Consider the following 68,382-nt stretch of genomic DNA (forward strand, 5'->3'; position numbering starts at 1 on the left):
TGGACATCATCACTCTAGACAATCCCAGGATGCCGAGAATTCTTCCTCTTCTGCCTTCTTGGGAAGCCTACCCTAGGGTCCTTGGACAGCAGCTCCAGCTCTGGATTCCTCAGGACTGAAGCCATTTGGAAGTGAAGACAAAGAACCGGGGCCTGACACTGAGGTCATGCAGAGTGACCTCTCCCCCTGCCCCCTTGCCTCCCCCAAAGACCCGCTCCCCCATTTCTCTTCTTCCTTCTCTCTGCCTTCTCATCTCTCTATAATCATCCCCCTCTTCCTTTTATCTGCTCTCACTCACTGTGTTTTCCAACCACTGGGAATCGGCTAGACAAAAAGAGATATCACTGGAGACCATCTTCTAGAAACACAGGGTGTCCAGAACCGGGCTGCTCACATTTCTTTGGAAGGAGCACCCCAACTTCCTCATTCAGCCCTAGTGCTACCAGTGCCCTGCAGTTGACTGAAACTGGGTCACACACACACCACACTCTTCTCGTCTGGACTTAACACTAGTGAGAAAATAACACATAATCTCACTTGCTTCTAAGATATTTCAACCAAGTTTTTGAATATTAATTTGCTCTCTGTTTTACCAAGCCTCCAGAGAGGGGAGAAGCAACTGGGATGAGTCTTGCTATATTTTTATTATTACTTACTCACCATACACAGTTTCTCCTCCATCGTCCAGTCAGTGCCTGAAACCCCATGGCACTAAGAATAAAAGCACAACTTTAAACTTTAGGCTGGTCTTAAACTGTGCCTTGCAGCAAGTAGATCAATGAGAAGAGAGACAGGATCTGGGAGGGTGAGCGGCAACACACAGGACGCTCCCAAATCAAACTAGCAAGAGAAATATTTTCTTAAAAGCAACCCTCGGAAAGAATTATCACAGATAAGAGTGCAGTCTAGTGGCAAACTTCATGAAATGCAGCCCCTTCTCCAAAGCAGAGTTTAGAGCCCTTTGAAAGGGAGGAAAGAAAATGTACCGGGGTAGCAGCCCCACCCCAGGGACTCCCAAAAGGGGCAGAGCCCAAGGGTGATTTCTTTCTGACCTGTCAAGTTGTCCATAACCCAACCATTACGTCAACTTCAGAAAAAATTAAAATTGCCACCTTCCCTCTGTCAAGGCTTGAGTTTTCTTTCTTTTTCTTAAGGAAGGCTCTGTAAAACCCGACAGACTGTCTGGGGTTTTAAGTGGCAAGATAGAGTTCCTGGCCAGGATGGCTTCTGAGCAGGCTTCTGAGCAGGCCCTGGGATGCACCCACTAACCTTAGGACAAGCTCCCCCTGGTCTGGTGCCCATTTTCTTCAAGAAGGGTCCTGCCCAACAGAAATATTCTTTAAAATCTGCAAATTTCACACGAGTTACCTTAGGGCAGCAGGCAAGGTGTACAGATGTAGCACCATTTTTCTTCACACCTTCCTATTCTTTACAGTGCTGTTGAACGAAAGTCACTTCCTGCAAGTATACAACACACACACACACACACACACACACACACACACACACACACACACAGCTTCCCTGGCCAACAGTGTAACTGAAGGAAAGTGGCCACTTTTTAAACATATGACCAAAGGCAGTCACTCCATCAGCAACAAAATCACCCTTGATTGAATCTCTTCCCTAGACTTTTTTTTTTTTAGAGGATTGAGGGAGATAGTTTTTCTTCTTTTTCTTTTTGTTTTTAATGCAGCTTAGTATCCATCACTGGCCATTGTACACCACCAATCCCCCAAAACACATACACACCTTACACGGCAACTTAGACACTGGCAGACAGTCCTTTACCAAAGTTTGAGAAGAATTTCTTGGGCACGATATATATCCAGCTGGCTAATAAGAAAATGCGTCTCCCTCCAGCCCGTGCCTTGGCTAGTCAAGGGATGGGGTGGGGGGGCGAGTCACTCTCTTTGTGTCCGCCCTGCTCGGCTTGGAAAAATCTTCCACGCGCCCTTCCACCTCCTCCCACCCCTCCAGCCCCGGCCGGTCCCCAAGCCCCCTTCTTACATCCCGGGTGGAGGCGCGCGCTGTTGAGGGCGCACAGGGGAGCCCCCGCGTGTCTAGAAGGCTTCTCCCCGCCCCCACCCCGTGTGAGTTTGCAGAGCTCCTTGGCACCCGCGCCTGGGTTGGGTGTTGGGGAGCTCAAATTGCAGCTACAAACTGGCTGGCAGCCAGGAGCAGTCTATTTAAAAGCGCCTGCTCCACCAGAGTCCGCTGTCTCTTTGGAAACTTCTGCCGGAGGGGGGAAGGCGCTGCGAAGCCGTTTGGGCTTTTTCCCTTTTTTTTCTTTTTTCTTTTTTTTTTTTTTTTCCTTTGCTCCTTTTAATCAACCCCTCCTCCGTTTGCACCCCTCTCCGGACTTCACGCAGAAACTGCGAATTTCGAAGAGGTGGTGGCAGAGTAGGAGAAAAGAGGGGTTAGGGTTTGGAGTGTATGTGTGTTTGGATTTTTTTTTTTTTTTCTCCTTGATTTCAACATTTTCTCTCACCGTCTTGGCTGCCTGCAACGCCTCTTACCTGTTCCGGCAGCTGCGCGGGGCTGGCAGAGGAGGGTTAGAAAGGCGCCGGGTGTATTTTACATTCTAAGCAAATTTTTTTGAAGATAGATCCATTTTTCTTCCCCCAGTCCTTCTCCCCCGCCCTCCCTCCGGCTTCTCCACAGCCTCCGAGGTCTTTATTTCGGTGGTTGTTTTAGGGGGAGCAGTTTTGTGGCTTTGCCCCCCCACCTTGCGAGTCTGGCCCGATCTCTCTGGGGGAGGTTCTCTGGCCTCCGCTCACTCTGCGCGCACCTGGTGCGGTTCTTTATCCCCCCAACCTGTTGCAAGTCTTTATTTAATCCTTGAGATCGGGACTTGCGCGCAGGCACCTCAATCCTCCTCTCCCCACATTTTGCAAGTGTCTAAGGAAGGGCACCTGCTATACCTTCCAGAGATTTAAAAAAAAAAAAAAAATCTCCGGGCGCCCTCTGTACCTTTCTCCTCCCCGCACCCTCGCTCTCCTGCCCCGCCCCGAGGTAAAGCAGGCTCCGGGAAGATGCTGCTCACCGCGGCGCTCCTGCTGGCCGCCTGTGCGGGGCCAGCCCAGGGCCTGGGCTCCTTCGTGCACTGTGAGCCCTGTGACGAGAAATCCCTCTCCATGTGTCCCCCAAGCCCCCTGGGCTGCGAGCTGGTCAAGGAGCCGGGCTGCGGCTGCTGCATGACGTGCGCCCTGGCCGAGGGGCAGTCGTGCGGCGTCTACACCGAGCGCTGCGCCCAGGGGCTGCGCTGCCTCCCGCGGCAGGACGAGGAGAAGCCGCTGCACGCCCTGCTGCACGGCCGCGGCGTCTGCCTCAACGAGAAGAGCTACCGCGAGCAAGCCAAGATCGGTGAGCGCGCTCCGGGGCCGGTGCCCCGGCGCAAGGGCGGGCGCGGGACGGGCTGGCCGCGCGCGCCGCGCAGCAAGTGGCTTAGAGCCGTGTTGCCTGGAGGCGGCGGGTGGGTCCCTGCACCTCACGCTGAAGCCCGGCGGATCCTGCTACCCGGGACTGCCGTCCGACCCAACCCCTCCCGGGTTTTGCTTCTTCTCCTTCTCCTATCCCCCTCCACCCGATCCCTCCCCACCTCCCGTTCCATCGCTATACCGACTCTGAGTTCCCCATCCTTCGGTTTCAAGGTCCCAATCCCCCGGTCCCCAAAATCCAGTCTGAAAGAGTGCAGACTACGTTACCAGCTCCCTCCCCCACTCCACCCCCATTTTTTTTCTGAACTTGAACCCCCGCAAAAATCTCTTTTGTTAAAATATTGCTTTAATTGCGGCCAAGAAAGAGAGGCGTTATCCATCTTCTGAACTAATTCCACCTTTGTCCCTTCCAGCCCCCAGCTCCTCCCCCCTCGGCCCGGCGAGACGTATCTAACCCTCCACCCTTACACAGACACCCACGCGCGCGCACACACCCCACATCTTCGGTAGCAAAAGTCTTTGGGTGGGGGCCTTGAAGCCCCTCCCACGTGCACAGCCATTGCTTTTACTGGATATGATTGTGGACGGCGGTAAAGGATATAATACTGTAAAGTGCACCCCCCCAAAGGAAAGGGTACTTTAGGAGCGTGGGGGAAGGGCGTGGGTGGGGGAAACCGAATGCAAGGGTTTGATGTTCTGTGCTGGGTGTTCCTCCCTGAATCTAATTCCTTTTTTCATCTCCTCAATTCAGCGTTTACCTAGGATGAAAGATGGACAGAGGGTTGGGAGGCCGAGAGGGATGTGATTCAGACACATCTGCAACCACCCAGCCTAAACTGATCCCCTCCCCTCCCCCCTGCTCTTTACCCTTTCCCCCAACCCCGCCCCCCACCAGATCACAAGTGGGCGTGGCGTACATGCAGGAGGGGCCCTGGAAACGCGGAAAGCTAAACTGGAGGGGCGGAGACAGAAGGGCCGAGCCCAGGGCCGCCCCTCCGCCGGCCCCGCCCCCACGTGCTGGGCGCCAGGAATCTAGGGTTTGAATGATTGACAGAGCTACTTGTTCAATCCGAACAGTTCCACCTCCTTGAGCTGTTTCTTTTGGGGGAGTTACCGGGTCTTAAATATAACTTTAAAGTATACATTTTTAACGTTTAACAAGCGAACCACAAAAGTCTGAGTTCAAAGACGTCGACTTGGTTTATTAACTCTCTCCTAAAGGCGTTAAGACTTGGCTAAATAAGGTCTATTTGGTGTAGTCGCCGAGGCACTGCAGCTCTCCCCACCTATCCCTCTCCATTACCCACGAGCACCCCAACATGAGTTTTCCTAAAGACAAGCAATGAGCACTAACTACCACGCATGAGTGCGACCTGGCCGAGACGCGGGAGGGCTCGCCAGGGTTCAGCCTCTGTCCCCGCCAAAGGCGAGCTTTGACTGTCGCAGGCGCCAGTCTCTCCTGCCTTACAAGAAGTAGTCATCATCCAATGGGTGGCCACTGAAGGGAAAAAAGGGGGGAGGGGAGAGGGGACGTGCACACCCTGGAAGTCCCAAAGGCCGAATTGCGGGGTTACTTTGATTAAGATCCTGCCGGCCGAAAAGGTATGAATTGATTGCTTAGCTAGGAAGCTAGCGATTGGGTATCAATCCGGTAACATCACAAGTGTGTAAGTTATCGCTCAGCCGCATCTTGGCCACATTTTCTTTTTTTTTTTTTTTTTTGGCTCAGCCCTGTGATTGGTTGGTGTGCTGTACTTGGTATGAAATTGCGCACGCGCACGCGCAATTGCTGGGACAGCAAAGCTGGAGCATCCAACTTCCCCATTCAACCCAGTCCGCGCGCGCTCACACACACGCACATATACACGCGCGCGACTTTTGTCCCAAGCAAGATCCACTTAAGAATTCTCTGCAGCCCCTTCATCAACCCTCACCCTCGGTGCCTCGCGGAAAGCAGCCTCTTGGCGCTCGCTGGTGCCCCAGCCGCGCATTTCTCTCTGACCCCACCCCGCCCAGGGCAGGTGCCTGGCTGGCTGCTGTCCCGGCTACGAGGCGCTCCACCGCGGCCAGGGCTGACGCCTGCCTCCCGGACAGACGCGGCGGGAGTGGGCACTGCAGGAGAAAAGGGTTCAGCTGGACAGCCATCCCTAAAGAGTTGGCGATGGCGCGGAGACCGTTCTTAAGGAGAGGGGAATGGACCGAGCGAGAGAAGAGAATGTCCTTTCGATCCTATGGCTGCAAGATATACATATTTATAAAGTAGTATAGCATAATATACCGTCTTACCTAATGTACAACCAACGTATATATTATATATCTACATATTATTTATATAACCCCCCCAAAAAAAAAAACTGCATTTCTGGAGCCCGAAGCGGGGCGCGTTGGAGAGCGAGGCGGCAGGCTGCAGGAGCTGGAGAGGGAGGGGCGAGGACTGGTGTTGTGCTAGCCGGTTGCTGAGCAACTGGAGAGGGAGCAGCCAGGAAAACCTGCGCTGGGAGCGCGCCCGGCCCTTCGTTTTCTTTTGGCCAGTTCAGCCGCAGAGATAGATATAGAAACGGAGGGCGGAGGGAGGCAAGAGGTGGGAGGTCTTTACTGGGCCAAGCTCAATAAACGTCGGTGAGCGGGAGCCAGTCATAAAGGCTCCGGTTTGCTTTGGACGTTGTTTGGGGAAGGGGACTTGTGGTTTTACGGGCTGGAGCTGGGCACACTCAGGGGGATCTGGGAAGTCTCTCCTAGGCTGGCAGAGACAGGAAGCCTGAGATGTAGGGAGCTCTTGATTCTGGGTTTCGGTCCTGTCACTAAAAAACAAGAGGCAAAGAGAGACAGAAAATATGCCCTTTGGGGAGGAAAGAAGAAAAAAAAACATATTACCTACAAGAAAATGAATTCAACCTTTGCTTCTTGAAGGGATTTGGCCTTCAACTCCACGCCTGGTCCAAGTGCCATGTGGAAGTCAAGTTCCAGAGTTAGGTTTATTGGCCACATTTATGTCTGGATTAAACAAGATCATGGAAAACTTAAGGAGCTAGATTCCTTTCCCACCCACCCTCCCTCCCTCTGAAACAAGCCTTTGAGAGGCGGGATGTGCTCGGAGCCAACCCAAACGGGAGGTGGGGGAAGACCAGGATACTGCTTTAACTTGACTTTTCTTGCCTTTTCTCCCCAGTCTTTTCCCTCTTTCTGCTGTGTCAGCTCAGACTGGAAGACCAAGCACAGCTGGCGCAGGGAGCGCTCTTTTTCTTTCCAAGTCTCCGGTTTCCCTTTCAGACCGCCCCGCCCCGCCCCCTCCCCACCCGTCCCGCCCCGCCCCCACTCTAAGGCATCCCCTAAGGGCCCGAGTCTGAGCGCTGAGAGTTAGTCCCCCGGGCTCACACTGGCTTTGAGCGGGCAGGTGGGCCTGCAGCTGCAGGGGGAGGGCCAGGCTGACCCCAGAGTCAGAGGTCACTGTGTGGGTTATGGCACAGGGCCTGGGAGCCCGAGTCCTGGCAAAAGCCCTGGTCCCTTCATGCCGGGAGGAAGAGTGAGTGGGAAGGGAGGGGGGTGCACCAAAGTTTTTTCTTTGTACCTGAGCAATGTCTATGAAACTTTAAGCTATTTAATTTGTAGAAAACAAAACTTTGGAGGTGGGATCGCCACACCCAGAGACACTGCATCCAGACATGGAACTTCATAAACAACCAGGTACCAACAAGGGAGAGAAGAAAAGGGATGGAGAAGAGGCCAGTGGGTGGGGTTTGGCTTAGCTCTAGTTTTGCATTTACCACGGTGGATCCCAAAGATACAGTCCCTGGGAACCCTCCTTAATTCTGATCTGGATATGATATTCAAAGCAATGACATCAATTACATTATTTACAAATAAGGAGCACATAAACAAGAAAGCCAGGGTTGGCATCCTCTCCTTCCCTCCAAGGTTGGGAGAACCCCCTCTTCTGTTGCCAGTTCTATTTCTTCCCATGATTTCTCTTAGGATGTTCTTTCTTTCTTTCTTTCTTTCTTTCTTTCTTTCTTTCTTTTTTTTTTTTTTCTTTTTAACATAAATCCAGAGAGGTGATTAGAAATTGGTTTAAGAGAAGTGGCCTTCCCTGCTTGACCACACGACTTAGCTCTCTTAGCACCTCTCCAGGAACTGTCTGGGTATTGGCCAAAGAATGCTAAAGCTGGAGGGAACCCACAGTGATGGTCACAGGCAAAGCCCTCAGTTTACACATGAGGGTGCTGAGGTCCAGAGTGGGAAGACAAACCCAAGATAAGAGACAGGGTTAGTGGCAGACACAGGGCTCAAACGCAGCTCTTCCCTGGGGCTCTACACTCCACAGTTTCTGGCATCTTCCCCGGCCAGTAGGCTTCTGCCCAGGCCTGCTCTAACTGCAACACAGCCTCTGGCCAACATTGCCAAATGCTGCTCTCCTTGTTGGGGGTTGTAAAAGAGAAATGAAAGCCTCTTGCTTGAGGATGCTCTGTTTTAGGGCAGGACAAAGAGTAACAGTTGCCCAGAAGTGGAGACTGCACCCCCTCTTATTTCTGTCCCTTTTCCAACATGATCTTGCAGACAGGGCTGGCTTAGGCCAGTGGTTTGGTTAGGATAGGGTCAAGGAGGGTGCAAAGGAAGGGGTTCAGCCCAGCCTTGGGGTCTACCTGCAAGACCTCATTTCCTAAAGAAGCTCTCCTGATATGGACAGGCGGGTCCCTGGTGCCTCATCATCCCTAAAATCAACACAACTCAGTGTAGCATGCCTCCAACATCACAGGCCTTCCAAGGGGCTGGCAAGCTGGGCAAGATGCGGGGGTGGGGGGTCGCTGGAGGATTTCCTTATCAGAAGGAAGCGCAGGAGTGCCACCTGGCTCAGGCAGCGCAGATCTTTCAGCAGGAGAGAGAGGAGGGCTTGGCTTTGGGGTTACAGATAGCGCTCAGGTAGATCCTGAGTCAGTGCCAAGAGTCTCCTAACCCATCCTGGAGGGAAAGGCCACCCCTTCCTTTGGGGATGCTTGACAAGTAGGCAGATAAGATAAGCCCCTATTCCCAAAAGGTTGGACCGGCCTGTGGAAGCTTAGGATCAGATTTGATCTCTCAGTCTAAACCTTGCCAGATCCTAAAGTAAGGCCTTGCAAATTTGTACTCACCTGATCCGGGCCTCAGGTGACCTCTGCCTGTTTGTGGGGTTGTTCTACATGCATTTCACCTATTTGAGCAATCTACATGGTACCATCAGGGCTACAACATCCCTCTGTCACACCAGCAAAGATGAGTCTCCTCCCAGATTCTTCAGAACTGCATGTCCAACTGAAATATATACAGGCCGCATATGTAATATTTAGTTCTCTAGTGCCACCATTTAAAAGGTAAAAAGAAACAGGTGAAATTAATTTTAATAACCAACTTTGACTCAGTATATTCAAAATATCGGCAACAACAAGATAGGTTGCATTCTTTCTCTCATATTAAGTCTCTGAAATTTAGTGTTCATTGTATACTTACAACACATCTGAATTCAGACACAGAAGTTTTGTTGGAAATAATCTGTGTTTAGGCTTAATCTGTGTTTTGCTGGAAATACCTAATCTGTGTTGAAAAGTTAGATTCACATACACAAGTTGTTCTAAACATACTAAAATTTTTCCAATAACCAAATAGAGCCCCAATTTCTAAATTTAGACTAATTAAACTAATTGAAATTAAATAAATCTTAAAACTCAGTTCCTTAATCCCACTACATTTTCGATGTTCAGCACAGATGCCTCCAGCAAGCTTCTTTCTCACAGAGAAGGGCTGTCTCCACTCTCTCTTGCCCCCAGAGTCAACAAAGTAAGTTCTCACTGAAAGATAAGCCTTCATCAGAGTCAGGACTCGCTTGTTGAACTCCTAGCCAAACCCCTTTGAGTAAATCCTAGGGGGAAAAAAAAAAGTGAGTGTCCCTTGCTCTCTGCTCCCTCCTTGTGGCCATATGGGACGTTTGCAATGTTCTGAGTGGGTCATGAATGAAGATATGGCCCAGTCAGAAATGGTTGCTTGGGGATGTGGGGAAGAGAAAGATATTTCTACTGAGCATGCTCTTCCTTCCCCGACTCATAGATAAGACTGTCTTGAGATTCCAATCTTGGGAGTTGTACCTAAGTCTTTCTTCCCTATGTACATGCTTATCACCAACTGCCTCCCATGGACCAATAAATCTGCACGAAAGCCCTGGCCTGAATCCTAGTTTAGCTTCAGAAAAATAAAATAAAATAATAAACCAGAAATAGTGGCACTAATAGCCTGTAATTCTAGTACTTAGGAGGTTGACACAAGAGGATCAAAGGTTAGAGGCCAGCATCATCAACTTAAAAAGATCCTCAGCCACTTACAAGACCCTACATCAAAGAAAAAAAAAATTGTTTAAAGGCTAAGGGGCCAGGTATGGTCCATGCACATGCCTGTAACTCCAGTACTTGTGAGGCTGAGACAAGAGGATGTAGATTCAAGGCCAGCCTCAGCAACTTAGCGAGGACCTCGGCAACTTAGTGAGACTCTGTTTCTAAATAAAAATAAAAGGCTCGGGCTCTAACTCAGAGGTAAAATGCCCCTAGGTTCAATCCCCAATACTACTACTAATAATAATAATGATGAGCTGTTCTTTAGCGTTGGTCCCCGGGCAGTGAGACATGGGGGAGGGGGGGGACTTCAGCCTCCCGTGCTATGGGTATCACTATTGACACCCGCCACATGTACACTGTGGAGGGTGTTAGGTCACCTCCCTTCTCTTTGTCTTCAGGAGACCTGGGTGAGTTCTCCAAGTGGAGACTGGTTCCCAGAGCAGTACAAAAGTCCTTGCCTGGAGTTGGCAAGCAGACCACCCAGGGCAGGGAGAGCCATCACTTTCTGGCAGGCCTCTCTGCAGTCCAAGGAGCCTTAAATCTACAGGCTCTGAATCTACAGGTCTACAGGCAACCATCTATCAACCAGTAGCCACAGCAACCAAATTTTCAGTTGATTTGGATTTAGAGGTGCAAGATACAATGGAGACCTACACAAGCTTAGATTTGTGCTAAAGTTAAATAGCACGTATGGACTCTTTTAATCCTCATAATAACCCTAATGAGAAGGAGCTATTATCATCCTTCCCACAACTCCGGTGAGAAAACTGAAATAGAAAGGGAAAAGAAACTCAGGTCAAAGTACTGAGCCAGTCACAGCCCCTCCAACCCCCAGGAAGGGTGGCTGAAGATTAAGGGCAGCCCAGACGCACAGCTGGAATTGGAGCCTGGGGCTCCATGGGCCCCCAGTGCCCTGTGGTTTCTGGGGTCAGGATGGAGGGGTTACAGTCCCGCCTTGGGCAGCTTGGCCATTGGTCTAAGCATCTAGCGCTCTTTGTTCTCCTGGCCTGCTGGGGCAGTGGAGGGGCCAGGCTGGGTGAGCCTACTGCCCTCATCCTCCACCCCACAGTGCTCTGGAGTGGTCTGGATTCCCCTCCACTGGGGCTCCCTCTGTGCAGCTGTCCCTAGTGGCACAGGTGGCCTGGATTTGTTTTCCTCTTAGCAGGTTAGTACCTGTTTCCTTCTCCAATCATAGTTGCAGTTAAAAAGAGCCCAGAACACTCACATCTGTTTCTGACCTCAGGGGAAAAGAAAACTGTGTCTCCTGAGAGACTGGGGCCAGGTCAGGGCTGGAGAAGCTGATCAGGGCTGGGATGGAGAAGAAGAGGGACACACAGCTCTCCAGGAAGGCTCCACCACCTCTCCCTAGCCACCCTTCCTTTTCTTTATGCAGACACACACACAGTGTCATTGAGTTAACATCCACAGCTGGGAAACAGTCAGACTTTGGGAGAATGAGCCAGACATGTCTTCCATTTTTTTAAACAGGGAGCAGCTGGTCCCTCATTCTCCCTGCAGCCCGGTGCTATCCGTTGTCCCAAATAGCAGGAGGCTGGGTGTTGGCTAGGAAACAGCGAGGCAGGGAGGGGAACTGAGGAGCATCTAGCCCGGCCTTACTATTTTCATCTGTACCCAGGTGCGGATCAGCGCCCTGGGCCAGCACTGTCCAGTAGAACTTTCTGTGATGATGAAAGTGTTCTATATCTGCACTGTCCAGCAGGCTGGCGGCCAGCCACGCGTGGCAATGGGGCATTTCAAATGTGACTATGGCAGCCGAGGACTCCATTTCTAATTGAATTTAATATTTATTCATTTAAATGGCCACACTGAGCTATAATGCATGCACAGATATGTAGCGAATCCCACTGTTGCGTATAATTATAATGCACCAACTTTAAAAAAAAACCTTTAGAAATTAAAATTCACAAATAGCCACATTGGCTAGTGGCTACCATATTGGATGGCACAGCATTAAGCCAAAAAGTGGCCTAGTAGGTCCAGGGGCACCTGCTGCTTTTGCTCCTTTCTGCTGCTGGTCCCCTGCTTCCTGTGCCCTTTGGCAGCAAGGTCATCTTGCTTCAAGGCAAGGGCATGGGGAGGACGACCTCGCAAGGCACCTGCTCAGCTCTAACCTGCCTTGGTGTGCATCATAGGAACGCTTTGAAACCCATTTCTCTGCCTCTTGGGCAGATTTATTCATGCATTTAAAGATTATTTATCGCCGGGCATGGTGGCGCATGCTTGTAATCCCCTGAGACAGGAGGATCGCGCAGGTTCGAAGCCAGCCTCAGCTACTTAGTGAGGCTCTCAGCAACTTAGTGAGACCCTGTTTCCAAATAAAATATAAAAATGGATCTGGGGGTATAGCCCGGAAGTAGAAAGCCTCTGGGTTCCACCCCCAGTACCACCAAAAAAAAAAAAAAAAAGATTATTTATTAAATACCACCCACTAGAGAGAAAAAGATCAGTGGTGGAGTTCTGCCCTTAAGGAACTGACTCTCCATTTCACAGAGGGGCCTAGAATGAGAGGCAGAGGGAACCCTGCTCCCCTTTTCATTCCATGAAGGAGATTCATTTGGGGTGCCCCATCTTGTCTTCTGACTAGAAAAGAGACTGGAGAGTCTCCCCAGGAGAGGTGGCTTGGCAAAGCCTTCGCTCCTCTAAGACTATGAATTTTCTGTGTACCTCAGTTTCTTCATTATCTGTCAGGCAGATTGTTACATCTGGCCCGTGCAGCTTTCTCTTTTGTTTGATTAGGAGGTCAAGACAAGTGTGGGGAGACGCCACACCCCAGGACCAGGTTGCTAATGGTACCAGCTGTGACTAGAGACCTTAACCCCACCAAAATCCTCAAGCTGGAAGGTGGGGTTTCAGAGAGCAGTAGGTTCCCACTGGGACCCATCCTTGGCCATGAGTGTAGGAAACAAGTTGGAGTTGGAAGCTTCCGAAGACCATGTCCTTGCACCTGCTGGTGATGCGTCTTACCCGTGCAGGAGATCTGCAGTAGCCAGAGGGTGGGTTTGGAGAAAGTGGCTGAGTGAGGTGTGCGCAACTGGGCCCAACACAGTGGTGCCCACCAGATGCCTCTGGATCCATAGCTGTGGGGCTTACAGCCAGGTGCCCTGAGGGTTTGCTGGGACTTGGAGAATGGCTCATTCCTCCAGCACTTTTTCTGGTAGCCATAGGTGGTTTGCCAATGCTAATACTAATGGGAATGAAGAGCTGAAAGGCTACTCTGTCATGGCGGGGTGAGGGGCACTAGATAGCAGGTTGGAAGGACTTGGGCTAGAAGCCCCAGTGGACTCAGAACCCATCCTGAGGTAAGCATTGGGATAATATGATAAGTGCCCCCTTCCTCATTCCTTGGATAAGTGAAATGAAAGGTCCTGCCTCCGTAGTTTCCAGGACAAAGAAAAGATAAGGAGCATTAATATTTCCCACCCTCTGCAGGTACCGCTTAGAATGGGTCTAGATTTAGAAGGAGATCCGGGATGTGTTTCTCATCCTTCCTGAATCATCTTGCAATTGCACATTAAGGAAACAACAGGACATTGCACACAGATGAGCCCGGTCTCCCTCGCCCAGCTTCCTCACCAGCCTTTCCATTCTCTGCACACTTGACCACCTTTCTGACTCTTTAAGTGCACGACGTTGTAGACACAAAAAGAGAGGGACAGAAATGGAGTGAGCATCAGACAGGTAGGAAAGAGAGACACCCAAATTCCAGGTTTAAAAATTGCTCACAGAGCCAGGCGTGGCGGTACACGCTTTTAATCCCAGCATTCGGGAGGCTGAAACCAGACGATCGCGGTTCGCGGACAGCCTCAGCTACTTAGTGAGGCCCTCCACAACTTAGTGAGACCCTGTTTCAAAATGAAGTATAAAAACTAGGGCAAGGGGTGTAGCTCGGAGATCAAATGCCCCTGGGTTCCATCTCAAACCCCCCCCCCAAAAAAAAAAATTGCTCACAGTCTAGACAAACTGCCAAGTTTTGTAGGCCTCTGTCTCCTGCGCCACCTACTGGTCACCTAGAGGTATTGACCTGCTTGACAACTGGGTTCCATGGCCCCCCACTGTAAAGGTCTTTTGACGCTGTTCACAGAGCAAACTTCACCAGGAAGTCCTCTCTTGTTCGCCACCTAAATCTCTTCTGCAAGCCTCAGTCCATTTTCTCTTGGTGAGGTAGCTCCAGAGCTAGCCAGCCTACGTGTGCCCTTTTATTTTATCTAAAACGTAAACCCTTCCAAGGTTGAAAGCTTATTTATGATTCAGCCACAAAGCAGCTGAGTGGGGTTAGCCGGCTCCAGCATTCCGACAGCAGTCTTCCTACAGCAGTCTTGCTTCCCAGTCCTTTAATCTTCATGGCTCTGTACTGGCACCCCTCCAAGTTTCCACTGTCTCCCTGGAGCCTACAGGTGACCACAAGACCCTGATTAGTATCTTTGATACTCGACTCTCCCGCTGCCTAAGTAATAGGTCCCACGGGGTTAAGTAACACCAAAAACCCAGAGGCGCATCAAAACTTTAAGCCTGCCCTTCAGAGACAGCCAAAGAAAGATCCTGAGACCTGGGGAGGGGTGCCCTCAGGGTCCCCACCTCGGCAAGGCCAAGGGCTTGCTAACGCGCGCACTGTAAGTTCCTGAAAGAAAGATACCAAACCAGGCTTGGGGCATACGCTTGTAATCTCATTACTTGGGAGGCTGAGACCGGAGGATTGCAGGTTTGCGTCCAGCCTCAGCAATTTAATGAGGCCCTCAGCCACTTCCCTATTTCAAAATAAAGAATAAAAAAAAATAGGGCTGGGGGTGTAGCTCAGAGGTAGAATGTCCCTGGGTACAATGTCTAATACCAAAAGAAAGAAAGAAAGAAAGAAAGAAAGAAAGAAAGAAAGAAAGAAAGAAAGAGTCCACATTTGGTATCATGGCTCAACCCCAGAGCAACACTTGGACGCTTTCAAAGAAAAGATTAATAGAGGTCAAAATAAATTTACCCCTAGGTTTACTGAAAAACAGCCCCAAACTCCTCCCAGGAAGTGCGACTCCAGGTTAAGGTGGCCCAAGACACTTCTTAGAAAAAATCCTAAAGGTTCAGAGTCCTGATGTGCAGACAGTTATACACACCCGAACTCCATAGCTACCAAGGCCAAAGAAAGAGCAGGCTGAAATGACAGCAAGTAGGTGACACCTTCTGACCAGGGGACAGAGTTCCCTCCCCCTCCACCAAAAATATAGGTGGCAGAGAAGGAAGGAAAGGCACCCTCACCCCAGTCATCTTTAGGCACCCCTAATTGCACTGGTAGCCTGCATATACTTGCCTCTGCTGGCCTAGGGGCCCACCCATACCAAGGCCAGCTCTCCCTGACTGCCCCCAACACCCAGCCTCGTCTGGCAGCTGTTCCTAGAACATGGAGCCCCAGCCTTTCCATTCCCACAGAGCCCCCCAACTAGCCATGGTCTTCCCTGCACCTCTACCTCAGTCCAACCTTCCCCACAATCAAGAAAAGCTAGTTTCCCCCTGACACCATCCTCTAGCCAATCCCTGGGATACTGCAGTCCACCCCTGGGCATACCAGCTGGGCAATTTACCACTGCAATAGTTTGTGATAAGTCATGGCAATGGGAAGAGGGAGGGAGAAGCCAAAAGGAGGGATGGATCCTGTTGCCAAGCCTGGTTCAGAGACAGCCCACCCACAGCCTTGCTTCTCTGGAGATTACTTCCCTCCTTTTCTGTGAACAAGTACCCAAATGGACTAACCGCCAGCATTATTGTAAGTCCTAGAGGCTTGTTCAAGACAGGAACTTCCCTGCCAGGGCCATATTAAAGACAGCATAAGCACATGAATAAACTCAATGAGTCAGAGAGAAAGAGGTGCTTGGGGCTGGCACATGCCTATAATCCTAGTACTTGGGAGGCTGAGACAGGAGGATCACAGGGTCAAGGCCAGCCTCATAAATTTAGTGAGACTCTGTTTACAAATAAAAAATAAAAAAGGCTGAGGGTGTAGCGTGGAGGTAGAATGACCCTGTATTCAATCCCCTGTACAAGAAAAGAAGAAAGGGAAGGAGAGAGGAGAAGAAAGAAAGAGATAGAACTTGGGTGCTTTCTGCCAGCCTAACTGAATCAGGCCAGGTCTCAAATGCCCTCTACCTCCCCCACCTCACACCTCAACTCCCTCTGAGCTGAGTGCTCAGAGGTCCTACTGCACAGCTACCCCAAAGACATGCAATAATGTCTTCCTGAAAGAGTCTTTCTTCGCTCCCCTGGCCCCGACATCCTTGAACTCATCCCCCTTTTCCCTTTCCCATTCCAGATGCCTGACTATCACCATTCCTGGGTACCCCCAAGGATAGTGGAAAGGGATTTTCCTTCACCTTTAAGTGTTTGGGTCCAACCAGAGTCCTATTTTCTTTTTTGAGTATTCAAAAAAGAGTGCGATGAAGCCAAGGGGTCATGCCCCTCCTGCCCAGCCTTTGGCCGTTCTCTTCATGGGACATCCTGGCCACCCCTGGAGATTCTCTTCCCACTGTGGGTTGACTGAGACTAGGGTGTCAGGGAGCTGAGAGGACAAAGGTGGGCACCTTTGAGAGAAGAGTTTTCTCAAAATCTGTGGACAAAGAAGGGCCAGGCTGGTGGAATTAACAGGCCAACAAATACATGAACAAAGTCCTACTTCTCTAAAGGTCATAAGTCAGCTAAGTATAGACTGTCACCAAGTCGCTCCTATATATAACCGCTCCAGCCAGCCAGCTCTCGGACTCTCAGACAGGAGCTGAGTAATACTTCCCAGGGCCCAGAGCACTGAGCCAGTTCTGAGCCAGAGCAGGGGGTGAGGCCTCCAGATTCCACCTGCTCCCACACTGGTGCCTTCGGGCCCCACATTTCCAGCTCTCCTGTCTTGCAGGCCAGCCCCTCCATGATGATCCCCATCAACCTGCTGCTCCTGCCCCATGTCCCCAGGTCTAAATATTCTCAATGCCCAATGCTTCTAAAAGCGCCAAGACCTCACTCAGAGAACACACTTGGCCTTCCTCCTGCACACCCAGGCTGTCCCATTTTGCTCATCAGCCCAGATCTCACAGTTCTTGAACCTCATCCTCCTCTCTAGCTGCAGCCTCGTCTACTGAGCCTTGCCCCAGCAAGCAAACCGCTTTCTCCAACCTGCAGCTCCCGTGGGCCACCCCCTCACCCTTACCTCCATCCCAGAATGTCTTCTCCCTCTGGTCCAGTTTCCTCATGTGTATCTATAGGACCTTGTAAGGTGCTTCTTCTCCTACCTACACTCGCCCTACTGAACCCCAGTCATGCTGAAGCTTCCTGCGCTTAAACAAGGGTTAACTCTTCTTCCCTGAATCTTGTTTCTCTGCTTCCCCCCAGTTTGCTGGGCTCTCCAAAGCAGAGACCTTGGCTACTTCAGCCTTTACTACCCTTGACCCAAATGTCCCAGCCCTGGCGCTGGATTTTGCACCCCAGGCCTCAGAGACTGACCTTCCCGCCCCTTCTCCCTGCAGAGAGAGACTCTCGCGAGCATGAGGAGCCCACCACCTCCGAGATGGCCGAAGAAACCTACTCCCCTAAGATGTTCCGGCCCAAGCACACCCGCATCTCCGAGCTGAAGGCTGAAGCAGTGAAGAAGGACCGCAGAAAGAAGCTGACCCAATCCAAGTTCGTGGGGGGAGCTGACAACACTGCCCACCCCCGGGTCATCGCTGCCCCTGAGATGAGACAGGAATCCGAGCAGGTGAGCCTCGGGGCTTCTCTCTCTGGATCTTCCTCTGCCATCGCTCTAACCCTTGACATCTTCATTGATCTACCTGGGCGTCCACGGCAGACGAGAGCCAGTGAAGGACCTACTGCTTACCCTGGCAGCTCAATGCAGGGCTTTGGAGGAGAATTTGGGGAGCTTGCATTTATCAACACTGAAAGCTTTTCCAGATAATGAGCAGGAATAGAGATAGTGTTCATTCAAGGGAAATGCCGGCCCGCAGTGACCACGCACCAGGGTGTCCAGTCCTAGGGGCTGGATATTGTCCTAGAGTGTCTGGCGGGAGTTGCCACTGGATATCATTACTCAGTAGGGTAGGAAGGCTGAGAGTTGGTGGCCCAAAAGATAAGAGGGGAATCAGGGCTCTGTGGCTAGCCAAATGGGACCATTTTATACTCCCGGGGCAAGCGACAGGTGCCAGGGACAAGTGATGATTTGAGCAGCTGATTAGAATCAATGGTAGTTTCTCCCAGAGATCCTTCGGGCCCCTGCCTGGGCCACATCTGACTGGTGTCCACTCGAGTCCTGCTGCGCCACTCATTCCTCTGTCTACACAGGGCCCCTGCCGCAGACACATGGAAGCTTCCCTTCAGGAGCTCAAAGCCAGCCCACGCATGGTGCCCCGGGCCGTGTACCTGCCCAACTGTGACCGCAAAGGATTCTACAAGAGGAAGCAGGTACGTGCCCGAGCCCTGCCCCCAGGCTCAAACGGCTCCTGCACCTGCCAGGGAACCTCCACTTCTAGCATGCGCCTGCGATGCCTCCCATGAATCATCACTTAGTGTCCCCCAAACCTCCAGGATCCGTGCACACACCACAGTCCTGCATTTCCTCATTCTCTCCAAAGTTATAACTGACTCAGCTTTGCAGGGATCTGCCTTAGCTATCTGAATTCATTGAAAGAGGGGATTTTGTACCATTGCACCCATCACCTATACACACACGCACGCATGCACGCACACACGCACACACACTTCTGAAACACTTTTCCCATGTGCCTCCTGAAATCATTTCATGTCCCTTCCACAAACAAGCCACACTTTGGGCTGCCCTACTTTCAGAAAAGAAGTCATTCTTAACCTTACACAATGGTTCCCAAACTTCCCAGGGTATCAGAACCACTTGGAGGGCGTGTGAACACGTCCCTCAAGCTTCTGATTGGCAGGGTAGGGTACGACTTGGCTCTACCACTCACTAGCTCTGTCCCGTCAACCCAGTTATTTAAGGTGTCTGTAGACAGGCTCATGCCTGTAATCCCAGTTCTTGGGAGGCTGAGACAGGAGGGTCACATGTTGAAGGTCAGCATCAGCAATTCAAGGAGACCTTGTTTCAAAACTAAAAATAAAAAGGCCTAGGAGTGTGGCTCCGTGGTACTGTGCCTTTGGGTTCAATCCTTACTACCAAATAAATAAATAAAGTCTGTGTGTCTCCAGTCCCTCATATAAAAAGAGGACTAGTGGTCCCCACCACACTCGTTGTAAGGAGTGAGTGTCCCATTTTTGCACAGCCCCTGCCCTGTATTGAGTGTTAACCAGTGTGACACACACGGTGACGTCCTGTTGTGACAACTGCCATCACCATGGTTACCACATTGTGCCCTTCTCCTGAGGATCCCTGGACCATACCAACGTGGAGGACCCAAAATGAGTTACATAAAAAAGAGCCTGCAAGAGTGAGGACCCGTTGCCCAGGGAGCATCTTTCCCTGGGCTTTCCTGTGAAATGGGGATGCCAGAACTCCAGGGGTTGGGTTCTGTTCAGGGGTGGCGCTGGGGGGGGGGGGCGGCAGGCATCAGCAGATCCTTGGTGCACAGTGTCCTCACCGCCCGCTGCTCCCCTTCCCCAGTGCAAGCCTTCCCGTGGCCGCAAGCGTGGCATCTGCTGGTGCGTGGACAAGTACGGCATGAAGCTGCCCGGCATGGAGTATGTGGACGGAGACTTTCAATGCCACACCTTCGACAGCAGCAACACTGAGTGAAGCGTCCCTTCCCCGCCTCCCCTCAACCCCTCCCACCCCAGCCCCACCTCCAGCCAGCGCCTCCCTCCACCCCTGGATGCCACTCATTTCATCTCATTTAAGGGAAAAAAATATATATATATATTCATGTTTGAGGAAACTGAGGACCTCGGAATCTCTAGCAAGGGCTCAACTTTGAAAATGGAGACAACAGAGATACGAAGAGCTAAGGAGACCCCCCTGCCCCTTGAAAATGGTTTTCTTTTTGAGGCAAGTTGAATGAACAGAGAAGGGAAGAGAAGAGCCAGATAGAGAGAAGGGAAGAAAGCGTGTCAAAGAGCTAGAAAGGACAGGGCTATGAGAAAGAAGAGGGGCCCGCAGGCAGGAAGCCGGGCGCGGGGGTGGGACTAGGTCCACCCCTGGCTTCCAGTCCCAGCCTGGAGTCTGGAAGAGGCTGGGACTCTAGGAGGTGTGGCCCAAGATGTGGCATCCCAGGACACCCTGGGAGTGTGCCCTCTTTGGGTTGTTCAGGGGGAGAAAGGAAAAGTAGAGTGAGGTGTGTGCCTCTCGGGTCTGTCTCTTTCTCCAGCCGGCAGTGTGCACGGCCGGATCCCAAATTTATAAAGACTAAAATGCATTCCATTCTTCTTTAAAAAAAAAAAAAAGCCCATTTGTCATTGAGTGACGTTAGCTAGGTTTTCCTTAAGCCCAAACATACAAATGAAATATGTGCGGATATTTCGCTCCTGCAGATGTTTAGAAATGAATACACGACTCTCTATTGGAAAGACTCGTTCTTCCAGTAGCTCAAGACATGTGGTTTCCGACCCTCATTTCTTTCATTTAGCAACTAGGGCAGCAGCCTCTGTGGAGGAGGACAGGCTGGAGAAAGAAAAAAAAAGTGGGCTTGTATTTATCTACAAGGCTCCATATAGTCATATAGAGGCATATAAATCTATTTACTTTCTTTCTGTCTCTTTTCTCCCTTTCTTTCAAGGACTTGCATTATCTCTTCAAAATAGTTCCTATGGGGCACTGAGGAGCTTCCTCATTCTGGGAAAACCAGAAAAACCCATATTCTCCTAATACAGCCCACAACCATAGCGTTGCCTGCCTCGAGTCATGGGTTCCCCAAGAGCTGGCAACTCAGCTCCTTGGGGGGGCATCACGCTGGCTTTTTAATGATTTCCCAGGTGTGTTCATACGTTCCCACCAGGCCAGGTAGCTGCAGGCACCGTGCTGCGCAGCTCATCCCAGTTCAGCCTTCAAACCCTCAGGAACTCACTGTCTCTGGACACCAAACCAAACAAGCCCAACTGGTCCAAGAGACCCCGTCGCTGGTCCTACCCCAGCCTTTTCCTTTCATCAGAATACAGCTGCTTTTGGAAAGCCTCTCTCAGCCTACAGGCTGGCAGAGCAGGAGAGAGACTGACAGGAGACACAGCAAAGAGGGAGATGGGGAGGAAAAGTTTTTATAGAAGAGAGCAGTAGCTGAGGCAGAAGACAGAGGGCTAGAGGAGCAGAAAAGCAACATAGAAGGGAAGCAGACAGAACTGTCCTTGGCATCCTCACCGTGTACACCCTCTGAAATCCAAGAGGAAGGAGAAAGGAAAATCGAGGACAGGAATGAGCTCAAGCCAGGCCATAGAGCCCCATAGAGCCGAGGGAGGGAGGTCGTTTTAGTGGGTTCCAGACGTGAGGAGCTGGGAGACAAGGATCAGTAAATTGGCCATGAATTTAAAGGGACGAGACGATGCACTCACGTGTCCCGATTTCAGACCACCATGAGGGATTGAGCCAAGACTCTTTGGAGCCCTTTGTGTCCCCCTCCACTCCCCCCTCCCAGCCAGTCCCTGTTCCCTCCTGGGGTGGAGGATGGAAAGAAGACCCAGGGCCGCCCAGGAATAGTTGCTTCTGGGGAGCTGTCATTTGGCAGCCAGATTCTGATCCAAGAAATCCCATTCTCCACCGATTTCCTCCGCAAAGGGGAGGCCTTGGGACTGTCCTCTAATAGTGAAAAGAGCCTACGGGAAAGGGGACTCAGACACTGATAAAGGACACCCCTTCTCGCTGTGGACACGGCACTCTCCTCTCTTTCCTGATGACATGACACGGCGGAGAATATCCCCAGCTCCAACCTGGGCCAGTGAAGAGGGACAGCAAAGCAGCGAATATGTTTCAAATGATGGAAACCGTACTGCTGTGGAACTTGGGCGTTGTCTCCTACTCCCCTGGACAGGCCAGTTGGCTGGGGATAGGAGAGGTGGTCAATCTTCATGAGACAAAGGGCCTGATGGGGCAGCAGCCTAGAGGACTTACTGGACCTGCTGAGGACAGCGCACCCCATCTCTCTGCACCACTGTCCCCAAGCCCCTGACTCACACTTCTCTGTATCTTAGGCCAGTATCCTACACTTTTTCCATGTTACTCTTCATTCTGCCACTCTTTGGATCTTAAGTAGTTATCTGACTGAGATCTGCGAAGTGGATACGGGGGTGCCATTCCCCCTAAGATAAGACTGAGCCAGGAACTGCCCACTTCCCACCCCTCCCAGGCCTGGACCTGATTCCTGAGAGGGGTTCTCTCTATACCCATGTTTGCTGGACTTTGAACAGGTGCCTGCCCGTGAGTGGGCCCTGTGCTATGAGCCACGGGTGGGGGTGGGGGCCTGCTCTGACCCCGCTGCCAGACATGTCCAGCTCCTGGACTTCACATCTACTAACCCAAACCTGCGGGGCTCTGGGGCCTGCAGGGGGTGCTTATGGGCAGCTGGCCTCTCCTCAGAGGACATGGGACCGTCAAGGACAGATAGAGCTAAACCTTTCAAGTGGTAGATCTGGCCAAGGCCAGGTGGGGCAGCCACAGGGAAGGAGTCCCTGAGAGAAGAGGGCTGGACTTCCTCTCAGTGGGGAAGGGAAGACAGGCTTGCAAGGTGCAAGTCTGTGAAAGTCCTGTCAGAGAGCTACTTGCTCTTGCTCCAGGCTGGCCTGTGGCCAGCTATCAGCTGCCCTAGAGGTCTTAGCCTCCTAGTTACCAAATGCCACAAGTCTAAGCATCTAAGCGTCGCCTGCCCCACCCCCACAGCATGAATGGCCCCTTCCCATCCCCTTTGACTCATGCCTCACTCCAGAAGTGGAAAAGATACCTCTGTCTTCCCCCACCTGCCAGGTAATTGAGGGGGCCTAGCCAGGACTGATTCTCCTCCCCCAGCCTGCCCTTACCTACTGGGCAAAGCAGGGCGCCTGGGGAAGAAGAGATGCAAATGTTTCTCTGACAGCCAGGCCAGGACAGATAGGCCTGGGACATCCGCCCCATGGGGGACAAAGGGAGGCCCAGGAGGCCCTGTGGGGTGACTTCGCTTCTCCCTCACCCCCTCTTCTCATCACCACCTCTGTCTCCATGGTTACTCTGCAGGGTTAACCGCCACTGCAGGAGATGAGCCTCAATTCAACCACCCTTCTCCTGCCACTAAGGAGCTAAGGTTCCTTAGCATCACTGGGGCTGCCATGGCAACCACCAAGACCCCTCTCCACCCATTGGCTCAGACCTTTAAAAAGCTCCAGTCCAGAGTGGGCACTTGAGAGAGGAGTGGCCCAAGGAGAAGAGACCCTCTAGTCTTAGAGAGGAAGCTTTGGCTTCCAAGAGAATCGAGGCCAAGTTTTGAAACATAGTGAGACAAGGGAACAGGGTTTTACCAAACAGAAACCTGGGTGTTGTACTGTCTTTATTTTTAAAAACCACTAAAGTGCAAGAACTATTTTGCACTGCTTCTCCACTTTTTTTTCCCCCTGCTTAGGTTTTTGTATCTTTCTTTAAAGCATACTTTCGTGGATTTCTAATGGATTATGTAGTTTAGCCATTTCACAGACTCTGGCCTCCCCTCCTTAAATCCTTTCAGATGAGGAAAGGGAAAGTGGTAAGGACAGAGGGGAAGGGTTCGCCGGCCAGCCTGTGCCCACTCACCCCTCTTCTCTGGTCCCCAGCCACCAGCCTCCGCCCCATCTCCACCACCACAGTCACATAGTAGCCCACACGGATAGCACAGTTGTCAGACAAGATTCCTTCAGATTCCGAGTTGCCTGCCGGTTGTTTTGGTTTGTTTTTGTTTTTTTGTTTTTTTAAGACAGCAATAACCACAGCACATATTACTGTAGTTCTTTATAGTGTTACATACAGACATACCATAGCTCTGTTCTCTCCTCTCTTTTTTTTTTTTGTTTTGTTTTCAACTTTTTTTTTAAATAAATGCTCATAATCTCTTTACTGGTGAAAAGGATGGTAAAAAATAAATAAATAAATAAACCAACAAACAAAAACAGTTTGTGGGAAAAAAAAATAGAAAAGCAGGAAAAACAAAAACCACCCGAATGCGGAAGAGCTCGGCTCCTGTTTAGCATTTTGTACTTAAGGAAATAAAAAGAAAACACAAAGACAAAAACAGAGGGTCTCACGTTTTATTAAGAGGCGAAGATTGCTGTACGCTATTTATTCAACCTATAATTTATGTTACTCCTCGATCTTTGTCTTTTGTCGTGACAAAGCATTTATTTAATAAAGTTATGCATTCAGTCAGCCTGCCTTGGCTTCCTCCAGGGGCACAGGGAAGGCAGGACGCAGGACCTCCCCCGGCCACAGACCAGAGGGGAAGGGGAGCCCACTCCTCACAGATGAGCCTCCGGTGGGAACTTGAGCGCCCCCTTCTCCACTGATTCAAAGGCCACCACCTCCTCTACCTGCGGTTCAGCCTTACAGGGCTGTGGAGCGGGCTCAAGCAGAAACTGTACACAGAGCACTAAGGATTTCAAGCACTCTGGCCCCTGTTAGGACTTATTACTACTGTCACGGTATCTCAGCCCCGCTAGTCAATACAATGGTCTTAATGCACCCTCAAATAAATGGCAAGTGTCGTCTCCTCGGACTAGAGGGTAAGGAACGTTTCTAGAAGGTTCCTCAGTGACATAGTCTAGTGCCTTATCAGCAGTTCACTCCTGGGAACCTCTGACCAAGATAAATCCCGTCTCCAGCTCCTGCCCACCCTCCACTGCTGTTTGTGCCCAGAAATGAAGACAGCTATGAAATGGCCCCTTGGATTTCAGCCACGCCCTCCTGCCTTCTGCCTCAGTCTCCCTGTGGCTTTCCTTCTTCCCAGGACCCCCGCCCAGTTCCGTCCCGTCATTCACAGAGCCTAGCACAGCACGCTGTCTTCAGTAGCCCCCATGCGCCCGATGGGCCTTCCTGGCCACTGTCGCCCATGAAGAGATGAAGTGGCGTCTCACATATGTCTGGCTCAAGGGCTAAAGCCTTCAGGAGCCCTGGTGTCCGGCACTGAGTCACAGGGGTTATGGGACATCTCTTTCTGGCTAATGGGGCTAGCTCCATTGGGCATATAGCCTTTGCGGTGGCTAGAACTCTTTCCTGAGACCTCTGGGCCCTAGGTTTCCTCAAGCTCAGAGTAGCTAGTCAAGCCAAAGAAACCACGCATGGTCAGCTGGTCACCTGGAGACCATGGCCTGGTCACCTGGTCCCTACCCCTCAGTGGCCAGCCATTGGCGCCCAGCAGCGGAAGGCATTAAGCAATGCAGAGGGGACAGGAACCGCTCCAGGTACCTTGAATGGGGGACAGGAAGAGGGACCCATGGGAGGCTTGGCTCACGCTACCACCTCCCCCTGTTTCCTGGAGTCACCATCCAGCCTGATGGCCTGCTGTCACCTACACAGTGCCTGGAGGGGGCGATGAACCAGGATTCCTCTCCCCAGGCTCATTCTGCCCCAGGCCTCCCCTCCCCCACCTCTGAGCCTCCTCCCAACCTTTCTAACCCCGGTCTTCTCACTCCTTGTATGTATACTTCCTGCAGCCATTTAGGAATCTGGGAGGTACCTGGGTGATTCACCCCGGCACAGGGAGGCTGGGCGGGGCCTGGGATCCACTGCTCACCCTCACCTGCCTGTGTGATGACTGGTCCAAGGACACACAGCTGTTACGCTCCTCAGCTGCTTCCTCTTCACCTCCATCCACTCAAGTGTCTCCCTGAGCCTTGAGACCCTAGAGGCTTCCACATCCCAAATCTGAAAGCCCTGTTGTCATTCCACTTGTAGTTGACTGTCACAGGGAGAGAAATGGGTGGAGAGCTTTACCCAGCGTTTCTCCTATTGGAGAATGAGAGCCTTTGGTCTCCCCGTTTTGCTTTCCAACAAACCAGCCACCTTCAGCTTCCACTTGTCTGGGTCCTACCTGCCCAGCAGAAGCCGCTCAGACCTGGACTCAAGGTCTGAAGGCTTTGCCCCGTCTGGACCCGTCCCTCACACACTGCACACACAGGTACACACACAGAGGCCCATTCCTTTCTCCTCGTTTCTGCTTCTTCTTTGTAAGCCTCTTCCTCCATTATGGTCACTCCTGCCAGACCTTCTTGCACACACTGATTGTACCTCCTTCCTCGCTCTCAGCAAATGTCCTTGCCTTCTCCCTGTCAGGGAACACCAAGGCAAGCAGGGAGAACTCTCTCATCTTCCCATTCCAACCCCTGCCAGGTTATCCACAAAACCTCCTGTCCTTCCTTCTCCATGTCAGTGCTCCTCTGTTTCCAAGGGGCAGCGCCCACCTGTGAACATCACACCAGCTCTCACCCCCTCCCCGGGCACCACCCCATCTTCCTCTGCGCTCAGAAGAGGAGATGGGGAGGTGAGTGTAGCTTGCAGGTAAGAGTGATGGGACTCATGAGGATCTGGGAGAGGCAAAGACATCTCTTTACCCAGTGTCCCCCAAGAAACTCAAATTCAAATTCAGCGTGTCCACAGATGAGCGCACCCTCAGAGCTCAGGCACTGGGCCGCTCTTCCGGCATCACACCCTACAGAGTTCAATAATGACAACAAGGTTTGAGCACATCCTCTTCCCCCAAGCTGTGCTTCTTGCTTCTCTCCCCTCCCTGTCATTCTACTTCTTTTTCTCCTCCTCCTCCTTCCTCGCTTCCCCCTCTTCCCCTCCTCCTATCTCAGATAATGGCCCCTCCATCTGCCCAGTTCTTGAAGCTGAGCTCCCAGGCATCAGTTCTGACCCTTCACTGGGGCCCACATCCAATAAGATACTGAGCTTTAGGACTCTGCTGAACAGATCAGTTGAGCTCCTTCTCGTGTGTGTGTGTGTGTGTGTGTGTGTGTGTGTGTGTGTGTGTGTACACCCACTGGGAATTGAACCCAGGAGCCTTTGAATCCAGGAGAATTTACCTCTGAGCTATACCCTCTGCCCTCTTTGCCTTTATTTTTGAAACAGGATCTCACTAAGCTGTGAGGGTCTTGTTAAGTGGCTGAGGCTGTCCTCGAACCTGCAGCACTCTTGTCTCAGTCTCCCAATTACTGGGACTATAGATGTGCACTATCATGCCCAGCTTCGAGGCTCACTTTCTAAACACAGATTCAGTCCTGCTCATCCCAAGCCTAATTTCCTTCTGTGGTAGCTCCTGGCTTCATCCCAAAGTTAAAGCCTCAGCCAAACGTCCGCTGTCCTATCTGATGGGCCCCTCTGGCTTCCTCTTCAGCTGCTCCTCTGCCTGCATCTTCTGTTCACCACACGTAACCTCACCCACCCACACATCTCTAGTTCACTGTGCAGCTCAGGACTGAAGGCTCTGCCCCGTCTGGACCCGTCCCTCACACACTGCACACACAGGTACACACACAGAGGCCCATTCCTTTCTCCTCGTTTCTGCTTCTTCTTTGTAACTCTGCCTTCACACCTCCATCTGAGATGTCTTCACTGACCAGCTCCTCCTGTGCCCACAGCACCCGCTGGAGGGCACGCTTCCCTCGCATCCCATCACACCATGGTCACTCATGACCACTGGACGATCAGCCATGCAGGACAAACACCACCCTTTTTTTCATCTCCACACCCTAAAATCCTGCCACTGAGCCTGGGATACAGAAAGGGACTTGGGAATCTTTCTTTAGGTATACCTCCTTCGTGATCCTTTAGATCACTTACTATATGACAGAAGAGATTTAATACTCTCAAAACCACGCCTCGAGGTAGAAATTATCCCAGTATCTGAAGATGAAGCAAATGAGGTTCACAGGTTTTAGAAATGGGTTCAAAGTCAAACACCTGTAAAAATCATGGAGTCCAGGCACATTGAACAGACTCAGTGACTACAGCAGGGATTCTGCAAACCCAGGAGGCTTAAGAAAAGGAGCAGCGTCCTGGCATGCACCTGCAGTTCCCCAGGGCCCTGCTTGGCATAATGATTTTCTGTCACTGTCTTGAAATCCTTAATGATTTCTAAGCAAGGAGCTCCATGTTTTCGCTTTTGGCCTGGGCCTCACAAATTAAGGTGCCAATCCTACAGAGAATCACATGGGAGATATGCCTAAATGAAGATGGCCAAGTTTCTTCCTGAGCTACTAATTCAGGTGGTCTGAAAGAGAACCTGAGACTCCATGCGGTTAAAGAACACCCCCATTGGACTTATTCTGGATTCCTGATCTCGCTGATGTTCCTAATGTTTTGTTTTTTTGTTTTTGTACCGGGGATTGAACTCAGGGGCATTCCACCTTTGAGCTATACCCCCAGAACATTATTTCACTTTGAAGCAGGGTCTCACTAGGTTGCTGACTTTCTAAATTGCTGAAGCTGGTCTCAAACCTGCAATCCTTCTTTCTCAGCCTCCCAAGTACTGGGATTACAGGCATAGACCACCATCCCTAGCTGCTACTACCTCTTAAGAAATAGACTCCAAGCCCAGTGTGGAGGCACAGGCCTCCATACTTGGGAGACTTAGACAGGTGGATCACAGGTTCAAGACCAGCCCCAGCAGCAAGACCGTCAGCAACTTAGTAAGACCCTGCTTCAGAAATGAAAAGGAATGGGGGTGTACTCAGAGGTAGAATTTGCCTGGGTTCAATCCCTAGTATCTAAATAAGTAAGTGGGAGCAAAAGGAAGTAAAGTAGAAATGGGAGGAAAGAGCCGGGCGTGGTGGCGCACGCTTGTAATCCCAGCATTTGGGAGGCTGAGACCTGGAGGATCGCGGTTCGCAGACAGCCTCAGCTGCTTAGTGAGGCCCTCTGCAACTCAGTGAGACCCGGTTTCAAAATAAAGAATAAAAAATAGGGCAGGGGGTGTAGCTCGGAGGTCAAATGCCCCTGGGTTCCATCCCCAGACCCGAAAAAAAAAAGAGAGAAAGAAATGGGAGGAAAGGAAGAGAGGGAGGGAGGAAGGATAGAGAGAAGGGGGGAGGGAGGGAGGGAGGGAGGGAGGGAGGAAGGAAGGAAGGAAGGAAGGAAGGAAGGAAGGAAGGAAGGAAAAAAGAAAGGCTGGCGCACCCCAAAGCCCAGATGTAGTTCCCCAAACTGCCGCACAGTGGTAGTATAGCCCCAGTTTTAGCAACCACCAAGCTAAATGTTATAGGCAGATAAAAGATTCAGGAAACACCTTCACCATCCCTGCCCAGCCAGCCCACAGAGATGCAATACACTTTCCCCCAGGAAAGGTTTCCAGGTCACTCTATCTAATGGTTAGTGTGATTTCTGAGGCCAGAGCCACAGCAAAGGTGCTACCCACACACTAAAAAAATCCCTTCCCATGGGCAGGGCATATTAACTGTGGTATCTCAGGAATCCTCTACAGCTGTGTTACAGAAAAGACCCTGGGACCTGTTCTGGCACAAGGCTGACCCATCAACTCTCTCCATGAGAATCTCCCATGTGATAGCGTTGGGGCCCTGGTTTTCAACACACCTGTATACACAGTCTCATGGAATACCATCCTGTTATTTGAGGCTGAAAGCATCCCCATTAGGCAAGGGGAAAAAAACCAAGGCTCAGAGAAGGGAGTGACACTGCTCCAGGTAGTGCAGAAGTGTGCTTTGGGCTGGTCCAAACACCGCAGTCCTGACCCTAGCTTTCATCTTGCTTTATCCTTGGCTCCACAGCAGAAAACCTGGGAACCTTCAGAAAGCATGAACACCCCTCATGGACTTCCCACACACCAACCAGACCCTGGCATCAGCACATAAATGCCCCTGTCCACTCAAGTTGTGGCCAAGGCTGAGACCACTGTACTTCCCAACAAAGGCATGGCCGCCCACCGCGGGCAGCGGCCCCAGCTGCTGGCTACTCTTTACAGCAGCAGAGGAGGAGCTTGGGGAGCGGGAGCACCCATCAGTCTAACTCCAGAGTGGAGACTGCCGGCCTTCAGGGCCCACATTCACGGGGACCCCAAGTGTTCGGGCTCTTCCAAGTATCATGTTGCTGTTCAGGACTGAGCAGCAACCCCCTAAACCCCCGAACCCTAATATTAGGAACCCCGACTTTGGGACAGTGGAGTTTGGATACCTCTGGGGGCCTTTACTTCACCTGTAACATGAAACTACTACCTGTGAGCTAACTACTCATGACATTACTACTTTACCATGAGTTCAGGAGGATTTCACTGACAAGAGGACACCTGCTGGCCTTGGCCTGGTACAGCCTCCAAATTGGCCTTCCTGGCAGGGATCTAGTTTGAGGGCTTGTTTTATTTTTGCAACCCAAGTAAACTTATCTCATGTGGCAAGGGCCCCGTGTGTCAGGGGACGGGTGCACCGAATGAGCATCTGAGAGGCCCTCCCTGTGGCCAGAGGGTTCCGAATGCACAGGGGAGCAACCCAGAAAGACCAGGTTCTGCATCAGCCTGGAGGAGGGGAACAGTGGGCCCTCAAACGCTGGCCATGCTTCTTCCATGGCCCGCTGCAGAGCGAGGAGCAGGAGCCCCTGGGCTCCGCTAGGGGTTTAGTGACCACAGAACATGATGATAAAGCTCTGATACAGAACTCTGCTTAAGAAACCATCCTCCACTCCCACACTCTGTGACTCAGTTTCCACAATCCCTTACACATATTCAGCCCTGGTCTGGAAGCCTGCTGTTTGGGCCCCTCAGAGAGCAGTTCCTGAATTTCTGGAGAAGACACTTTTGTGAATCAACTGGTTGATAATAACCCCACTTTCCCTGGGGAGAGAGTTGAAACTGTCTCACCCTGGGCAAGAGGGAGTTCTCTATTTTAAAGGCCAAAGAACCCCAACTCCACTGTCTCCAGTTCCCTATCTCCTGCTGCAATATTCTCTAAATGGGGTAGAGGGGAGCAAAGAGGCTGCCTCCCTCTCCTCCCCCACTGCTCACTCTGCTCCTGTACAGGGCCACCAGGGTCCAGTGGGGGCAGGAAGCCTCCCCTGGGAGTACTGAGGCCACGGCAGCTTCCTGGGGCTAGATGGAGGGTCTCATCTGGTTGTGGGAGACTCCTCCTGCCCATCCTTCTAATTCCCATGCACAGTAAGTACCCTTCCCATTGTCCCAGGAGTTAGGCAAGCTGGAAAGATGGAGACCCCAAAGATTCAGGCAAGACACACACTTTATTTTTCCTTCCTTTAATCTTAAGCAAAAGAGACACAGGGGTTCAAAAATAAAAAATTTCTTTTTCCCCCTCCCAAACCTTCACCCAGCTCCCCCAGAGCAGCCCCCCTTCCTCCCCAGGGGGGAGCAGGAGGGGAGGAGTAGGCCTCTCCAGCTGGGGAGTGGGGAGGAGGGGGGTGCGCCAAGCTCGGTGCCGGTCACTTTCCAAATATAAATACATGTGTCAAAGCTCCTGGCAAATCCTCCATACCCACCACCCAAGCACCCTGGTTTCCGGTGTTGGAGGGGGGCCAGGCACCGGCTGGCTGTCGTTCACTGCACCCGCTACGCATGGGGCCCGCCAGCCTCCTGCTGCGCGTTGTAGAAGAGATGGCACTGGGGGTCACCCCGGACGATGGGGGCTTCCTGGATCACCTTCCCAGTGTTGGGGTTCACACACCAGCACTCGCCACGCTGCCCGTTCAGAGACATCTTGCACTAAGAAGAGACAAGAGGAGAGAACTCAAGGACGGCCCACATGTCTGCCGGCTTCCCTTCCTTGATGCAGAGAAGGGTTTCTGAAGGGCGGCCCTGGGCCCTGAGCAGTCAGCACTGCGGGCGGCCCTTCTCACCCTGGATGGTCCACTGGAATCTTACAAAATGCAGATTCCCACTCACAGGTCCGCAAGGCTAATCAGCTCCAAGTGTTGCTGATGCTCCCGGCCCAGGGACCACTCGTATCTCCATAGGTATCTCCACAGCAAAATGCGGGAAATGTCCAGAGACAAGACTCAGCCCCGCCCTCCAGGAGGCCCCACGCAACGGGGGCTCAGGGTATGGTGTAAGGTGAAAAACCTCATGTCAGTATAAAGTACGGCCCTGAGTAAGCAATGCATACACCGAGCAGCCATCTATCGCTCACACAAACACCATGTGATCCTCATAACCACAGTGGGAATTAGGTACCATTATTACCCCCACTTTAGGGAGGATGAGACTGAATCAGATTGGTTTAATAATTTGCTCAAGGTCACAAAGCTTGTAAAAGGCAGAGCTGAGGCTCGAACCCAGGTATTCCCATTTCAGTCCCCACTCCTACCGATAGCTAATTACTCTTATATCACTTTAGTTACCCATAAGGTACAGTAGACAGCCTACTTCTTCATTAGAAGAGATCACCATTTCTTCTTCTTAGTTCTAAATGAACTAACTAGCTCTCATTTGAAGGTTAGACATACACACAAGTAGTGTTTAATGCTAGAGTAATGTTTAAAGGGGTAAGATGCCCACGTTGTGAAGGAGATGGGGGAAGGGGTGAGACCAAGGGACCAACAGACCTCTATATCCCGTCTCCTGGCTCCACGTATCCACCCTTTCATTCAACCCTCCCTGCCCATTAGGATCACCAGGGGAGCTTTTAAAAACCCTGATGTATCAGCAACTTAGCGAGATCCTGTTTTAAAATAAAAAATAATAAAGGGCTAGGGATGTAGAATGCCACTGAGTTCACCCCCCAAAATAAATAAAAAACCCTGATGACCAGGAAGCACCCCCAAACCCACAATATCTGAAAATTTAGGGTAAGCCCTGGCATCCTTATTTCTTAAAGCTTCCAGATAATTCCAGTGTGTGGCCAGGGGTGAAAATTCCTGCTTAAAAAGCAAATGACAGCAAGAGATCACACTGCCTCCCCCTTCCCACTCTCATTCTTGCAGATAATGCACACATACTTTTCCTTCCTATAAAAGGGATGCGGAGGTAGAAGGAGCAAGAGTGGGCCAAGCCAAGGATGGCTGACCAGTGGTTAATCACTACAGAGTCTGCTCCATGAACATTTAGAATCTTGGGGAAGACCTGCACATGCCCACTGATCATCAAAACACACATGAAGAGGAAGGGAAGGCACGGAGCAAAGGCTCCCGGGTTAAACTTCCTCCAGTGTACTTAGTGATATTCTGGTGCCATTTTTACGAATATCTTCAATGGTGGTTCTCCATCCCCAAGCTACCTGAAAACCAGAGAGGCCACTGGACCAATGGTTTAAATTGGCAAGTTTGAGGATGTGGTTCATGGACCATCAGCATCCACCCCGGGGAGCTTATTAGAAATCTCCACCAGCTGCACTGAATGGCAGTCTCTGGGAGTGAGCCCGGAATCGACTCAAGATGATTCGGTGCTCAGGAAGAGCTGAGATGGTTGGTTTCACCCACTTCTGGAGACTCCCTCCCAATCTGGACACCAAGCACTACTGGCAGGTGGCTAAGAGAGTAAAGTCAACACTGACCTGCCTGAGGCCAGAGGGAAGCCCTGCCCTCCCCAGCCTGGCAGCTGGCACTGCCATCCCCATGGTGACACAAGCCTGCTCTCAGCTCAGCCCTCAGGCTGCAGGGGATTAGAGGTGGGCGGGGCTGGAACCAGGGCCCAGGGCTGCGGAGGCTCTCCAGCCCAAGGAACCCACACTCACCTGTTTGAGGTTGTACATGCCATTCTTGTCACAGTTGGGGATGTGCAGGGAGTAGAGGTGCTCCAGGGGGCCGCGATCATCCGGAAGGCGCATGGTGGAGATGCGCTCCAGGACCTGGTCCAATTCCTGCTGGCATGGGGTCTGCAGACAGACAGGCAAAGGACAGAGGATGTTCCAAATGAGAATAATAGGTGCAAGAAAACCGCTGCTGGGTGTGGCCTTGGAAAGGTGTGTGTCCACAGAGACTTTCCCAAGGTCAAACAGCTAGGAGGCACTACCAGTGGCCACCAGTCCATGAAACCACTGTGCCCATCACACCTCTAAACAAAGACATCACACCTCTGAATAAAGCCAGACAGCGTTCATTCCTTCCATCTCTGACCATGGCCCTAATGGGTTAAATGGACCCCACTTGCAAATACTGAATCCCAGCGGCTGTCTCTACAGCATCTGGGTTCAGACCCATGGCTCAAGCTCCTTTCCCTGCCATAAACCTAACCAGGGCCAAGACCAAGCTGTAAGAGGAAAGCAGGCCAGCCCAGTGGGGAGGGTGACAAGCTTCATCTTCATCTCTGGGATTCACTTCCTCCAGCTGTGTCCCAAAGCCAAACAGAAATGCAGAGATTTGGGAAGGAAGAAAGAGATTTCAAACAGCATCTTCTGGCCCATCTTATGGCCACTGAATACCTCAGTAGCAGCACTAGCCACACAAGTGCTTCACCTACAAGTACCACAGTGCCTGGGGCACGGTACGGTCCCCTCCCTGGCTGTGAGATCCTTTTCCACACCCTCCCTCCACCAGACTGGACCCCAACTGACCCGGGCAGGTGGTGGCCGGAGCTTCTTGGGCTCCTCCATGCTGACGTGGTGCTTTCCACCCTTGCCCATCTGCCGGTGCTGCTCGTTGACCTTCTCCCGGAAGACAGCCAGCTCCTTCATGCCAGACTTGAGAGGCTTCCGGCCAGCGCTGCTCCCGCCTCCCAACATGGCCCCATCCACGTGGTTCTCCACCACACCTCCCTCAGAGTGGTCATCACCGTTGTCTGCAGAGAGAGGAGGGGAGAGCTCCGGGTCTGGTCTTCTAGGAAGATGGCCCTCCTGGACTCCGAACAGCAAGGAGGACGGAGAGCCAGTGCCATGTGAGGGCCCCTGCTTGGCAATTTGCATCCATCATCCATTTGTCTCATATGAACTCTTAGGTAGGTACCATTGACACTCTCTCCCAGTAGCTACGGATGGAGAAGTTGAGACTCAGAGGCTAATTACCTGACCAAGATTACAAGCCTGCTAAGTCATGAATCAGGAACTCAGGAACACAGGCTTTGTGACTCCTGAAAAATGACAAGGACACCTTACTCTACTCTGCCTCATTCCTATGATGCCGGGGCAGAGGAGCACAAGGGACTGAGCAAAAGAGTATGCACACCCCAAGGCCTCCACATGGAATGAACTAGGTGCTTCCTGAGCCCATCAGTACCCCTCAGATTCACCCACCACTAAGCCCAAGTTTAAGTTCTTCATCATTTTTAGATGAAGAGGTGCATCTTTAGTCTGAGAGGTGCAGACTAGGTGAATGTTTTAAAACTCCTGCTAGGAAGACCACTGGGCCATGGCAAATCTAGTCAGGGTGTGTAACCTGCAGCCACACCGCCAGCCAAGCCAGCCAGCCAGAACCAGCCTCCCTCATTCCCTGTTTCCCCACCTTGTCTATACAGTGCTGTGTCCCTAGGCTGCTAAAATATCACTCTTTTTTTTTTTGTACTGGGGGACTGACCTAGGGTCATCCTACCACTGAGCCATACACTGTCTCCTTTTATTTTGAAACAGAATTTTGTTAAGTTACCCCATGCTTGCTTGCCTCGAACCTGCAATCCTCCCGTCTCAGCCTCCCAACTAATGGGATTATATGCATTTTTCACCCCCACCCCACTTCTAGTTTCTTTTATTTAGTTTCTAAGTCTATCTGCATTGCACCCCAACCCCTTTAAACTGACAGCCCCCAAAACAAGAATTGATTCCCCCAACTTCATAATTTCAGCATATCACATGGCACGAAGCCTCATTAAGATGTCTGTCCCAGGAACATCCATTAAGCTCCCCATGATTCTCTAAGACCTACTGAGTGCACAGTTTAGCTGGAATAGACCTTGAGAGTAGCCCCCTGCTACCAAGATTACAGCCTGGCTGAGACTCGTGCAGCCAGGGGAGAGTGAAACTGAATCACATGGTGGACCTGTAACTGGGGAGAGACCAGCCCCAGCCTGTGTCCAAAGGCAGCCCGGTCTCCAGCTTCTTGTAGACACATGCAGTGAAAATGGAGCTCCAGACCGAGCCACCAGAGCCACCAACGCAGGTCCCAACAAGATCTGGGAGGATGCAGAGGGGGTGATTCTCAGAAAATCTTGCCTCTTCTCTTCCCACTGAACGTGCCTTCAGAACTCAGACACAGTGGGGTGGGCCCCAGGGCCCCTCACCTGGGCAGTATGCTGGAGAGAGCCAGCACTTCCCGCAAAAAGGAGACTGTAATGTATTCCCTCTGAGTTGCTGTGAATGTGTGGTGTCCGGCTAAGGGAGGCACCTCTGCCATGCCAATTTCAGCACTGGACGCCACTACCATAGCAGCGCCTGCTATGTGTCCAAGGGCACCCTACACGGCCCCAGGATCCAGAAGCATTCAGTGGGTGCTTGTCCTTTCCCTCCTGTCTCCTCCCCACTGGGCCTGAGAGCTGGTCAGTTCTCACTGGCTACAGGAGCATCCAGGAAAGCCATGCTGGCTGAGAAGGGCTGTGCTTCCCCCACACGTCATCGCTCTAACGCCTAAGCTTTCTTAACTGTAAATGGCTGGATGGTAATAATGGTTCTCACTTAGCAGCACTGTTGAAAGGATGCTGTGGGGAAGCAGGTCCACTGTGACCTCTACCCCGACCCAGAGCCAGGAAGCAAAGGGAAACTTGATTGAGCATTACAGCTGTTCCTCAGCCTATGCATTTGTGGTTGTTTGTTTGTTTGTTTGTTTGTTTGTTTTGTGGTACTAAGAATTGAACCATTCTACCTCCAAGGGGCATTCTACTGCCAAGCTACATCCCCAGCCCCTTTTATATTTTATTTTATTTTATTTTTGCAGTACTGGAAATTGAATTGATTCTACCTCCAAGCTACCCCAGCTCTATTTTTATATTTTGAAACAAGGTCTCACTGAGTTGCAAAAGGCTTTACTAAGTAGCTGAGGCTGGCCTTGAACCAAGATCCTCCTGTGTCAGCCTCCCAAATGTTGGTATTACAAGGGTGCACCACCATGCCCAGCTCTTATTTTGTTTTGAAACAATCTTCCAATATTCCCAAGACTGGCTTTGAACCTGCTATCCTCCTGTCTCTGCCTCTTACTGGGATTACAGGCATGTGCTGCCTCTCCTGGCTAGGCTATGCATTTTAAAGTCTTGGCATTTCCCATAAGGCCCAGGGAGAACCCTTGCTACACAACACAATTGCTAGAGTAAGCCTGGCTTCTGGATGTCAGCAGTTTAGTGAGACTCTCAGCAACCTAGTAATAAGGCCCTGCCTGTTTCAAAGCAAAAAAGTAAAAAGTGGCAAGGAGTATAGCTCAGAGGTAGAATGGCCGAGGCTCAATGGTCCAATCTCCAGGAGAGAGAGAGAGAGAGAGAGAGAGAGAGAGAGAGAGAGAGAGAGAGAGAGAGAGAGAGGGAAAAAGACAGGCAGGCAGGCAGGCAGGCAATAAAGAAACCAAACATAAGAACTTTGGGGACATTTCACATACAGATACCCACTGACAATCCAAGAACTTCCATGTTTGTTTGTTTTTGTTTTGTTGTTTTGTTTTGGTGGTACTTGGGGTGGAACCCAGAGGCTTTCTACCTCCAGGCTATACTCCCAGACCTATTTTATTTTTTATTTAGAAACAGGGTCTCACTAAGTTGCTGAGAGCCTCACTAAGTAGCTGAGGCTGGCTTCGAACCTGCGTGCTCCTCCCGTCTCAGCCTCCCAAGAGCGGGGATTACAAGCCTGCGCCACCACTCCAGCTGAACTTCCATGTTTTACAGCCCCAATAAAGAAGACCTTGAAGAGAAGGCATAGTATTCAGCATTAAAAAAGATTTTTACCCCAAACTGTTAAACTTTAGAAAAGTAAAATCCTCTATAATAAGGAAAATCCTTCTATCTACAAAGGCTATTTCCCCAGGGGTGCTGGATAGCTTGGGTTTCACCATAAATCAAGCAAGATTAAGTCCCATTCCAGCGGCCTCAGCACCACCCGCAGGGCAAGGCTAAGGATTTAGCATTTGCATCAGGGCTGAGAGAAGTCCTGTCCCCCACCTTTTAGTCAGACCTAGCAGCTGGACCTCAAGCGCTCCCCTCCCCCATCCTGCTTTCCCCTTTCTGTGCCTGGGGGTGGGAAGAGGCAGACATACAAGAACCCCAGAAGCATGTCTAGTTTTCCTGCTCAGCTGCCTGCCAGGATATCCAGAACGGGGGGGGGGGGGGGGTGTCCACGTCACCCCATCTTCTTGCACAAATTTTCTCCGTACCACCAGGTCAGCACAGGGTCAACCCCTGGGACTGGGCCATGCAGCTGAGGCCAACCAGGAGGAAGATGGCCCCTGCCTTCCTCAGGTGGACACACAGGTAAACAGAGAAGAGCCACTCCTGAAAAAGACACAGCAGTGATCTGATGCAGAAAACTCTCCATCTCCCCTGAAATAACCTCCACATGCAGATGCTGGCAGAGTGAGGGGCTCACCCTCATCCCACTGCCCCAGTTCTGTTCCCCTCTGCAGGCGGAGGTTCTCAGCACCTGGACTTGGCTGGGAGGACCACAGCTCTCAGCCAATGCCCAGCAATCAACAAGGGGACACAGGGCGAAGAGGGGAAGGTGGCTAGAAACCCCCTCCCTGTGCCTGCCTTGCCAGCCACCAGGGAAAGCCAGGAAGCTCAGGTGGCCCTCACCAGAGCCCTTTAGGTCACTGTGCCTGCCCAGCAGCTCCATGCCTTCTATACCTGCAGGCTGGACACCCAGCTCTACTCACAGGAGCCATAAAGAAGATGAGGGTTCTGGGAATCTGCCAGGACAACGCAGTGCCTCCACTTCTGGAAACTTCCACTCTGGGCACCAGGAGCTTACTTGGCTCTGCCCACCCCAAGGACTGGTTTAAGAAGCCAGGTGTGGTGGCACTCCCCTGTAATCCCAGGTTGAGAGAGGGAGATCTGAGTTAGGAGGCCGAGACAAGGAGGACTGTAGGTTTGAGGCTGGCCTCAAGCAACTTAGGTGAGACCCTGTCTTAAAATTAAAAAATAAAATAAAATAAAAAGCGCTGGGGGCCTAGCCTGGAGATAGAATGCCCCTGAGTTCAATTCCTAATGCCATTAAAAAAAAAAAAAAAAAAGGCAGCTAGTTTCCATAACGACCGTAATCATGTTTTCTGGCTGAAGGGAATGCTAGCTCCTGTTTAGTTCCATCCCAGAGCTTCTGGGAAGACGCAGCTCACCTAAACCTGGTGCCTGCGATATCCTCCAGGATCAAGATCTCTCAACTGCATGCACACTACCCACAGCTGGACCAAGGAGACTGCCCTACGCACTGTAAGATGTTGAGCCACATCCTGGGCCGACACCACGCAGGTGTCAGTAGCACCCTCCAGAGCTGGACGACCAAAATCTCCGCACACTGATGAATGGCACTTGGAAGTCACTGTCCTGGTGTCAGCTCTATCCAGAGGCCTGGAACTTCCCAGCCAACTTGCTAAAATGACTTCAGGCCCCACGTAAAGCTGACAAGGCTATACTACACTCTCCATGATGGCTGAGACCCTGCCACCACCTGCCACTACTGGCCACACTGGTCCACAGCTTCTTGTGGTGGGTGCAGGGGCCTGCCCGGGCACCCCAGGGACCTTTCATTCTGCTCTTCTCTCGTCCCTAAACCCCCTAGGTACTCATTCCACCATGCTGAGTAGAACCATCCATCAGCTGAGTCCTAGAGATCAACCCAATATTTACTGCGCAAAAGACCCTTGGCCAACTCTGGAAACAGAGTTAAGGAGAGGAGCCCACACAGACAAATGTGTGCTGAGCCTAGAGGCCGCAGGCAGGGCCAACTTGTCCATTAGGCATAGCAAGCATGGAAACTTAAGTTCTCTTAAAATCAGAAGAAAATAATAGACTTTGAAGTCAAAAAGTCTTAGTCTATAATACGGATATGCATGCATTTATAAAACTAGCTGGAATGTGATCTTAAAATGCTTTTATGGAAGAAAGAGTTCATGAAGACAAAGTGCCCAGGGCCCATAAATCATAATGTGCCTCTGGTTTCAGGTCCCCAGCCGACAGGGAACAACCAGGAAGTTTTCTCCTGGGAGGACAGGGTTGGCTTCCTATCCTGAGATGTCCCCAACGTGTCTGAGGTGAAGGTCAGTTTGTCCACCCTCACAGAGGCCACCTGCATTCAAGGGTATGTTTCGTTCCATTCCTTTATTGATCTCACCGCTGCCAACACACATGCCAAAGAGATGAGGAAATCCTCAGGCCTGGCGTGCTGACGCAGGCGCTTTCTAACAGCAATGAGGTGTCCATCTCTTTTTCTGGAACAGGCTTTGGGACCCAAGTCCCGTGGCCAGTTCTGAATGCATCTTAAAGTAGAAGCCCGGGGAAAGGAAACGTAACATTGACTGAGCAGAAATCACAACAGATCAGAGGCTGAGAAAAAAGCCTTTGACCTTGTTCCTGTTCCCAAAGAGGTCCAAAAAATCAGGCTCTCCAAGTTTAATTGCCTAAATCTGAATGGCAGCTTTCCTGCTTAGCTTTGCAGCCCTGGACAAGTTACTCAAGCTCTCTGTGCCTCCACTGCGCATGGGTACAAAGAGGAATTGGCACCCAGCTCCAGTGGGTGGCTGGGTGGATCCCAGTGGACGCTGCAGACGCACACACAGGGCGTGTCTGAGAGGTGGTAGGAGCACCAGGCTTAGCTCCCAGCCACTTCCTTTTTCCCCCATCAGCTTCTACCTTAGTGTAGCAGGTCCTTGTCACCCACTACCAAGTTCCTCCCATACATTCTCTTTCAAGCTCCAGGAGCAATCAGCAGGAAAACATTCCAGATGTGGACCTCCAGCTAGAGATGGAATTTTCCCTCAGAACAAAAATACCAAGCTCCTTTTTTTTCTAAGAGAGTTAGGTTCAGAATAATATTTATTAAGAAACCACTTATGTCCACCGCTCCCCAGGCTATGATGGAGAGATCACCATAAGAAACAGCTCTTAGCAACCCAAAAGACATCTCTGGAAAAGGTTTCGAGATGATGCTAGGGGCTTCCAAGGCCTCTGAGACTTTGAGACTCGTTCCGTTTGACTTCTCTCTACTTCTCTCCTACAGAACTGAGAAAATGGACCAACACTGAGGCGGAGCATTGCATGATAAAGTAAAGCTTTTCCAAGAGACCCTGGAGTCAACAGGCATGGGCTGCACCGAGCACAGGGCTTGACAGGCCAGGGAGGTCCACCGCTGCCTCCTTTGGGTTCCCATGTCTAGACACCTGGAGAGGAGCAGGCAGCCGGAATGAGAGGAGGTGGATCGGTTGTCCCATTTTAAAGATGATAAATCCCAGTCCCAGAAGGACCGCCATGTGGATCCACGGTAGCCAAGGCACCTTCTCTGGCACCTCCCACAATGTCCTTTGACCCATTCTTACTAACCTAGCCGAGGAAGCCAGCTGGAAAGCAATACCCCAGAAGAAAGCTTCATGTTCACTCCTATGCATTAACACCCTGGTGTTCAAACTCAGTTTTGATATGACTCTTTTTTCTCCAATGTAACCTTGCTGGACTGTAGCATCAATGACCTTGCTTAATGATATGTGTTTGTTTGATGAGACTTATTTCCTCCTAGAGCTATGTTGTGACCTCAGTGCTCCACTTGGAGGTTTGTGAATTTGGACTTGTGGTACACCTTAAAGCACTCTTAGGCCCAAGAATTTAAAAGCAGCCCCTTAGTCCTTCTTGTCTGGAAGCACGTGACACTGGTCCTTATCCAGGCTTCGTGAGAACTGAGCCCTTTCCCCACGTACCATGCATCTTCCTCATAGCCCAACACATTTTTCACTTATTGGAAAGAAATCCTAATCGTCGTTCAGCCTTCTTCTCCTATCTTATGATTATCTTGAAATCTAAGAGCCGGGGCACCACAGAGGGCTGTCTCTCATCCCGTTCTGGACCTGTCTCGCCTCCAGACCATTCACCTCCTGCCACAGGTAACAGCATGTCAGGCCTTTCAAGGCTCCGCGCATCGGTTGGGCCAGAGAAATGAATGCTGGCTGCTTTCCTGTTTCACCGTGGCTGGGCACAGGACTCGAAGCCTCCTTCTTTGTTAACTGCGCCCCAAATGCACTTGACCTTGACATATGCTGGGCAAAAGAATAAAAACTAACCTCCGCCCTCCACCTCTTCCTCCCCAGACAACTTCTCCATTAAAGTCCATGGCAGGGCTGGGGTGAGGCTGAGTGGCAAAGCATTGCCCAGCATACAAGAGGCCCTCAGTTTGATCCCCAGCACCTCAATGGATTTTGTTAACAAACTCAAATGGGCAAAGAACGCCCTGAAGAAATCCTCCTCATTTTCCAGCTTTTTCTTCCCATCTCACAATTATCAAGCATCCATGAATTCCAGTACTAAGTAGCTTTGCTACTTAGCATTCACCCATCAGTTGGGCCAAAGCCTTGACTCTGTCTGAGCTCTAATCTCTCAAATCTGAAAAACCGAAAATAATAAACCTGCTTAACTGATGGTTACTAATTAAACAAGATATGATTTTTTATTATCCTCATTCAAACTCTATTATCTCTATTATTATCTACTATTATCCATATTCAAACTTTCCTTGTAGGCAAAATCAAGCTCCAGCAGAAATGGGCGAATGATCTACTTGAATGGGTGAATGTAAGGTATGTAGGGGAGGCAGAGGTCATACTAATCCGCAGAATGGCCAAATGCACGGGGAAAAAAATGGGTTAGAATTCTTCAATATTGTCTGTTTGGATATTTTTGTTTCAAGTTTAATTTTGTTAGTGGTCTAAATTCTATTTTTTATGTTTATTTATTACTTTATTATTTTTTGTAGCACTGGGGATTAAACCCAAGGCCTTGCGCGTGCTAGGGAAGCATTCTACCACTGAGCTATAACCTCAGCCCTATCGTGTGTGTGTGTGTGTGTGTGTGTGTGTGTGTGTTCTGAAGACTGGACTCAGGATCTTGCACATGCTAAGCATACACCCTACCACTGGGCCACATCCCCAGCTTTTTTAAAATTCTCTACATTGCTAAATATTGAAGTCCTCTGCCAACTGATAAAAGTCCTTGGCCAACACTGAATTTATCTAAATTTATTTAGAGTTTAGGGGAAAGAAGGAAGGAAAGAGGGTCAGAGGGAAAGAAGAAGGCAATGGCTCGTGACTGTCATGCGCGCAAAGGTAAACTCGCGCTGGAAATAGCTTTTGTTGGAAAGAATTCAAAGCCAGTCCCTTTGGAAGGCTGGTTACAGCCACCAAACTCCATCTCTGTGACCACCAAGTTCCATACCACAGCGCACCAAAAGCCATGCTGCAGATGGAGAGAAAGGCAGAAGTTAGGAGTCCTGGTCAGACATTCTGGACCTGTCTTGCCTCCAGGAGATTCACCTCCTGCCACAGGTAATATAGACACACACCTGTAATTCCAGTACTTGGGAGGCTGAGACAGGAGGATCACAGGTTTGAAGTCATCCTCAGAAACTTAGCGAGATCCTGTTTCAAAATAAAACAGGATATTTTATTATCCTATCATGGGGGGTAGAGCTTAGAGGTAGGATGCCCCAGGGTTCAACAACCAGTACCACAAAAAGAAAATGGAAGGGGGATTTGGTTTGCTATGTCTTTAGTTAAAGTTTAAGCTGAGCTTAGTGTCTCTGGATGAGTGACACTGCTTATATGTCACCACCACCACCCCCGCCGTTTTTCAAAGGTCAGAGGCAACAGGCAGCAATGGCTTTTCATGCTAGAGTTCTGCAGGTGTCTGGCGTGGTGTTTGCTGGGCCCCAGCACATTCCGGCTTAGTTAATGACCTTTCAGATAGGAGAGCCATCTATCCCCTGCTGGCACCTGGCTTCATTCCAAAGGCTCTTCCCATCCTTTCCCATCCTCTGAGCCTCTGCTCACTGAAAAGGAGCCAGCTACACAGAACTTGCAAAACCTGACATCACTCAGATGCCACCAGGTTCCAGGCAAACTCCTCCTTGGCCACCAGACCAGTCCACACTAAGCGGCACCTCCTCTCTGAATTCCCCCTCATGGAGGAAGTGGCTTTTTGAATGTTGGGGACAAGTCCCCTGGCTCACTCATTAGTTCTGCCCATCACCCAGCTGAGTGTTGAAGAGCTCAGGAGACTGTGGAGTAGAAAATCAAACAGGCTCATGTGCTGCCCCATCCACCTGTAAGAGACGATGACAAATGAAAGGAGGGCTGGAACATACCCCTGGCCATCGCGTGCCTCCCTGCAGACTCTCGGTGGGTTTCCTTGGAACACTGACTCTTAGGTTCAAAGCCTGGGCCAAGCAGGTCACGTGCAGCAGAAAGAACAGCACTGGCCTGAAAGCCAGAGCTTCTGAGTCTGCCTTGAGTGGCCTTGGTGCTCTAAGTGATGGCGGCAGCAGGGTGCTGCCCCAAGTGGGCCCCAGGGACAATCTGTAAGCTCGGGAAGTCATACTAGGTGAGTGGAAGCTGTCCTCCAGAAGTTATCTGAAGAGTTTGCTACGAAAAGTTCTAGACCCATGCAGAAATTCAAAGACAGCAAGGATCAAGGTACCTGTACTTCTGTACTTGTTTTTTCAGTACTGGGAATTGAATGCAGGGGCATTCTACCTCCAAGCTACACACCCCCAGCCCAATTTTTTATTCTTAACTTTGAAGCAGGATCTCAGTAAGTTGCAAAGGGCCTTATTGAGTAGCTGACACTGGCCACAAACCTTCGATCCTCCTGTCTCAGCCTCCCAAGTACTGGGATTACAAGCCTGCGCCACCATGCCTAGCTAGACCTCTGTATTTTGAACAGGAGCTTTCAAGCTCTGGCATTTCCAGGGCCCACGCTCCCTGGCCATTCTCTCTTCTCTGCCTGGGTTTCCTCAAGCATTTGATGAAGGAAGAAATAAGCCTTTCCCCAAGAGGTCTGGTCTAGTACACATACTTCCCAAAGACCCAGCCTCATAGGCTCTTTCTACCCATTAGCTAGTGGGTTTATAAACAGACACATATGTCTGATGGATGCACAGAGGGGCCCTTCTTGGCCAGGCATCATGGAGATTTCTAGACCATGTCCTCACACTGCCAGCCCATCGCAGGCTCTCCCTGAGTTTGAGCAGAGACAGCGCAGCCTCTCTGGAGCCTCCCTGCCTGTGCACACTCTAAAGGGCTGCTCTACAAACATCGGGGTCATTCCTGGAATCTCAAAGACCTGGGGAGGGTCAGGGCTGAGGCAGACAGTTTGAGAAAACAAAAATATGCTCAAATTCAGCCAAGGTCCTCTGGGGCTCTGCAAGCCACGCTATCCTTGAAAAGCCAGAGAAACTGATATCAAGATGGCAAACACCCCTATCAGCTTTCACTACTTCCTGTGGGTCCTGAATTTCTCCTGGGACTCAACTTGTCCAGGAACCTGGCAAGGTGACCTGGTTGCTAAAAGCCCAAGTGAGTAGAGAGTAGATAGCGTGCCATGTGAACTTGGATCCAAAGATACAGGAGCAGGAAGAAAGCATCTGACCATGAGCATGCATAAAAGTGTTCAACAATCCAGCATTATGTAGTTGCAAAAAGCTATCAGCAACCCGACCCTCAAGTCTTTCAACAGATGGTCTGTCAATAGGTGGATGGACAAACATGAGATTATTATGCAGCACTTAAAAAACAGAATGCTCTCTCTGACATGGAAAAGCTACGGAGAAAATGGGTCATAGGAAGAACTCTAGATGAAAAAGTAGAAACCTTAGATAAGCAAATAAGACAACCAAACTAAAGGGGATGGGAGAGGGAAAGAGAGAAATTCCCTAATGTACATGGATGTACATTCACAAATGTATCAATCACTAAGCCAGACATGAGAATGAGGGTGGGGGTGGGAAGTGGGGAAGGGCTAAATGAGTGATGTGTGCATGTATGCCTCTACCATCTTGTACCCCAGAAAAGTTGACCACACTCAGAGCACCCCACCTCTAGCCCTAGAGTCTGTTATACTCTCTTTTACTCACCTTTCTGGTCTCTCCCTCACCGTCTAGGCTCCACAGCAGGAGGAATGGTTAAGGAGAAAGAAAGGCAGCGAGCAAAGAGAAGCATGAGATGGGCTCAGAAGGTCACCTGCCTCGCCCAGAACCCATATACAACCCAATGCCCCTTGGCTCTGAAGACGTGATCCCACCACCCGGCTCCCAGGAAGTCCTACAGGCTGTACCTCCCAACCTCTCTCTCACTGCCCTCCCCTCTGTGGGCCTCTTCTCCATCCCCTAACCCTACTCCCAGACACTCCAACCTGACAGACTGAACCCAAAGGATGCAAAAAGAAACTTAAAACCTGCAAAGATGTCCAGGATTGCCGGCCACACTCTCAAACCAGCACAAGAAGTGTCCTGAATATAAATAAGTGTCTTTAAATAGGTCACCATGCTTTGTTCTTTCCTCGACTAAAAGTTCACTGATTGTGTGTGATCTAATGTTGCATAACATCTGTTACCTTCCTTGGCTATGCTCTCTTGGTGTGAGACAGTAAACCAAACCCAGAGAGAATCAGCAGAGCCTCGCGCCAGAATCCTCACTTCTGGGGGACAAATGGGCCATGGTTGGCCATCAAACTATTGGTAGAACCATACTGAGGGGCAGTTTCGATGGCCATGACTACGCACTGGAAATCTCAGCCATAGACTCCACATTCTGGATTCATTGAAAGCTTTCCATAGCCAGGGCAGCTGTCTAGGAAGCCAGGGCCCCGACAGGACTCTTGAAATGACCAATAAGAAAGCACCTCACCAGGCATTTGCCTTTCTCCTGATCCCTGTGTTGAGACCAGGGAGCGAAGGAAGGACAGGATCTGAACTCTGTATAAAGTCATGAGATTATCTGAGTTTCTGGGCTTTGTGATTTTGTGTATCTAAATTTGTTTTATCATCAAGCAATCACATGGTGCTGATAATTTCTTATCCCTTCTCATACTTGATTTAAAGTCTCAAAGTTGGAAGCCAACGGCACAAAGTCACATAATCAGAGACAGAGACAAACAAAAGCAGGCCAAGTTGTTCAGTTTCACAGCTCCTAGCCAACTAGCATGGCATCCGGTCAGCAGCATCACCTAAAGAGAGATCCCGAACCAAGACCTAGTAGCCCAAGACTTCCCTTCCTTCTGCATCTCCTCTCTCTACAGGATCCCCAACTCCCAGGTTAAGAGGCCGTTAATCAGAGTCCAGCTGTTCTCACCCAACCTCAAAAGCTTCTTGACCCAGTAGACACATCCCACCCTTCCCCGTATCCTGCCCAGCACCCTTCCACTCCACTGTTGCTATAGAAACTGCCCAGCACTTTATCAGTCACAAGGGCTGGGCACAAAGCACAGGGGACCTGCCATTCTCATTTCTTCTTGGTTTTAGGCACTTTAGAAAGCAAGTTCACCATAGGATGGAACTTAGCACCTCCCTCTGGAAGGAGACAATAGACAAAAAAAATTTCCAGGAAAGTTGCATAGAAAAACATTTTTGGGAAGTTTGCCTTAATTACTGCCTCCTGGGGAAAAGGAGCTTTTCCTAGAAACAGAATACAACTCACTGCCTTTGTGCAAGAGTAAATCTGATGGGAGAGAGCACTGCAGTGAAAATCCTGACACCTGTATTTGCCTTGGCACTTCAACCTGAATGCAGCAGCCTTGATTTCTTCGGCTGAATCCTGAGGCTAAATCAGAACCAAGGGTATAAAACAAAAAAGCAAACTAGGGGCTCTTTGATAGAAGCAGAAAATGTTTGGAAACAAGCAAATTTTTTTTCTGGTGCTGGGGATTGAACAGAGGCATTCTACCACTGAACTACATACCCAAGAGCCCCTTTTATTTTATTTTTTTTTCCCTGCAGGTCTGGGGATGGAACCCAAGGGCACTTCCGAGCTACACCCCTTGCCCTATTTTTTCTTCTTCATTTATTTATTTATTTATTTATTTATTTATTTATTTATTTATTGGTGGTACTGAGGTGGAACCCAGTGGCTTTCTACCTCTGGGCTATACTCTCAGACCTTTTTTTTTTTTTGAAATAGGGTCTCACTAAGTTGCTGAGAGCCTCACTAAGTAGCTCAGGTTGGCTTCGAACCTGTGTGATCCTCCTGTCTCAGCCTTCCAAGTGCAGGGATTACAAGTGTGTGCCACCACGCCCACTTTTTGTCTTTTTTTTTCTGAGTCTGTCTAATTTTATGTTTTATTTTTATATGGAACATATTGAAAATGGCATACATTCAGACTATGCTTGCTACCCTCCCCCACCTCCCCTCCCCCTCCCAACAATGAGTGTCCAGGTTAACCATGCTATATTTATAATTTTACACACATTCGGATGTAGCTCCTTCATTAATCAACCTCAGCCTTCTTCCTCTCCTACTCTTCCATTCTAGCTTTGCTGAGGTTTCTTCTCCATTGTCTGGAGACCCTCTGGTGTCCCTCATACTTTGAGACAGGGTCTCACTAAGCTGTCCAGACTGGCTTGAAATTTTCAATCCTCCTTCCTCAGAGTCCCAAGTAGCTAGGATTACAGGCATGTATCACCAGGCCCAGTTGGAACAAGGCCATTTTAATTGTCATTGTTTTATCCTCTATCCTGTGAGGTGGCACCCTTTGCTTACTGCCTACAATTCTTTGTACCCCACAATCTAACCTGCATCCCTCTAGCTGGAAGCCTCATCTTCTCAGTTCATCAGGGCAGTTCACTGAGCAGTTCAGGCTCCTCTTACCTCCCACCCCTAACCTGCCAAGGCCCTGGGGAGCCAGGCTCTCCCCTCCCCAACTTCCTGGCTCACTCAGGCCCTTGAAAGAACACAGGCTGACACACCTACACACACCCCAACTAATCAGAAACCTCCTGAGGCATGCTCCAGGCCAAGTGCCCCAGGGCCTGTGGGCCAATTCCTCTGCCTGGCAGCTGGAGGCTAGCCAGCCCCAGGCCCCTTCTCCCCAACCATTACTTCTCAACAGCCAGGAAGAGATGTAGGGCTGGTGGCCAAAAGGGCTCCAAGGGCTTCCAAATGCTCCCCGCAAAAAAGGAGGGAGAAAAAAAAATTCCTGACTACAGCTGACTGCATCTCTTTCCAGGAGGAGACACTTTCTGAGCAAGGTCTCCCCGAGCCAGCCCAGCCCAGGCGTCGCAGTCCCTGGCTTTGTGAAGGAGAGAAGGCAGATGGGCACCGAGGAGGAAGAAGGGCATGGGGACCGTCCATTCTCCACCAGAAAAAGAAACTCGACATCCCACACATGCTGTTTATTGAGGGGGTGGAGTTACCTCAGAACCTGAAAACCAACAGCTTCACTCAACCTACTACCCCCACCCTAAATGAGCCTTCCCTGCCTTCTTCCTCCTCACCTCGAAGGTCCTGGAGAGTTGAAGGGGGCCATCCATCCCAAATTTTTAGTGACAAACGCTGTGCTTTGCCTCCGTGGTCCTGGAATTCAACCTGGTTTTCAACCTAAGTGCGTGGCTAGCCTCAAAGACTCCAGCACCCAGGACTCCAGCACCTACCTTCTCTGCTTTCCTGGGGCCCCCGCCTCCATTAGCTGCCTGGGAAGAGGCTCCTGTTGTCTTCGTGCACACACAGGGCACCACACAGGGGGCTTTCTGGAATCCAATATAAGGAAGGCGCCCAGCATTCGGAGAACAGCACGCCCGCCCCTAGCCCAGGATCCTCCAGCCCCAGTAAGATGAGATGCCCTTGATGATGAGGTCGACTCTGGAGACCATGTAGTAAGAAAATGCCATTTTGGAAAGAACACTCAATTTCTTTGCCAGGACCACGTTCAACTTTCTGGCACCCTAGGCTCAGAGAGGCCAGATTTAAAAGCCCTGTTTTCCTGAAGCTCCAGAGCGTCTTCCCTGGCTTTGAGCACACCCTATGTGCTAAGTGTTAGGACACTGGGTTAGTGCCTGATCCTACGGTGTTAAAGCCTGGGTCCTCACAGATCTGCTCTGGAGGGACACCTATTTCTATATGACACTCCCCTTGCCCCAGGTGTGCCCCAACGCTCCTGACCCCAACAGCTGGAAGTCGGGGTCTTTAGGCTGGCTGGCCAGATGCAGGCAGGACTTGACCCTTGGTCACCTGCTGATGACCAGCAGAGCTGGCACAAGAACCCAGGTGTCCATTCTAGGCCATCGCTGTCCTCCCAATCCCTCCCACCTCTACTCTGGGCACTAAAAAAAGTGAAGTGTGAATTGTACCCCAAGAATGGTCAGCCCCACACTCTAGGACGTAGGACCCAAAGAGTGGTCACTTTCCAACTCATGCATAAAAAATGCAAGCCTGTCACCTCAAACCTCTGAGTTCCGGTCAATGGGGTTTATATTGCTTTTAGAGTGCAGTTTCATTACCCTTCCATAAAGGGCTTCACTGCAGCCCTGTGAAAGTAGGTCAGAGAGATACAGACATTCCCACTTTATAGGTGAAGGGATGGAAATTAAGACATTCATTACCAATAAGAACTACACAAGCTTTGTAGAGTCTTTTGTTTGTTTCGTTTTGTTTTATTTTGTTTCATCTTTTGGTATTGGAGTTGAACCCAGGGGGATTCTACCTCCAAGCTATACCTCCTGCCCTTTTTATCTTTAATTTTGAAACAGGGTCTCAGTAAGTTGCGGAAGCTGACCTCGAACCTGCGACTCTCCTGTCTCAGTTCCCAGGTACTGGGATTAGAAGCGTGTGCTGACACACTCAGCTGTGGCATGGTTTGACCCGCACACATGCAGTGAGTCCCAACAACATTGATATCATCAATTTCTGATTTACAGATGAGGAAACAGAGGCTCAGTGAGAATAAAACCTCCTGTCTCAGGCAACTAGTATGTTATAGACATCTGGGGCCCAAAACTCCAGAGAGGAATGGGCTACTGACTTGCCCAGTTCAACTTTTACTTTAGAGGCCAACTAACCAAGTGACAAAGAGATGCCCCTTGCCAAGAAGAGGCAGCTAACGTATGTAAGAGCCTACAATGTGACCACGCACGGCTGCACACCCTGTGATCCCAGTATTTAGGAGGCCGAGACAGGAGACTCGCAGCTGTGTGCAGTGCCTTAATGAAACTCCATTTCAAAATAAAAAATAAACAGGGCTGGAAGTAGAGCTTGGAGATGGTATGTCTCTGGGTTCAACCCCAGGTACCACACACACAAAAAGAACCTACTATGTGCAGAGCACTTACCACTATCACAGCTGCTCTAGCATCCACTTCATGAAGGAAATAAATTCCTCCCTATGTCTCCAGTCTTGGCATTTGAGGAAGGCCCTGCTCCCTACTCCAGGTTCGAGACAGGTTTGCATTGTAACTAGACCAATCTGACAGCAAAGGCCAGGCTGTCTCCCCTGGCTCTGCTCTCTAGAGACCCCCACGACCATTCCGTCTTTCCTAAGAGCTGTACACTGGCCAAGTCTAGTTTTAGGACGTAGGCCCCTCTCAAAGGAATCAGTCAAGGGAATCCAAATAATCAAAATCTGGGGGTGACATACCATGGCCCGTCCACCACCCGCACATGGCGGGGGTCCAGGAACAAAACCTGTGGCCAACAGGCACAGAAGCTTTCTACTGCCAACAGCCCAGCCCCTTGCTCGGCCATGAGGCAGAGGGGTAAGGGGTGGAGACCAGTTTGGCCTCTCTACTTCTTACTCGCTGCCCCTTGATTGAGCCCCTGTCCACGGCTGTGAAATGGAGGGACAGGAGCCCCCAGCCTCCTCGCAGGGATGGAGAAGGCAGGAGGACAAAGCAGGCAAGGAAGCCCAGGCAAAAGCAACCAGGACAGATGTTCAGACACCCTGATGGCCGCCTGCCACCTCTAGAAAACACTGGCCAGAGATAACAGGGAGAAGCAGAGGGGCTGGAACATCTGCCAGCCAGCTCCCCAGCTCTCCTGGGGAGCACAGTATAGCCCCTCCTCCATGCCTCTGTCTCAGCAGAAGCAGCACTTCTTGTTCTAACCCTCTTAGGAGGAAAGTGTCTCCTGCCACAGAAGTCCCTTCCCTCAAAGCCCAACCTGCCCAGGCAACCCATCCCCAGAGCCAAGGATTGAAGGTTTGTTTTTCAACATCCCAGTCTCCCATCACCTTCGTGGTCTCCCTGACTGGATCTGAGGATGGCTGGGACGGCTATATTTATTTTCCGGGCCACTTGTGTGAGCCCTGTCCACATACCGAGTGTGTGGTCAGAGATAACCAGGTGTTCCTCCATCCGAAGGGAGAGGCGTGGGAAACCAAAGAATGGTCTAGTGGGATTGAGAGAACAAGATGGAGGAGAGGAGGAAGGGGGCAGCTGGGAAGATGGGGAAGAGAAGCAAAGACAAAATGCAGTCAGTTCCTGAATAAGGTCTCTTTAAAAATAAAATAGGCATTTTTGTGCCTGGTGGTGTACTGTAGTATGTAAGAAGAACAACAGCAAAAGTAAATAAGAAGGGAGCCTGTTGCTTTCTGCTCCCTCATTCCCTTTAGCAGCCTCAGCCCTACCCTGCCAGGTAGACATCCCATCCTCTATCCCACTAGCACCCAGGACTTGCCAAACATTCCCCAGTCAGTTTTGAGAGCAATGAGTCTCGCTTCCACAGCAGAGAGTGGCCAAGCTGAGCGCCAGCTGCAAGTCATCTGACCCCGGGGCTGGAGAATCAGGATTCTCTCACAGGGAACCCTCATGTGTCTGAGGAGGAGAGGCTCCTATGCCCAGGTGATCCCTGGCACTTTTAAAGGGCTAATTTCCCCCAGTCCCCTAGCCCATGGGAATAATTTTGCCTGAAATTTTTATTTTAAAGCACAAGGCCAAGACGGGCTCCCAACAAAAGTCTTCTAAGCCTCCCTCTTCCCTCTGCCTGCCAGAAAACTCAATAGTCCAATTTGGCCAAGAACCACTGCATACGTAGCCCCTCATGTCCATCTATGTCTATCATGTCTAGCGGGTTCTTCCCTCTAAACCTTCCCACCTATTCTAACTCAGATTCCTTCATCCTGTTCTTATAAGGTACCTTAACACTGTAATATAGGATTTCCCCTCCCCTTAAATATCTCATCTAATTAATTGGACCATTATTACCATACAAAGGAAATGATTCCATGAATGTTTTGAGGTGGGTAGAGAAACTTCAAGCAAAGGAGGCAGACCCCTGATGTTAAGGCTTCCTCAAATCCCAACTTAACCCTACATGCCTCACTGTTCACCTCTCCACTGACCCATGACCCATGACCTGCGACCTTGATCTGCCAAGGCCTGGTGCACAGAGCCACGCCCTGGCTGGTCTCAATTGAGGAGCTCCACAGGACCAAGACAGGCCCAGGGAGCAGCAGCTTGAGCTCCCCCACCCCCTTCTCCCCCAGTGGTGACTCAGGGAACAGCTCAGCATGTTGGTTCTGGAGTTCTGTCCAGAAGAGGGGAGGGGAAGTAGAAGGTAGTGGTGTTAACACTCAGTGACAGTGGGTCCCACTCATTCCCGGCTCTATTTTACGACTTTAAACTCGGTATGCAAATTTATGCAAGACGAGATGCAAAGCAGCGCTCCGGAGCCAGAAGTCCCATTGCTTTCTCCCCCCTATTTTTGAAGCTGCACTGAACCACTGTAAATCAGGGCCTGCCTCTCTCTCCCTTTATTCTCCCCAGCAACTGCAGATGAGGAGCCTCCTGGCTGCTGGCGGAGCCCAGCTCTCTCTGGGACTTGGAGTGACTGCACATTTCTATAGCACCTTTATGCGTGCAGGAGAGGGGCTGGCGGCAGCCACTCGAGTGGCCCCGCCCCTCAGCATAATCCCGGGCATTGTGCGGGGCGGGAGGCCGTGGAGATGCTGAGGAACCGCCAGGTCTGAATTCTGAAAGAGCCCGGCCCAAGCTTGCTCCCCAACTCTCCCGCCTTGCCCCCCACTTTTCTAGACATTTCTGCCCACTTGGCCAACTTACAAATCCATATGTCCAACTTTGGGCAGACCTCAGAGTCCCCCTTTCACTTTTCTTCCAGGTCTCCCCACTCCTGCCCCCCCCCCATTTGACTTCTCAGTTTCCACGAACCAGGGCGTCCAGGCCCATCATCCCCTCCCCCCACGACGCAGGCTCACCACCACCCTCTTGCGCCTGCACTGTGCCCACCCCCACCCCCGGCATCCCTCCATCCCCAGGAAGCCAGCGACACAGCCCCTGAGTCCAGGGAACAAAGACAAAAGAGCTAGGAGCAAAGCCGGAACTGCTGGGGTTTGCTGCCTCAAAATAAGAGGGTATGTTTAAAATTCTCAAAAGCAACCTGCTCAAAGAGGAATGCAGGCTGGGGGGCGGGGTGCTCGTTCTTCAGAGTGGGAAGCGGGAGACAGGAGATGCAGAAGCGGCAGCAGTCAGCGCCAAGGTCTCCGTCCAGGCCATGTGCGTCTCGACCCTACCCTCACTGTGCACAGGACCCCAGCGCTCTCCATGGACACCCAGTCCCAGCCCAAGCCCCTCTCCCACAGGCGCACAGCCTCCTCCGCTGTAAGGCACCTACTCAGCTCCCACCCTCACCCCTCATTCCTCTACCCACCCCCATGTCTGCTGAATCTCCTTTCTCCCCACTTGGAGCACAAGAGAAAAATGCAGAGGAGGGCAGAGGAGGCAGCAGGGGCCAGGAGGGCGAAGGGAGTCCCATAACCAGGCAGAAAATCCAGAGTGACATTCTCCCCATGCACCCCCCATTGTCCCTCTGCTCCCCTGACAACCCTCCCCAGGCTAAAAAGAAACGTGAGGGGGGGCCTCTCACATCTGCTGCCTGCTGAAGACCCTAACCTGCTTCAGGGGCCTTGAGAAGTAGGAGAGCTGTTTCCACGCTTAAAAGGGAGAAATGAAGAGTGGGGGGGGGGCACTAAAACTGTGAAAAAGAAGATACAACACGGACCTATTAGAACAGTCAACCTCCAGAGGGTCCTACCAGGCCTTTGGGAAAGTTGGCCCAGCTGAATGGGGCGTGTAGTGTGTCTGAATTCTATTCAGAAAGGGCACAAACCCCTGGGGTGCCAGAGGTGTCCAGGAAAGATGGCAAGGGAGGGGGACCAATGCCCCACGAGGTGAGGACTTCTTTGCCTTTATTATGACTGCCTGAGACAAGGAGGAAAGGGTTAATTTTAAAGCAGGGGGCTGAGAAAGAACCCGAGGGGCTGAGCCCTACGCTCCCTACTCAAGGTCAAAATGTGCCCGAGGAGCAGGAAGATTTCAACTCTGATCCCTAATTCCACTCTCAAGAACAGAGGGAATAAAAAAAAAAAGGATAGTAAGCCAGAGGAAAGCGGGGTGTGAGGGGGGTTTACAAAGAAGCAGAGAAGCAAGCAAGAATGTTTGCACTTTTTTTTTTCTTTTTTCAGTTTGAAAAACTTGGTCAGACTCACTTGCTTTTTAAACAGAGGCAGACAATTGACACATTTCACCACTATCTCCAAGAGGAAAGAAATAATTACAGCTTCCTCCAGACCATGAGGGCAGAGGCGTTTGCAATTAAAAAGAGAGAGGGAAAAGTGGACTCCTAATAGCCTAGTTGTGTCCCTCAAACAACTTTTAGGAAAACATGACCGTCCTTTAACAAAGAACTCCAGGCTCTCCATCCTCCCGGATAGGAAGAGTTCCCTCGATTGGGGGTGGGGGCGTAACTCACAGCTCACGTAGGAGTCCTCGCCCCCCCCCCACTCAGGCTTCGCCTGCCTTCCGACCCCCAGAACCCAGAAGCTCACCAGCACAGCTGCCCGCGTCCTGGGAATGCAGCCGGCGATCCGGCTTAAGTTACACTGATTCAACTGCTGGGGTCTCCTACTCGCCTCCCCAATACGCCCCCCTCCCGTTTTATTTTTCCAAGCCACACTGTTCCAACAGCTCGCCCTCTCTGTTCTCTATGTGAAACCGTAGCGTTCGTTTTAATTGTTCTGCTAAGCAACTCGCTCTGCAAAACACCAGATCCTTTCTTCTCACCTCGCAACCCAGTAAGACAACGGGTCCCTCCAGGCGCGGAGCCTCCTCTCCCGGCTGCCCCCACCCCACCGGCGTCCGGGTATCCCTGATGTGCGGCTGCGCTGGCCTCCCAGTGGGGTTCCCACCCGGCCCTTGGATTGGCGGTCACCGACTCCAGCTGTGCTCCAAATAGGTTTCCGAGTCCCTACTCCCACGGATCTGACCAAACCCTGCTCCCTATTAAGCCCCCCCCCTCCCCGCGCCAGAATAAAGCTCAGCGTACATTCACCCAAGGAAGGCTATGATAACCAGAGTGCCTCGCCCCTTCCCATTAATCTCCATGAACAGCCGGGCTCGTCCGCCCGTTCAACTCTAGCTCGCCTCCCCCGGCCTGACTTTCGGGTTCCCACCCTTCACAATGCCCCCAAGGACTCCCGTTTTTCCTCCTCTGAAACACCCTGAGGTCCCGCCGCACACTCCTTCCCCACATAACGGTGGCCACCCAGGTACTCTCCAAGTTTCTTCCAACTAGCTGTCCCAGCCCGCATTACCTGCACCCTGCTCGGCGTGGCCGTGGTACTTGCCGTCCCCGAACTTTTCGCAAGTGCCCTCGCCGTGCACCAGCGCGTGCAGGGGCAGCTCGGAGCCGGGGTTGGGGTAGCAGCGCAGCCCCTGGGCGCAGCGCGGGATGTAGACGCCGCACGCCTCGCCCTCCAGCTGGGCGCACACGGAGCAGCAGCCGCAGCCCGGCTCGCGGACCAGCTCCACGCAGCGGTCCACCGGCGGGGGCCCGCAGGCGGCCAGGCGCTCGGGCGTGCAGGGGGGGCAGCGGAACAGCACCTCGGCGCGCACCCCGCGGCCCCCGCCGCCCGCGCCCAGCAGGAGCAGCAGCAGCGACGGCAGGAGCAGCGGCAGCGCGGGGCCGCCGGGTCTCGGCTGCATGTTGGATGCGGAGCGCGACGGCGGAGAGCGAGCGGGCAGGTGGCGCGGCCCTGCGAGTGCGGGACCGCCTACTCCGCTTCTTTCTCCTCCCCGGCAGCCGCAGCCGGGTCTTAAAAGCCGGCTTCTCCCCGCCCCCTGCCTTCTCCCCTCCCCCTTGGCGAGACCACCCCCCTCCCCCCGCCGCACTCCTGCGCCCGGGCACGTGCGTGCGCACACGCCCACTCGCCCACCGGGGACCGGGAGGGTCTCCCACCTCCCCAGCCCGGTCCCTCCGCGCGGTTCCAGCCGGGGCTCGCTGACTCCCGGAAAATAAGAATAACTTCAGGCTCCCTAGGGTAGGCGTGGGAGTGGGGAAGAGCCGGCGCTTTTGTCTTCTGCCTTTTGGTTCAGTTCGAAAGGACTCAAGTTTGCGCGCTTCGCTAGCGGCCGGCCCAGAGCTCACGGCTGGGGAAACACGTAAGCACGGTCTTGACCTTCAAGTAGATTTCAGTGCACACTCGAGTTCCCTCCATCCTGGGGTATTACCCGCCGCCGACCAGTTGCTCCAGGCTAGCTCCAAACTGCCCCTCTTAAGGACCATCGCATCCCCGCCCCTAAAAAAAAAAAAAAAAAAAAAAAAAAAAAAAAAAAAAAAAGTTCGCGGCTACTACATAGGAGAACTCTAAGTGCAATTTTAGAATGCTGAGAAATCTGCATGCTTCCTCTCCCCTAACCCCATTTGCTGCTGGAGATATCCCAGAGCACCCTGCTGTAGGAGTCTTGCAAATTTCAGGCCCCCAGGTGTGAGAGAAAGGTCTGCGGTAAGGCCCCTTAGAGCTCTCTCCAATAATGGAGATGAACAAGTATAGCTGCCCTAGTTCTGTTTGATTTACTGAGCCAAGTAGCCAAACTGCCCCACCCCCACCCCATCATCCCAGGCTGTATTCGACCAGGGAGATTCTCTCTGTCGCAGAGGACCACTGAGCTAGCTTCCTGCAGTCCAGGTGTAATTTTACAGTACCTCCGACACACTCATCCCCAGCCAGACCTCCACACCCCATGTTTTCTAACTTCAGGGTTCGGTGTAGCAGCTAATCAGGTGGCAATGGCCCTGGAGGTGAGTTTAATGCCTCCAGGATGGCGAGTGCCAGATCTTAAGGAATTAAGAGGGGAGGAGTGGTGGGGAAGAGTTTTGGGTAAGACAAAGAACTCTCTGTGAAGAGGCAGTGAGAGATCTGACCCCAACACACACACACACACACACACACACACACACACACACACACACACCACCACCACCACCACCACCACCACCACCACCTCCACCACCACCATCACCATCACCACCAAAGCTTGGAAATCTACTAGGGAAAATGGAGGGTTTGCAAGCACCCCGGGAGCACTGGGACCAGCCAAAGCAAAAGACAGAATGAAAAAGTGAGGTCGGAGATCAAAATGGCAACCCACTTCAGCACTGGAGCGGCTGTGGGCACAGGCAGTTGACTCATGCAGAGGTTTGGCTGGATTTGGCAGGCAGCAGGGGTACTGCATGCATTTTTAAGTGGAAGAGAGAAGCAGAGCTGGACCCCTGGCAGTCATTAGAGCCCGGAGAGTACAGATCTCGCAGAAGACAGTGACTCAGGTAGGCACCCGATGGCCTCCTGTGCCTTGTGTTTTGTACCTAAGAACATGTTGCTATTGGTCCCACCCACTGAGCTCCTAGGTAGGAACTGGGTCTGGCTCCAGAGTGCCCAGTGGAAATCTAATGCCAACTCCAGGCGCTAGCCATGTGTGGAGTTGACGCAATAAAATATAATAAATCAAAATAGGTGACATCTTCTTTTTTGCTTGTTTCTGGGTTTTTTGTTCTTTTTTTGTTTTTACATTGCTAAATATTGAACCCAGGGCTTTAAACATATATAACCAAACACTCTACAACTGAGCTACATTCCTCAATTCAGTTTTTTTTATATTTTATTTCCAGACAGAATCTCCTGGGTCTGGCCTTGAACTTGCCATTCTCCTGCCTCAGCATCCTGAGTAGCTGGAAGGGTGCACCATCTCACCTAGCTACATCCATTTTAATAGTGTGTTTTAGCACAATGCATCTCAAATGTTGTCATTTTAATGAGTAATCAACATTAAAAATAATTAAGAGATTTAACATTCCTTTTTTGTGGTGCTAGGGACTGAACCTATAGGCATTCTATCTCCAAGTTACACCTTCAACCTGATTTTTTATTCTTTATTATGAAACAGGGTCTCATTAAGTTGCAGAGGGCCTAAGTAGCTGAGGCTGTCCACGAACCTGCAATCCTCCTGTCTCAGCCTCCCAAGTACTGGGATTACAAGCGTGCGCCACCAAGCTCGGCTTAACATTCCATTTTTTGTATCCCAAATCTTCAGGCTTTAATGAGTATCTTATACATAGAGAACATTTCTATTCGAACCAGCCAAAATTCAAATGCTCAATGCAGATGTGGCCAGTTTCTACCAAACTGAATGGCGCAGAGGTCTAAAATAGAGTATATAGCTCAATGTAATGATGCGCACCTGTCATTCCAGCTACTGGGGAGGCTGGGGCAGAAGGATTGCAGGTTCAAGGCCAGCCTGGACAAGACCAAGAACCTGTCTCAAAAAAAATTTTTTTAAAGGCTGGGAATGTAGCTCAATAGCTGAGTGCTTCTCTAGCCTATGCAAAGTCCTTGGTTCCATCCCCAGAAACACACACAATCCACACACACACACACACACACACACACAAATATGTTTGATAAATATATATAATATATAATGCATAATATATTTTATGTGTGCATGTGTATTTAATGTGTGTATTTTCTATATCATATATGATAAAATACATATCATCTGTGTGATAAAATATAGTATCTGGCACCTAGTAGGTACTCAGTAGATTTGCTAAATAAATGGAAAGTACTGACTCTGAAAATACTCTCCTCAGGGCCCCCCGTTCTCTGTCTACATTCCAATGCTCAGGAGCTGGGATGAAAGATAAATCAACCATAAAACTAAGAGAGGCATTCATTCATTCATTCATTCCTTTACCTACTAACTTCTCTTTGAATATTCATTCTCCTTCCATCTTGTTTTAAAGTCTTTGATTGTTTAGCTGAGAAACTTGGAGGTGAGCAGCAAAGTAATGTTGGCTTGGGCATGGTGGTGCACGCTTATACCAGCATTCGGGAGGCTGAGACAGGAGGATCACGGTTCAAGGGCAGCCTCAGCTACTTAGTGAGGCCCTTTGCAACTCAGTGAGCCCCTGTTTCAAAATAAAGAATAAAAAATAGGGCTGGAGTGTAGCTGGGAGGTCGAATGCCCCTGAGTTCCATCCCCAGTAACACACACACACACACACACACACACACACACACACACACACACACACACAGTAATGCTGACTGACTTAATAACCCTAAAGCACTCAATGGAATTTCTCCAAGGTGTCTGAAGATCATAATTCTTGTCTCCTGGTTCCCAAGATGACAGCCAATCTTACCCTTCCACACCCCAAATACACACATGCGCGCCCCAACAGCAGCCTCATTTCTTTAACTCCTTTCTCAACCCCCATGAGCCTCAGAGTCCCACTCCAAAAAGGCCTGCAACCACTGAGGCCTGAGCTCTAGCACATCTGTGAAACCAAAGGAAAATCATGATGAAAGCAACATTCGAAGAGCTTTTTAAAATGGAGTAGGTGAGGCGGGAGTTAAGAAAGCAGGACTTCTGTGTCTCAGGCTGCAGCCTGGGAGTGTGAACTCTGGTCACGTCCATCTTGGGATCGCAGGCATCGCGAAGGATAGGATATTCATATCCTGTGCAGAGGCTAAGACAGGCCTTTTCGCTTGAGGACTCAGGGGTGGTGGACATGTCTAATTATATACATTCTCTTCTGGTGTCTCGTGGTCACAGTCATGGTCACAGGTTGGTCACATAGCCCCTTTCCTTTCTCATCATTCAATGGTCTGTGTGAGCATCCATTTTCCCTGCCTTCCCCTTTATACTGATTCAGAGCTCTCTGAACCTGTGTCTCCAGACTGCAGTTTCCAAGCCTCAAAGTCCTTTTTTACCCTACCAGTTTCTACATTTGAACTGATCGACACGTCTGTCAGCCGAGGCCTAGGGAAGTGGGGAAAGCTGGCCACAGCCCCAGGCCTGGTCGGTGTCTGGCCCGGGGCCCCAGCACTTTGCTCATAACTGTAGGTCCCGGGCCTAGAACAGTGCATGGCACCCAGATGCTCAATAAATACTTGTTGAGTGAACCCAAGATCTCTGCTCCTAGCCTCGGCCTCCTTTGTTCCTGGAACATTCCTTACTTTCAAAACTTTCTTATGAGTCCTCTGTAAAGAATATGTCCTTAGGCTTGAGAGCCTGACTGTGCCCGGCAGTGTGGACTGGTTGAGAGACGGGGGACAGGCTGAGACTGGTTTTCTTTCTTCTCCCTAATCCCTTCTTTTTTCATTTGAACCCTGTTGCATCCACTCCACCCTCTCAAGGTTTACTGTAACTAAGTACCACCTATATTATTATTCACATGATTTTTTTAATGTGAGTCAATTTCTTCTCTCTTTTTTCTTTTTCACTTGAGGCTATTTTAAAATCAAACTGTATATCACTACCATAAATGGAATCCCAGTGTAGACGGCCATATACAGATGGTAACCATAAAAATAAGCACAATAAAAACAAAACAGTGGTATTTGACTCAAGCTCAATAATGTTGCTTGCTAAAGCCTCTGAGCCTTGGTACACCTTCCTCTGGTTAAAAAAAGATGAGCTAGCCAGGCATGGTGGCACACGCCTGTAATCCCAGTAATCAAAAGGCTGAGGTTTGCAAGTTGGAGACCAGTCTCAGCAGCTTAGCAAGACCCTCCTCAACTTAGTGAGACCTTGTTTCAAAATGAAATATAAAAAGGGCTGGGGGTGTATCTTAGAAGTAGAATACTCTTGCATTTAATCTCCAGTACCAAAAAACAAAAAGAAAAAAGTTAATTGACCTGAATGGGGTGGTGCATGCCTGTAATCCTAGTTCTTGGGAGGCTGAGACAGGAGGACTGAGGGATCAAGGACAGCCTCAGCAACTAGTGAGACTCTCATCAACCTAGCAAGACCCTGTTTCAAAATAAAAATTAAAGATAGGTCTGGGGGTGTAGCTCAGAGGTAGCATGCCCCTGGGTTCAAGCCCTAGTTAAAAAAAAAAATTATTGGAATATAATATACATACAAAAAAGTTCACAAACCAAAAACTTGATAAATATTCACAAACTGATCATACGACTTAACAGCACCCAGATCAAGATGGAGAAGATTAAAAGCATACAGGGATAAACATTACCTGTACTTCCACTAATGTGGATGAATTTTGCCTATTTTGCATTTTACATAAATGAAAAGATACCACCTGCAGTCTTTTGCTTCTGGCTTTCCTTGCTCAGCCCTGTGAATGTGAGATGTGCCCATATTCTTGCATGGAGCTATAGATCTTTCCTTCCCATCAGCGGGCAGTGTTTCATGGTGGGACTCCACAACAATTTACTTTTTCATTCTATTATCGACGGACTTGTGGATAGATGGTGGTTCTTTACTACTGTGAACACAGCTGCTATAAACCTCAGGATTTGCACACATTCTGTTGGATCAACACCTAGACACGCCATTTTGGGGTCGTAGAGCATGCGTATGTTCAACGCTAGCAGACAGGGCCAAGACATGTTGCCAAGTGAATGCAATAATACGTGTCAGTATTATTGCATTCTTATGCAATAAGAATTCCACTTGCTCCTCATCCCTGACACCAGTTGTCAATCAATTTTTGTGTCATTTACTTGTGCTGGTGGGTGTAGGGTCATATCTCATTGTGGTTTTAGTCTGATGACTAATGAAGTTGAGCATCTTTTATATGATAGGATTAGCAGAGGAAGAATTTTAAAGGAGAATCACATTGTACAGTGTCATGTTCATTCTATCATAATCGCATAATCAAATCTCTTGGAGAGCACATGAAATTATCTATGAACAAGTTGCCCAGTTGTGTGTGTGTGTTTGTGTGTGTGTGTGTGTGTGTGTGTGTGTGTGTGTTTGACGCTAGAGATTAAATCCAGGGGCATTCTACCTCGGAGCTATACCCCCAGCCCTACTTTATTTTTTAATTTGGAAACGAGGTCTCACTAAGTTGCTGAGAGCCTCACTAATTTGCTGAGGCTAGTTTTGAACCTGTGATCCTCCTGTCTCAGCCTCTAAGTGCTATAAGTACAGGCATACACCACCACACCCAGCTGCCTACTTCTTCTTGATGATGATGATGATGATGATGATGAAGTTTTGTTTTAGTTTGAGCTGTGATTGTTTCAGGAAGGAGGGAAGGAGGGAAGAGGCACAAAAGGATAAAAGCATGCCTTATGCAAAGGAAGTGTCTTCTAGTCTCTGTGTATTTATTCCCCAAGAATTGGCTATAAACTAACACCATCTCCTCCTTGGTGAGCCCTGAGATAAAACAAGCATTGGTGAGGACCTCAGGCCTTTCTGACTCAAATCCATAATGCACATCTGATTAGCATCGCTAAGGACAAGACTAAGAGTGGAAATGGAGCTAAGGCCAGGGCTGCGTGCTTGGTGGTACTTTTCTGAACAAGCTTCAGTGCCAGGCCCACTACTTGGTCTTGTGACCAGCCTCATCTTTGTCTTCAGAAAATCTTAGCCAGTGCTTCTTCCCAGATGCTAGATCAAGCCTTTCTATGACTCTGCCCTCTGGGAGCTGCTGAATCAGCTTGGATGACTCTAAGGTGCCTCAAGAGCACACAAAACAGAAGAATTAAGAGCCAGGCATGGTGGCACACACTTGTAATCCCAGTATTTGGGAGGTGGAGACCAGAGAATTGTGATTCACAGACAGCCTCAGCTACTGAGCAAGGCCCTTTGTTTGCAACTCAATGAGATCCTGTTTCAAAAATAAAAAAGACTAAGGCTGGGCGTGGTGGCCCATGCTTGTAATCCCTATGCTTGGGAGGCAGAGACAGGAGGACAGGTTCAAAGCCAGCCGCTCTGGTTTAAGAGACCCTATTTCCAAATAAAAAGTATAAAATAGGTCTGGGAGTGTAGCCCAGAGGTAGAAAGGTTTCCGGGAACCCCAGTACCACCAAAAATAAAAAATAAAAAAATAAAATAAAGAAATAAAATAAAAAGATTAAAACATAGGGCTGGGGGTGTAGATCAGAGGTAGAATGTCCTGGAATATTGGAGAAGGAGGAGGAAGAGGAGGAGGAGGAGGAGGAGGAGGAGGAGGAGGAGGAGGAGGAGGAATATGAGTCCTAGAGGTGGCAGAGGGGTTCGGAGAAGGTTCTTTGAGACCTGGCTACCTGGATTAATGTCCAAGTTGAAGCTCTAGTTTCCTCATTTCTAACAAAGGGGTAACAATACTAGTACCTGTTCCAAAGGTCATTGCAAAGAGTAAATTAAACAGTAAAGGTGAAGTCCTGCTTGGCATGCAACCTTCAACCAAAGGTAATTGTGCAATCCTTATTACCATATGCATGTGAAAAGAGACCTGTCCTTTGCACTGTGAAGGAGTGAAGCTAGGGAGAGGTCAGAAAAGCACCGCTCCCCTCCCTCTAGTGATGCAGGGTGGGAGGATTCGGGTCCTGCATGGTGGGAAGAGTGGAGATGTTGCCCTGTGCAGTGAGACAGGCAAGGGATAACTGGACACACAGAAGAACCAGCCAATGTGTGAGGAATAACCAGAAAGCAGTCAGAGCCCAGTGATCCTTCCATGCCTGGAAGAAGGCATACACACCGGCTTTCCAGAACCTTCTCCATATTGCAAGTCGGCCTATACCATCGCAGGAACAGGCAGAGAAGTGCAGTGACGGAGGAAGAAAGGAAGGAAACTAACAGACATGAGGCTGTGCAGACACATATACATGTTATTTCAGTGTATTCCCCCAAGTGTCAAAGGAGGCTCAGAGAGGCTAAGTGACCTGTCTGCAGCCACCTAGCTAATCTATCAAAAGCTTACATTTCTACCACTGCAAAGGAGTCAAGAAATAGTAACCCTAATTGAAATCTGCTGCCAGCTTCAGGATGTGTGGCTTTGAGCACACTGTGGCACTTAATTTCTTCTGAAAGATGAGAGGGTTGGACTAGATGTTCTTAGTCACAGGATGAAGGAAAGGATGACGTGTGGAGCCCTTCCTGGCTTCTGAAGCCCTGCTACCTAGGCTCAAGTCTTGGCCCAAACTGCCGTGGTAGAAATTCCTGATGCCCACTCGTATTCCATTCTCTGTTCCTTCCTGAGCACAGAGTCCTACCTCAAACAGTCACAGGCGACTTCCTGTGAGTGGTGTGACCTCCGTTACTTCCAGGCTGAGGCAATCAGACAAGCCCCCTGAGCTCTGCCTTTCTATTTCTCCAAATGGTAAGGGAACAATATGGCAGTACCTCTATTAGTCTGGATTCTTTTTGTGTGTGTGTGGTCTTGGGGATTGAACTCAGGGACATTCTGCCTCTGAGCTATTCCCCCAACCCTATTTTTTATTCTTTATTATTTATTTATTTATTTATTTTTGGTGGTACTGCGGTGGAACCCAGAGGCTTTCTACCTCCGGGCTATACTCCCAGACCTATTTTATACTTTATTTGGAAACAGGGTCTCACTAAGTTGCTGAGAGCCTCACTAAGTAGCTGAGGCTGGCTTCGAACCCGTGTGATCCTCCTGTCTCAGCCTCCCAAGCACGGGGATTACAAGCGTGTACCACCACACCCAGCTATTCTTTCTTTATTTTAAAACAGAGTCTCACTAAGTTTCAGAGGACCTCACTAAGTAGCTGAAGCTAGCTGAGAACCCGTGATCCTCCTGTCTCAGCCTCCCAAGTACTGGGATTATAAGTGTGCACCATCATGCCTGGCCATCAGCCTGGATTCTGAGTTGAGTGTACAAAGTGTAGAAAAGAGCCTTCTGCCGCCTGCCTGGTACACATAACAAGTGTGAAGTAAGATTTGTACTGTCGCTGAGGTTTGGAGGGGTATTTGCTCTTGTGGTACAGGCTCACCTATCCTGACTAATGCACCCATTTCCCCACTTACTGCCATAGGAACTTGGACAGGTCACTTCTCTTGCCTCAACTTCCCCGTCCATAGAAAGAAGATACTGATAACACCTACATCATAGCATTGTTATGAGCATTTAAATATCTTAGCATCTTGGGCTCTGGGCGGTTCGCGGACAGCCTCAGCTACTTAGTGAGGCCCTCTGCAACTCAGTGAGACCCGGTTTCAAAATAAAGAATAAAAAATAGGGCAAGGGCTGTAGCTCGGAGGTTGAATACCCCTGGGTTCCATCCCCAGACCTGCAAAAAAAAAAAAAAAATCCACTTATATTGTGTCTTATTTATTTATTTATTTATTTATTGGTGGTACTGGGGGTGGAACCCAGGGGCTTTCTATCTCTGGGCTATACTCCCAGACCTATTTTATATTTTATTTGGAAACAGGGTCTCGCTGAGTTGCTGAGAGCCTCACTAAGTAGCTGAGGCTGGCTTCGAACCCATGTGATCCTCCTGTCTCAGCCTCCCAAGCGCTGGGATTAAAAGTGGGCACCACCACACCCAGCTATATTGTGTCTTTTAAATCTGGGGATGACTAAACCTAGCTAGGTAACCTTCATATGGTCATAGCAGACAGTGTCTGGGACAGAAGTCATCTGAAGACCTGCTGGCCTGACATCTAAGAGGACTGCCCCCTGCCTTGGCTGGTGGTTGGTTCTGGCTGGGAGCTGCTCTGGGTGGTCAACAACAGCACCTACACACCTACATATGCCTTCTCCATGTGTCCTTGGCTTCTCAGAAATGGCGGCTGGGTTTCAAAGGGAGTGTCCCAAGAGGGACCGCTCCAAGATGCCAGATGGAAGTTACAAGGCATCTTGGCACGCAGAAGCCCCAGAGCATCACTTCCTCCGCATCCTACTGCCTTAAGTAGTCACAACACCAGTCCACATCCAAGGTGGTGGAGCAGGCTTGTGGGACAGAAGATACCATAGGGGCCATCTTTGGAAATTTTAAATGGCACCACCTCCACACCCTGCTCACTCCCGAGAACATCCCGAGAACATCTGTATGTGAGCCAGTTCTTACTCTGATGAGTCAAAGAGTCACTCCAGTTGCCTCTGTTTCTCAAACTGCTGACTGTTCCTGGGGAGCAAGGAGCAATTGCTCTCCAGATACAGGCCCACCAATAAGTATGTCAACCCTCTACCAGGCACCACCACCTCCAGCCCCCAAGGCTTGCTGTGGTTTTTCTGGGTATATGTTTGCAGTACGAATTAAACACAGGGGTGCTTTATCACTGAACAACAACCCCAGGCCCCTTTTAAATTTTTTTGGTTACTTTTTTGTGGGTTTTTTTTTTTTTTTTTCCGTATTGGGAATTGAATTATTCTACACCCTTAGCCATTTCTTTAACTTTTTGTTTTGAAACAGGGTCTCAGCTGGGTGTAGTGGCACATGCTTGTAATCCCAGTACTTGTAATCTCAGTACTTGGGTGGCTGAAGGTTGCAGGTTCAAGGCCAGCCTCAGCAACTTAGTAAGACCCTCAGCAGCTTAGCAAGACCCTGTTTTAAGATAAAAAAGAGCTAGCTGGGCGTGGTGGCGCACGCTTGTAATCCCGGTGCTTGGGGGGCTGAGACAGGAGGATTGATCACACAGGTTCGAAGCCAGCCTCAGCTACTTAGTGAGGCTTTCAGCAACCTAGTGAGACCCTGTTTCCAAATAAAATATTTTAAAAAAAAGGTCCGGGAGTATAGCCCAGAGGTAGAAAGCCTCTGGGTTTCACCCCCAGTACCACTAAAATAAAAAAGAGCTAAGGGTAGAAAAAAGTGAAGGGTAGAAGAAAGAGCTCAGAGGTAGAATGCTCCTGGGTTAAATTCCCAATAACACACACACATACATACACACACACACACACACACACACACACACACACCACCACCACCACCACCACCACCACCACCACCACCACCACCAAAAAAAATAATGTTTCTGGGTGGTGGTGAAAATTTAGTTTCAACTGTACCCATCTACCTCTCTGCCTGGGAGAAGGATATATAGACTATATACTAGGATTTTACAGGCAGGCAAGATAGGCTTTGGCTTTTCCATTGCTCTGTAATTAAGCCAGAGCCTATCTTGTCCAATCAGAAGGCAGCTAGTGCTCAGCCAGCGCTGAGGGGTTGGGGGAGGATTTCAGTCATAGGAGGAAATGATGAAATAACCCAGTGTGGAAACTGGACCGTTGGGGGCTGGAGGTGGCAAAGAACCATCCTCTAGAGGGAAAGTAGAAACCTGGCAGGGCATGGTGACATATGTCTGTAAGCCTTGCTACTCTGGAGGCTGAGGCAGGAGGATCACCGGTTCATGGCCAGCTTTCAAAATTTAGCAAGGACCCCTGCAACTTAGCAAGACCCTGTTTCAAATAAAAATAAAATAGAAGCCGGGCGTGGTGGCACATGCCTGTAATCCCAGCATTTGGGAGGCTGAGACCAGAGGATTACAGTTTGTGGACAGCCTCAGCTACTTAGTGAGGCACTCCATAACTTAGTGAGACCCTGTTTCAAAATAAAGAGTAAAAATAGGGCAGGGGGTGTAGCTTGGAGAATAGGGCAGGGGGTGTAGCTTGGAGAATAGGGCAGGGGGTGTAGCTTGGAGGTCGAATGTCCCTGGGTCCCATCTCCAGACTCGAAAAAAAAAAAAAAAAAAAAAAAAAGGATGTATCTCAGAGGTAGAATGGCTCTGGATTCAATTAGTACCATTCCAAGGAAGGAAGGAAGGAAGGAAGGAAGGAAGTTAGTTTTGCTAAGTTGCTGAGTCTAAACTCAAACTTGTGATCCTCCTATCTCAGCCTCACAGGAACTGGAATTATAGGTATGTGCCAC

At 50.3% G+C, this 68,382-nt stretch overlaps 2 protein-coding genes across 6 annotated transcripts; one reads left to right on the forward strand and one right to left on the reverse strand.

The window, feature by feature from the left end:
* Window positions 1–3,035: 3,035 nt before the first annotated feature.
* IGFBP5 (insulin like growth factor binding protein 5) lies at window positions 3,036–19,535 on the forward strand (the record flags this gene model as incomplete). Its single annotated transcript, XM_080689125.1, has 4 exons — window positions 3,036–3,366; window positions 17,305–17,534; window positions 18,116–18,235; window positions 19,404–19,535. 4 exons carry the CDS (start codon window positions 3,036–3,038, stop codon window positions 19,533–19,535), a joined length of 813 nt encoding a protein of 270 aa, XP_080545251.1.
* An 11,686-nt stretch (window positions 19,536–31,221) lies between these two features.
* Window positions 31,222–56,461, reverse strand: IGFBP2 (insulin like growth factor binding protein 2; the record flags this gene model as incomplete). Of its 5 annotated transcripts, none has more annotated exons than XM_080689548.1 (4): window positions 31,222–31,374; window positions 33,341–33,481; window positions 34,160–34,421; window positions 56,115–56,461. In XM_080689548.1, 4 exons carry the CDS (start codon window positions 56,459–56,461, stop codon window positions 31,222–31,224), a joined length of 903 nt encoding a protein of 300 aa, XP_080545674.1. The 5 variants fall into 5 exon arrangements, with proteins under 5 accessions (XP_080545674.1, XP_080545672.1, XP_080545671.1 ...); XM_080689546.1 differs by having other exon boundaries at window positions 34,160–34,418; window positions 56,100–56,461; XM_080689545.1 differs by having other exon boundaries at window positions 56,100–56,461.
* Between the last annotated feature and the right edge of the window lie 11,921 nt (window positions 56,462–68,382).

Source organism: Muscardinus avellanarius (assembly GCF_963383645.1).
Source record: "Muscardinus avellanarius genome assembly, chromosome: 2".
Lineage (NCBI taxonomy): Eukaryota > Metazoa > Chordata > Mammalia > Rodentia > Gliridae > Muscardinus > Muscardinus avellanarius.